Genomic DNA, 72,089 nt, shown 5'->3' on the forward strand with positions numbered 1-72,089 from the left:
AAAATCAGAAATGTAATATTAAAAACCTGAAATGCACACAGCGACTAGTTTGAGCTGCACCACTACTGATTACCGCCGCTACCAACTTGCCAATTGTAGGTACCGATTATACTAATTTAAAACGAAATTCTGAGTAAGTAATATATTCTGTAACCAAAAAATCCAAAAGTAAACATTAACACAGCTTTTTGTATAGTTATTTTAAGCTCAAATTTAGACAAATTACATATTAACACAAAGAATAACGGTTTTAGTCAATTTGTTTTGATTCGGTTCCAAAATAGCCCAATTTTACATAAGTATATTTCTAATACTTTTCCAGCATCGCAAATAACTTAAAAATATTATTATGAATAATATTAGTTAAACTTACCGGCTACCGTATTAATAATAAGTAAATACAATATAAAATATCCTAGACTGACATACCGTCTCCGCTCAGAATCGTTTTTCGTATACAATGATAATATATCATTGAATATTCAAATTTAATACCATCCATTACAGCGACCTTCTAGACGTACAATGTACAGCAGAGGAACATCCACTTACAACCTTTTTTTTTAGATGAAAACCAATTTTATGTACAGTAATTTTACATTTAAAATGACACTCTTTAAATGTTATACAAATCTAAGTATTTGAGAATATGGTAACCTTAAGTGTGCTTAAAAATTATAGAAATCTGAATTTGAATAACACCATTACATCATTTAAAAATGGAGTCGAGTATGATAGGAATCACTCTGTATATTATTAGAAATTCATCTCCTTCAATATTAGTTTAATGATATAATCTTAAATAATGCAAAAAATATTATAGTTTAATTGGCTAATAACCTCGTAGTTGAAGCCATAAATATTAAAAAAAATATATATATAAAATATAACCTTTACATTTTCTCTAAGGTCATTGGTAATAAATGTGTTTCTTAAAAAGTACATTTCACAAAACAAAACATTTCAACACATTAAGTTCAGGTAAAGTAAATGTATAGACGGTAGATACACTATAAGATACTTATTGAATACAATTTAGTAAAGAGATTGCTGCGATTTAGATATTTTCAGTAACGACCAAAAAAGTAACTTTAATTTACCTTTCAATTTATTTTAATATGTATTATAATTATATTATATAGTTCAATTTATTGTTTCGTTATTGACACAGTTGTTTAAGTGCTAATACGAAATAATTATTTTACATCAGTAAAAATTAGTTTGTGAAAGCAATACTGCAGCACACTAAAATTTTAACGTTTTAATTCTATACCAAACATTATAATGTTAGAATCAAGTTTAGATACTAGTGAAATCAGGCAAATAAAACAAACTTTCGAGTACCTATACTTATTATCAATACACTAATATCTTGTTATCTTTGAATTTAGAATTGACATACTATTGGATTCATTTGGGTCAAATAATAATAATGCAACATAGTGTATGCATATTATGTAGGTAATTCAAGGAGAAATATAGTTAATACATTGTTTGCTTTTAATTTATTTGATACCTTCCATGGTTTATTTGTCAACTTGTCGTTATAATTTCGTAGCTTAAAAGTGAAGTTGCCAATTTTAATTAATTATACAATATACTAGCCCGATAAAAGTTTCAACCCTACATGAGTCAAAATGTGTGTTCAATTTGTCATTTAATGCCCATATTAATCTCCATTAAAGACTTTTAACATAGTAAAACAGAGGTCTAAATTATAATAACTATTTGTTACCTTTGCATAGGTGAAATTATTTTTTAAATCCGTACCTAATAACCATTTCTGATAAGCTAATATTTCTTCTTCATAATATTATAATATAAATTAAAAAGTAAAAAAATGTATAACATAATAATCAATCGTAATACCTATTTTATTTTATCTTAAAAATATAATCAACCGTATAATAAATCAACGTTATTATATCTATTATTTGTCCATGTTCTATAAAAATTCTTAAATTTGCAATAAAAAAAAATTTAGGGGCACTTATCGAAATAAAATATAGCGTAAAGAACATAGATCCTTGAGATAGTGTAGCTTTATCCGATGATGAAAAATGTTTAAAATTGGTTAATTACCTAGTTCCAAAGCTTACCCCGAAAAACGAACAGACAATTTTTGTTCTTCATATATTATATACATTTTAAGTCTTATATGGTTAATAAGTAGACAATGATGAGTAGTATATTATGAATATTAAAAAGTGTTGCATTTCGATAAAAAACGGGTTTTATGATTTTTTTTTTTTGTCACTTAATAGATTTATGTTTTATTTTATAATTTTAATCAATAGTTATAGCGACAGCTGTCATAGCTCATGTATATTTAATAAAAATTGTAACATCAAATACCAATAATGATAAAATTATAATCATGTGACTTTATAGAAGCACGTTTAAATCATGTAATACGTAATGTTAATTAATAGTTGCATATAATTGTTAATAGGTAATATAATATTATGGTTATTGACTTTGGCATTTGACTTGTATTGACTTGGACAATTATTTATCATCTTGACACATTTTCATTGTGTATTTAATTGTATTGTATTTGTTATTTCAATGAAGTTCCCAGCATCTCAAAGTAATATATTAATTGTGTGATTGTAAAATACATTCTGCGGGAAGGTGTATATAGTCTGCTTAGATATAATGCTGCGTGTAATTTATGTCGAAATTGTTGTAACGTGAAAGCTTAACCCGTGTTTATTAATATACGAACGGCTTTTATCACTTACGTCATAATTCATAAGTTTTTTTTTATAAGATAGGTAGTAGATTTAATTTTTGTATTTTCAACTAATAATTTTTGACAGAAAGTACCATGTCGATCATTATATTTTGTTTTAACGTTATCTTATCTGCATTCGTACCTGTTAGCTATAATGGAAAAAACAAATAAGTTTTTTCTTTTTAAATTATTATACCATTATACCTACTTATTTTATATACAACTAATATATGACTAATTAGGTACTACAATATTTTTATTCTTAATAATTATAATGAATAACATATACAATAATTAAACTGACGCAAGTACATATCTAGATTAAATACAACTTTGTTCAATTTAAAATATTATAATGTGTTTATTGTATTTATTGTACAATTTAATTAAAGAATTGATTATAGCCTTAAAAATTGTTTTGAAATTAAAAGTTACCAACTGTAATTAATTAAACAAATATATTATATAATTAATAAATCGTTCATAGATATTGACTCATTATTCATTAACATACCTAAACAATCTATACATATACCATTTATGAACTGTATTTATTTAGAGCATACAATTAATTTTTAAATTCAATTGAAATCGTCAAAAAAATTACTTTACCTAAACGCACATAAATATTAAATATATTTTGTTGATTTACTAATACATAACTTTCCTTCCATTCACAAGTATTGTAATGTTGTTAATTGCTATACGATTTCAAAATATAAATTGAAGTACATTTATGTGATTTCTTAACTTTGATGATCATAATTTTATAAATATAGGTAGGTATAATAAGATGTAGGTAAATGGCACAAATGAGAACATTTTACAACGATTTCAGAAAATCACATATCTATCTACAGCCCAATGCACAGACACCATTTATTGATGTGCAACAACATTCAATTATTTCTTATTTTCATCTACAGTTTCCCAGCCCACATAAAATATCCACCCACTTTAATGGGCCCACCGTTTGATGTTCATAGTGGTATCTTTCCTCTTAGCCAAGGCGGCCATGTGGCCCACTCAACCCTCTCCACCTAATTCGTCCAAGTGATGTAAATTTACCAAGTTCCCTGATCTAACTAAAGATTTTCTAGTAGTTTCTGATCTCAAAACGGAAATAAATAAGAACCATCGGTTATTAGGAGACTGATCAGCTCATCAGTATTCGTTTACCACCTTACATGCTCGGACGCTCGGTCCATACATATATACTATGTCGCATTGGCATACATCCTGCACAAGATAACGGTATTACTATTTATCATAATCAAATTTTACTAAATTCAAGTTGTGCTGTAAATATATATATATATTAGATTCAACTAACAAGTTATGATTTTACCAATCGGTACATGACTAATTAACTAAGAAGAATAGCAATCTTGTAATATACTATTGTTCATAAAAAATTGTAATTATGAGCTATAACAGTTATACAGGCTGGAAAAAAGAATTGTATCGTACTCTTTTGAAGCCCTCGGTATAAATGTCGTGAAAAACGGTTCTGATTGTGTGTTTAATAATATAAACAGTAATATATTATATATTATTATTTTATTTTAGTATAATTGATACCGTAGATTGAATTAATTTTTGCAAAAACATCGCTATTATTAAATTATAATTATTATAATAGTATCTTCGATCTATCATCCATGTTATTTATTAACACTTTTGAGTCAATGCTGACTTACAGTAAAAAGGTGTGAATAAGACTGAATGGGTGGTCCGTTGTATACATAAGCAATAACTTAATATTAATCTAAATATATTGGAAATGTTTTTGTTTATAATAAAATAAAATATTAATATGTAACAGTTTCTAGTTAACATTTTTGAACGACCACAATATAACTAAAATCGTCATCCATAGTTTCTAAATATATAATTTCGTTAAATGTCTGTAAAAAAAATCTGTACTTACTTGATTTATTTTTAATATTAAGATTTCAGTGAAAACTGATTATCAGGAACCATGTATTTAATTGTCAAGCCTTAACTATAAAAATGCATTGCAGTAAAATAAATAATATCCATTACAGTGATCCACTCGACACCTACCGTACCTTACAGCAGAGTAACCCACTTTCCCAACTTACCTTAAGTACAGGGAGGTCCTTATTTTTGATACCAATACCGCCTCAAAAAAAAAGTAAATCCAATATTCCTCCAGCAACCACCTTCAAAGTTAAAAATTAAAGCATTTTGAGGTACCATTAAAAGCGGTGCCAATAAAAACAAACTCACCTTTGCAAAACCAACACCCACATGAAAAGAACTTTTAAAATTGTTTATTTCGTATTGTGCAGGTTTACACATTACTTGAGTATATTATTGCGCTTTGATTACTTTCTAGCTCGCCATTCGATCAGTTGTCTTAAACACAATTTTCTTTTGTTTTTAATGATTATATAGGTAGCCCATGGCCGTAGCAACATAATGCGCACATCGAAGACCGAACAAATCAGCAAAACTAATATATTATAGACAATATACTACGTTACCAATCTGATATGTGAGTAAGCCCTTCTACGTATTGTGTCCGACAATAAACCGTGTAGGCAAGTACGAAAACACAGTGAGGTAGGTAAACGTCCGAAACGATCGTGTGCCGAAATCGGAAATCCGTCACTCCGTACATTATATTATATTGTGTGTACCCACCTAAATCACGACAATCTGTCGGATAGAGTCGCAGTGACGGGTACATAATATAACATGGAGACACTGGGTGGTATATTAATTGCACTGTTATTGCGTGCGTCAGTGTTTCTGAGCGGAAATTGCCGAACATCGGCGGACACGGCGCTGACCTAACCGACGACGGTATACATTGAATGTATTGCTTTTATACAGCTTGTCTTCGGTTTTGCGGCGCGTGCATCGGGACGGCGCTCTGTTTCACCACACTTAAATGAGATTAAATCGACGTTACTGATCGATGTTTGCCTAGTCCGTGAACCGTAAAACAGCTACCATAATGAAACGACCAGCGCATATTGTAATGTCATTATTGTTTACCGGCCCCTGTTTCGGCGTGGTCGTTTAGAAGGCGAAAATTAAAATAATGACATGATCGACGTCGAGCTCGCAGCAATATAATATCATAGTAACTATTGGGTCAAACAAGTATATTTGCAGCCGATAAAAAAAAACCACTAATTCAATTTAAGCCGAAATAATACGAGAAGATAGTTGTCCACAGCAAGAAAATACATAATGTAATTTTTTCTACGTCAACTGGTGTTATGAGATCGCGTTTCGTGTAAACGTAACATATTACGTGTGATCGTGTGTCTTGTCTTAAAAAATGTATTTTCCAATTTTCTCTTGATCTAAATAAACGTTTAACAACAATTTTAAGCGAATATTATGCAAAAATAAGGCAAAAACGTAATTATTTTAAAAAGACAAATTTTCACATTCATTGAAAAAATCAAAATAAAGCTCGCTTCGTTGACATCTGAACGACGCATTCGTGGACAATACAGTTATTATATGGCTGCCGAGAGAGCGCATCAATTTGCTCCAAAATCGGAGGGCTATTAAAATATTATGCATTTATACTAATGCAATGTATACAATATCAACACGTCAACACACGATGAGGATAAGCTTGGGCGGTGACGTTTCCGCGTGTATACGACTGTAGCGACAATGTACCTAAGCATATTTAGTGTTATAATTATTATTAATATATTATTATTACACTGTGTCACTATTCCGTGAGCGTTTATGCAACACGCGAGGCATGTTACTGCCTATACAGGTTGCGACAAAATATAATATCATGTCGTAACAATATCATATTAATATAATATACACTGCAACAGCGTCTGCTGCAACTGTATTATAGTATAGTTGTCGCTTGTTGTCGTTATAAATATTATTGTAACATATTTAAATAAATTAATACAGAATATTATGCGTTTACCGCGGACACGACGATTTGCGAATGTGTGTGTGCGTGCATGTGCGTGTGTGCACGTTGTGATGTTGTTGAGCAATATTGTGAGTTTTAATTCATGCATATACCAGATACCAATATACCTAATATAGGAATAATAAGATACCTATAACTATATAACTAATATTCTACAGTCGTCGGCACAAAGTCGTCGTCGTCACGTTGGAGAACACAAAACGCGCGTCTGCGAGAGAGAAATGATAATGCGACATCATTACTGTTTCATAGCCATCGGTTTTTTACAATAATTTATAATATTTATTTGATATACTGCGTATACAACAACTACAAATGGGCATACTATTATGATTTACGCGATGACCGTAACGGCGAGGACGGCTGACTAGGCGATAATATGTATTATATACTTTATATTTTATTATATATATATATTATATATGGATGTACGATGTACTTAATCACACAATTATGTATATAATAACCGTGTGATGACTGTATATTATGGTTTAATTTATATAATTATATAATGTCATAATAATGGTAAGATTACGGTAGCGAGAGAACGTATAATGATAATAATTAGAACAAGAATACAAATATACTCAACGATCATTGTGATAATAAATGATATAATAATAATAAACAAATTTTTTTTAATTGACAGCTATACATATTTTATAATATTAGATATTATGATTATTCGTATAGAATATAATAATCATGAGTACCATACAAAATGTCTTTTATGATTTTCTGTTGTATATATTAAGCGTTCTTAAGAATCAACAGTGAAATAAATAATAAATTATAACGTGCGAATATCAAAAGTAGTAATATTTTGAATTTTAATAATAATGTATACTAATGTACTATATTAATTGTATGTTATATGATTACAAAATATTTAAATATGTTCTCGTGAACTTTCACGCGTTTGTTATATTAAACCCAACAACGTTAAAAAAAAATCTTAATATTAAAACTAATGTACTAACGATAAATGTAAATCATAATGAAATTGTCATGATTATAATAATTATTGTAATAAATAATATTATATATAGGGAAGCTTAAAAGCGAAAAACAACGTGGAAAAAAATGTTTGCGCTCGCATAGAACTACACACTAACTTATCAAGTAACAATAATTATAATATACTGGAATTATAATATATATATTATATCATACACATGGGTAGTTAATAAATAAAAATAAAAATTTTAAAAACAAAAGGCAATACGGCAATAATAAGATAATAATATACATGGGCGGCGGTGTCGATGTCATTACCAAAATATATAATCACATCGACAGACGACAGTTTAAAAAATATTATATCAAAAATGTAGGGAGGTCTATATAAGTATACATTGGGAGGGGGGGGGGAATGTTTTCGACGATGAATTAATGATTCGGACAAAAAGGCGCACAGGTGATTGAAAAATAAAAAAAAATAAAATAGGAGAGGTGCGTATCACAACAGTGATCAAAGTAAAGGTATAGGTAACCATTATAGCCATGCCGGGCGGGCGGGGGCGGGCGACGATGACGACAGCCTTTGGTGCAGTGGTTGGTGTATATTATAATATTATTATCTCATTGTATATCGTTTTGTTTTCCCGTCCTCCAATCTGTCCTCCGCTCTATTGCTGTCCCGCGTTGGCCGCTATCAGGAACGCCGATTCCGGTCCCGGGCCGATGGTGGTGGTGCCGGAAGCGACGGCGGTGCCGTTTCCGGTGGCCGCGTGATGGCCGCCCTCGCCGCCGGACCCGTAGAACGCCACGATGTCCACGAGCGACGCGTACGTGCCGGACACCAGCGCGATGAGCGCGATCAACACGATGGCCACGTCCTTGGCCACGGTCCAACGGCTCATGCCCTTACGGTGGCGTCGCGTCGACCGGCCACTGCTTCTCCTCCGCTGCGGCTGTCGCTGCACCGCCTCCAAGTCCGTGTCGTCGTCCACCGCGTAGTAGTCGCCGTCAAAGTCCAAGTCGTCCTCCGAGTCGGTCGCGTCGTCCGTGTCCTCGCCGTCCTCGTCGCCGTGGTTCCAGAACGCGGCCAGATGGATGACGGCCGGACACATCAGGCCCAGTATTGAGAAGAACACCGCGCCGATGAGCGAGATGAACGGCGCCAAGTCGGGCACCAGGGCGGCGATAAATACTGCGAACATAAAATTATATAATTGTAATATTAAAACGTTATTTAACGATTGTATTAATATAGTATTATTATGTGCTGGAAAAATGTATTTGTACCTAGCGAAATGCAAAATGTAAAACTGCAGTTGCAGTACACCGCTGCAGGTAGCACGCATAACTTCATTAGTTCGTAAGTGTTTAATAATTAATATTTGATCGAAATATTATGCAAGTATACCTACATATTATATTACGATCAGAAGAACAATTTTTCGGTAGGTAGGCACAAAATAAAAATGTTATTGAATAGTTTTTTTTTTTTTTTAATTTTTCGACTTATATCATTACTTTTTTTGTGGACCTAATCGTCCAGACATAACGACATCACGTCGGAAAATGCATTTAAATACCCACCTCCTACAGTCGCAATAATAATAAAATAACATCTTACCGGTTCCCAGGATCATGGAGGCTCTCATCACGTAGTAAGCTCCTTCCATGGGTTTGTCCTGCAGGTCCTCGAGTTCGAGCTGCTTTTTCTCGTTCACGGACTTGGCGCTGGTCGTGGTGACCGCTGTGGCCGTAGACATGGTGCTGCCGGCGATGGTGTTCACGGCCGCGCCGCAGGACGTCTTGCTGTCCGCGGAGTACTTGCCGTTTTGGCGACGCTTGCGCAGCCACGGCTCCAGGCGGGTCCACACTATCTCGCTGGGCACGCAGAACTGCAGACCGTACGAGAACAGTATGGACAGCGCCACCATGATTTTCACCGACTCTGCAAACCTGCAACATAATAATATATCTTGATACAAGATTTAAGAAAATGTAGATATTTTTAAGAACGAACTTTGCTCGATCGGAACCATACAACAAATTGATAAACTTCAGTATTAAATTTCAAATTAATCCTCAATAGAGTTTTACATCCCAATAGTTTCAAACAACATTTTTGAATTCAATATTATTCAATAAATAAATATGTGTCGTTATTGAGTGGAAAATTGAACGTTAAATTTGAGATAAGTCACTGTGCTACAGTACCTACTATATTGAATAATATTAAATATTATATGGATGTGTCTCTCCTAATTTCACTAAACACCAGTTTTTTGGCTATAACATAATATTATTTTAACGGTGAGAAAAACGATGATGATCCTCTGCCGCCCAGCAGCTTTTCTGGGCGATAAAGAAACTAATATTTCAGGAAAATGAAAAGAGTTGAGTTCATAATATCATCATACTACAGATTTATAATTTTTATAGGTGCAATTCACACCCATAATAGCTTAATATCAACAACTGCTATATAGGTACGCATTCATGGCTGAACGTCTAAAGTCAATATTACGTCACTTATTTTTGATCTTTTTAAACATTCAAAGCGATATCGTGTTAATAATTTTATGTTAGACAAATATTTATTAACATTATTTTAAGGCTTCTAGAAAATTTTGATATCAAACTTAAAACTGGGTTCCCCAAAAGTTAAATAAAGTTAAGTACCTAACTATAATACGCGTGTTATCAATAATTGCTGCCATCATCTTACCACAGATAACAGTACTTATTGTAAAGTATTGAGTAAATGTCTTTAATTACTTTTGTAGTATTTAAAATGCTTATTAAACACTTTTTAAATGAAGTGTTTGAAATGTATTTTTAATTCTATCTAGGATTTATTTGTATTTAAAAATCAAATAATTGTAAGCGAATACTTTTAAAAATTCAAGAGAATTATTTACAATATTTCAAACTGTTATTTGATAGTGATTATATTACTTTATTTAGTATGAAAATTAAATACATAAGATTAAAAAAAAAAAAATGCATGTCAATTATTTATATTGTTCTTAAATACAATGTTAAAAGTTTTTTTTGTAAGACTGGTAAATATAATAAAAAATCTGAGGCCTTCGGGGACTGCCACGGTAAAGCTATTGAATTCAAGTTATACTTTTTAAGCGCCGAACCGAATAGAAAAAAATAATAATAGCAATAAGATCGTATGACTTACGGTCACACTTTTTCGTTACGAAAAATATTTTTCAGTCACCGCGCAACGCCTACGATAAGAGCTATGCAATAGCTTAATATACATTTCATAATAAAGATACAGTAGTTTCAGTCATTCGATATATTTTATTATACGAGGGTAGTATGATATCAGTTTATCTGAATATTACTCTATTTCTCTATATTGTAGAAATTTGAAATGGCGTTAACGCATCCGACACCAGTTATTTAACATTTTCGGTTGACTTTATTTTAATTTTTTTTCGGCTTTTGAGTCGCATGTACTACTCGTGCCGAAACTATAATAATGGGAGCTACATTTTTGGACATATATATTATATTATTATTAACCTTTGTACAGGAATAATAGGGCTCTCATAATTCCAGCGAATTACTGAGACTTTATATAATGTATAATAATATACCTACGTCTAATGTATATATACATACTACGATATTATGTTTTTTGTCAAAGTGCCTGATCACTAGGTAAAGCAATATTTAACTAGTTAATTTTAGGAATAACATACTATTTGTACCAGTACAAGCTGAAAAACATAATTTTATTTGGCCTTTTTCTATAAAAGTTTTTGTACATCCTAGAATGTACAAATTGTCTTAGTAAAATCTGATTAATAACGGCAGAAAAATAATAATATAATTTTTGAAAAATGTTGAATTGTCATCCTAAGCCAAATTTACAAAAAAAAAACAATAACAATTTGCAATATTACATAATATATAAAATACCAATAATTAAAGTTATACCTATGTTTAAATTAACCATACCATGTTTGTTAAAATACATTTGTATAATTTCTGTTTTAGTTTTCTATCAGCTTTAACTAACACAATTTACCTAAACATCCAAGGTTAGCAAAATTATGATTTTCGACTTTTACTGAGAACGAGTAGTAAATCCTAACATTAACTATTAAAAGTAAAACCAATTTTTGCCTGATGATTGAGCGTTGATAGTAAGATAATATATATGTACAGTGAGAAATGTATTATACAGCTAGTAATGATGTATATTTCATACGACTATACGAGAATCTAACTCAAACTATATATTATTATATTAACTAAATGTAATAATAAAACGGACGTAAGACAAAAGTTTAAATAAATAAATCCTCTGGACGAGTTTTTAAAAGCATAAAAAAAACTTTATTGAGCTCTGAAAAAACTGTTTATTTTCAAGATAAATCAGTATCCAAGTGTTGATATGTAGATATTGAAATATATCTTAAAAAATATCAATTTTCTTTGGTTATACAATATAGACGAAAATCTATGACTTTTTACATTAAGTCGGCAAAAGCTTTACCCGCTGTGACGAGTGAATAGGTAAAAGTAAAAGTATAGGTAGGTATAGTATTAAAGTTAATTTTGCAGAATAAATAGTTCTTCAGAAACATCATTTTTTTTCTTCATAATATTCATATTTATTTACAGCTTTGATATAAGTTTACGCATACTGTTTATTACCTTTCAAGCCATTATGTATTTAATTAGTGTTGCATATAGGTAACTAGTACCTATAAAATATATATATATATAAACGCATATAGTGTATATATTTTTTTTCAACCAAGTGCCGCACATTTATAATTTATATTATGGTGTTTAAGCGCTGCAATCGCATTCATACTCACAGATCGTTGGGCAGATTGAGCGTAATCGATCCGTCAGTGGCGTCACCGAAACGCAAATATCCGAGGAATCCGGCGACCGAGTACAAACACACGACCAGAACCATGGCGGCGTTCAGAACTCCGCAAGGACGAGCCTTGAGGAACCTCTGAGGATGGCGCATCGAGTTTTCGATCGGGAGTACCTGTAAAAGTCGTGTTGCGTGTAGGCCATTTACAAAAATTGTATACGATTGTGGTTTTACGCGATGATAGAATGCATTTATTCACCGAACGATGAGTTTCTATTAATGTTTTGGTTGATAAAAATACAAACCATACAGTCGGTTTCGTATCGAAAGGTGAATTTGATTTCTCATCATTATGGCATATTATAAAGGTAACAGTGAAAGTATTTATATACGAACTCAGAATAAAAGGGTATTTCATTTTAATATTTTGATTAATAGTACATCACGAGTTCTACACGCTGTACTTAACTACGAAACGCATTCAAATTTTCCTCTATACATTGCACAAAGAGGATGCCGAATGTGAACTTTACATATAATATTTATTAATTATTATATTCGACTGTTTGTTATGAGTGGGTATAGTTTGATAGTCAATAATATCATAGCGGTATTAAACTGTATGCACTCGAACCCGGGTAGATGTACTCACGGTGCCGATGCCCTCCATGGCGAACAGGACGGTGGCGAAGAACAGGGGCATGTGGCCTACGGGAGCGATCCACGGGCGGGACCCGATGTCCGGCAGCGGTACGGCCGCCGTCAGGGCACTCTCGTCGGCGAACAGGCTGACGCCTGTCACCACCCACGACATGGTGCAACCCAAGCCGACCAAGATGAACGCTGTGGCTATGGCCGAGAACGGGACCAGCAGACGGAGCGAACGGACGATGCCTAGCGGCACCAGCGGAATGGCCAGGCCGAGGATCCAGGCGCGGACTGGCATGTGCCATTCCGGCGGTGTGTGCGTGTCGGCCACCTGTGGGAAGACGAAAAAACCACATTGTAATGAACATTAAATTTTTTCTTAGATGACATTGCGTTGCACGTGTGTACAGAGTGTATCGCGTAGAAACATTTATCGATAAACTCGTAAATATTATATGGCACGTGCCGTGTTTATGTACTGTGAGGCTGTATACATTATGGGCACGCATGTGTGCACAACAATAATACAGACGACTATGCAAAAAGGTGCAAAATTATTTTCAATTTAAAAAATATTCACAGTGAACCTATAGTATTGATTGAAAAAAATAATCCATTGACCAGAATATAAACAGATGATTTTTATAGCCTTTATAATAGGCATGTAAATGCGTTTCACTATGACATTCTCGGTAAATTGCACAACGAATAAAATATCTAATGAAAAAAATATTAATTAATTATGGTCTTGATATTAATATTATTATGAAGTGAACGTCAATATAATTTGATATTCCAGTAAAATAAATACCATAATAATATGTGTACTATGGATATCCCCATTTAACTTTTGCATCTTTCAGTAATAATATACGTTATGATTCGGGGAATTAAACACTCTCTTTAATAAATGTATTACAAACACCCTTAGGTCCTAGGGCCTATTTGTGGGTGTGTCTGTGTGTGTTATGCGTATTTGTCTCCCTATAATATTACCTGCTTGAAGGAAGCGGCGACGAGCACTACGTATACGGTGTTACCAAAATAATACGTGCAGAACAAGGCGGCGTTGACAAACTCTCTGCGTGTTCAGTTCAAATAAATAGTTTGCAATTTGTCATGTTGAACGGGGTGCGTCAAAATGTAAACAAAAAGGAAAAAATACATTAGAAAATCAGTTTTAATATTTGATGCCTGCGCCAATGTGCCATGTAATAATATTTTATTCAACAACCACAATATTAAAGAAAACCAGGATTTCTTCGGAGTATACTATATTGTGATATTAATTGTAATTGCATTTGTTGGCGTAAAAGCAAAAACACCTCTTAACAATTATTATTGAAAAATATTTTAAAAATTACCAACTATAGTATTATGCTCGAGAAAAACGTGTTAAGTAACATCTTAATATTATAGAACCTAACATTTAATTATCCGTGAATAGCTCTCTCTTTCTCTATCTACAAAATGAAGAGAATTGTGTTTTAATTATAAAATAAGTATACCTACATAAGTACATTGTACTCTTGAATATCTAAAAATGTTATAAAAATACTGCGTAATACTCTATATAGATAAAAGGTAGTACCTATATGATATATTATGCTCAGTAGGTATAGGTGAAAACGCTTTAATCATAGTTATTAGATCTATAGCATATTAATTCTGGAAGTTTGGACGAATATTGAAGTATACTAGGTTATATTACATAGTTAACGCATAATAATATTTACATTCTGCCACCATGTGTACATTTCGAGAGTGTGCAACATTAGTGTACCTATGATGTTTGTATAATATATGTTATAAGTATAACCCACAACATATACTTTACGAGAAAACCGTGTTTGGAATTTGCGAATAAATAATTTGCACTTCATGTAAAAATAATATGATAAAACTTTCAAAGCTACAGTGATTCTGATTGTTTGCATACATTTTTTTTCCGATCTTATACTATTTCAGTTAATGTTTAAGTTGCAATCGACTATTTATAAATTATCAACTCACGTTTACAGCAAGGAGGTATTATATTATTTATTTTATCATTTACTTATAGTTCGGCATTAATTGCATCTATACATATTATGGTGCAGACATTTCGTCAAACTCAACTTTCTTTTAATACCTATACTTATTCTTCTGTGGTTTATTATCAAGACGTACGCCTCTGCCAAGACCCGATTTCCTAATGACGACAGTATCATTGTATCCGGCAGGCGGAAATATATACTATAAACTATTGCTACCTATACCAATTATAGAATATACACAATCTATACGTAATATTTACACATTGACTATAACGTGACTGATACGGACATACCGTTGTACATGCTGCAAGGCAATTTTATATTTGATCGTTCGTAAAAGGTCATGCCTCATGATATTTTGGATATAGTATATCTTCATAAAAGGTTATGACATTTTGTTATTGACTGATATTGGTATAAAACAAAAATAAAAAATGTTTACAGATTAATAATATTAATCAGTAATCACCGAATAGTATGTGCAAACATAATGGGCAATCCATAATATGTCATTACATTATTACTGAATTATACACATAACATATTATTATTATGTTATCCTTACAGACACGTATTTTGAGAAGTTAATAAACTAACAGAACTGAACTAACTTATTGCAATAAGTATTGACTAAGGAATTAAAATACATTTAGAAATAATATTATGTTTAGCGTAATGAAAATCCATAGAAGGTATCGATGAACGTGCATATCGTGGTTTATATTTTATCACTATCTATACTGCAAATTCGTATATTATATTACCATTGATTATAAATACTAGTTTTTTTATGAGAGTTTTGGGTGTGAGGCAAGTGAGGTAGCGCCTCATCTAAAATTTTAAAGTAAATAGTAGGTACTCAAAAAATATTCTTCTTGGCTCCCTGATTGCACATATTCCGATAATAATTTTTAACGTTTTTATGATTTTATTTTAGAAAATATTCTTCTTTTGTAATGTTGAATGATATAAATTATGAATTAACATTTATTACATTGCACATCATTCCTTGTTTATTATCAAAAATAACTATAAACCAATAAGAAATTCACGAAATAATTATTACGTAAGTAAACGATGGTATTTCAAACGGTGACAATGTTCCGATGACATCAGTGTATGTATTTATTCAACTACAATTATTTTCATATTTTTAAATTCTATTTATTATGAAGACTAATTTTTGTTATGAAGAGAAGGGGGGGGGGGGTTGTGGTGATAGCAAGTCCCCTGGCCAAAAAAAATACTACCAAAATCTACCCTGTAGTTTTTATAATCAGTTTAATATTTTAATGTACGTCCGTCGTACATATATTATGTATTTTTTTTTCCAAATCATTAAATCAAATTAATTTTTTTAATAAATATTTGCAAAAATGGAATATTACTATTATTATATACATATACGTATATATTGTGAAAAACTCATGGTTCTTACATTTTTGAAATTCCTTAAATCATATACTTAGATACCTATCTAGATATGTCTGAGGTGATTTAATTGTAATTAGAATAACATATAATAATATTAATAACCTTGCTTATTATGTTAATTTCTCGACTAAAAGTTTATAGTTTTACTATCATATTTAATACTAAAATGGAAATGGAAAACTCGATAAAACAAATAATTATAGAAGAAAAACTTTATTAAATGTTTGTGTTAAGCTTGAAAATTGTTGAAATGTTTCATAATCTTAGTTCTATATTATTTTAATAATAAAATAGGTAGTATTTCATAAATGCATTCAACCACTAACATTATACATTTTTGAATTACGAGTACCTAGGGTATATATTTTACAGTTTTTTCACGGTTTTTAAGCAATGTTATTCAAAGTTATGAATAATCCAGATTTTAAAATGATCTCCAAACACTCAATTGTGTTCAATTTAAAATGTATTAACTAGATCTTCAAGAAAATGAGTTATTTGGAGATTTTACCAATTTGTGTACACACAATATAGGTCAGTTGTAACTAGAACTAAACTATAAGAAAAACAAATAATTTAAAACTTGTAACTTGTAAAGATCTCGAGCGAGACATTGAACAAATTCATGACATTGATTTAAAAAATAATTACCTAATTACCTATTTCATTGTCATAAATTAGAGCGATCATTTTTTTGATCAAATCTAATACTTATCAAATCCTATAAGGTCGTCAAAAACAATGCCAATGCGTATTAAATTTGGTGATAACTAGTATCAATAACGAAATTAAAATGTATTGAAATAAATTCAACCATGTCTGACAATATTTTAATAAAATAACTTAATGTGTATGAATTTCGCATATATTAACTAGGTATATGATATTTAATTATAGATTAAAATATAATAAACTTGTAATAAATTAATGTTTACTCTAAGATTAACTTGTAAATTTGAATTATAAACTTTGTAGGTTTTTACATAAGAATTAATGATGTATTCATCCATATGACACTGTTTGTGTAAGAGTTCGTATATTTATTTATTTAAGTAGGTTGTAGGTGTATCGTATGCATAAATATTTATTTATTATATGATTATAATTAAGTATGGAAACTTTTAGAATAATAGAATCACTAATATTATGTTGATAATATATTATAATTTTTTACCTACATATATTTTATACAATAATCAAATAATAGACAGTTATTAGAGAGTGATTGAATATATATCTTAATAATTAATTTAAATATAAAAAATACTTATACATTGCACATAAATAATTTATATAAAATATCTGAACTAGTTTACCTATATTGCGTTATAAAATTTAAAATTTAAAATTTATTTTTATTTTATACTTGTAATAAAGATATTTTAATCGTTTTTAGTGTGATTATTCGAATATAACCAAGCCCTTAGAGTAATACAACTAAAAAAATCCTGACTTAACGAAAATCAAAGTATTATAAATTTATTCTCATTGGTATTTTTTTAATTTGTACGATACAGATATAGTAATATATTTATATACAGCGATGTAAATGTTATATTTTTTAATGTATATTGGTAGAGTTGTAACATTTAATACAGATTTAGGTATTTATTAACAGAAGCTGCAGAATATCTTTTGTCTTTATATTCTGGATGTTTAATACTCTCGTGTTATATATTATTTAACTATATAATAAAACATTTAGTAAGGAATTTTAAAGTTCCACAAATTTAAAATTCGAATAATGTGCCTACTTTAAAAATAAATAGCCATACAATAATGTAATATCATTACATTCAACAAACAACTGAGAATGAAGATTTAAAATAGAAGTATGCAATTATATTTTACTGTTAAAATGAAAAAAAAATAATTATAAAAATGTGAACTTGAATATTATTTAAAACTCGTAAAAATAATAATCTTCGAAAAAAAACTATTAAGAATCTAGAGTAGAATAATTTGAAGCAACTAATTGTACAGCTTTTTAAGTACAAATGCAAAAATGTCTACCGACAACTTTTCTCAGTCTTCATCTTCATGTTCTCAAAAAATAATTGTTTAGAATGTAGGTATTATTTTATTATACTTAAAATTAAATTTGATATCTCTACATTTTAATAATTAGATACCTATATAACTGCCACTATAAATAAAATAATCGCTAATATTAGTAAAACCTTACATTACGTATTTAACATAATATATCAATTATTTATTTACATTGAATTATGACTTTTATTTTCATTATGTTCTTTTATCCTGAAATGTTGGCCGTCAATCACACGAAAATGAAAATAATTCGCTATGAAGACATCTTAACATAAAACATAAGTTTTATTATATATTGCCTCAAAACTTCTAAAACTTGACACCGGCAATAAATAAATGTAAATCAACGTTTAATTGGACATAATACTAATTACATCCACAATAATGTGAAAAAATGTTGATACACTTCCATAAACGTATCTAGCTCATCGTAATTGCTATTTTATTAAATAAAACATGTTTAGGTTAATTTAATTTTGTTCCTCTTCATTAATAAACAGATAAAAATGAATTGGACACATTTTTGTTTCGTAGTAAAATTAGTAGTCCCGACTCTTAGGCCTCGCAAACCCTAAAACAGTCCTATTGACAATATAATCTATTAGGATTTGTTTTTTGTATATTATTTCTAGAAATGTGTACATTTTTTAATATGAAATAATACCCATTACTTAAACATAATTTGGCATGTTCAAAAAGTTTGAGCCCATTTATTTATTCATGCATACAAGTACATGTATTTATCATTAGACGTTAGTAGGTAATCACTAATCATGATTCATTTCTCGCTTGGATAAGAGTATACGATGTACTCGTAATTACACATTTATACATAATAATATGTTTTTTTGCATTTTGTAAGCACTGAAGGACAGCGATGATTTCGATCAAATTTATATAATTTGCGTAATATCGTTAAAAACGCGTGTATGTGACAAGACTTACCAGAATTCATATTGTTAGTGTTAGTCTTCAGTAATTCGGGGTCGTTTAAATTAAATTACTACAATAAGTATATGTATTGCCATTGTGAGCAATTGTGAGTCTGATCGGATCATACAAACATGTTTACCCAAAATAACAATTATACACACGCTGTGAAGTATACAACGTTTTGAATTACCGAAATCTATGTTATTACATTTTTCTCTACTCAAATTATAACTGATGAAAGTACATTTAGCCTCTGTCAACCAAACCAAAAATAACCTTCACACTTCACACACGAAACATCCAGAATATGCCTAGAAAATAATCCGAAAACGTACTATAATCACACCACGACAACACGCTATGGGCCGGAAGTCGTTAGCGTATCTGTCACTATTGTTCATTTTGACTTTTTCTATTATATAGTTATGCTTACCCTTACATTTTTCACCCATATTATATGATGATAAGATTACTATTTATTGAACCTTAACGCGAAAAGCCTATATACAGTAAATGGTTTTTAAATTTAATTTAAGAGCCTAAACTGTAGCGAACCCTACGATTTGGATGTGCTCAAAAAGTAAACTTCTATGCCTCGATAAAAACAAATAAAATATTAATAGGATACCCATTGATTTTTTATTTGTATACCTATATATAATGTGTGAGACCAATATTTTCAATACCTTCTAATAAATGACAATATTATTTAAATTAATATAATATAGTTATAACTTATGAATAGGTATATAATAATAGAGTGACAGATCGCTGCAGTCTTAAATTTTTTCTCTTAAACGTTTTCAGAAAAATTATTAGTTAAATAATTTGCAGTAGTAAAAAATTGTTCTCATTTAAAAGAAAACGTTTGTCTCCACAGGTCAGTAAGTAATAAGAAAAATCTCAAGAATTTGGAAATAAGGTCTTTAAGTAGGTATATTTACAATATCGGAAAATTAGATTTTGAAAAATTGTTGAAAGAAAAGTGAGTGAGCATGCTTGGTAAATCATTCTGTAACCTACGTTTTAAAAATCAAGAAAAAAATTTGTACTAAATATTTTTATTTACATTTTCCAAAAAAAAAATACGACTGTTCCAATAAAAAAATTACCCTCGACATTAAAAAAAGGATAAAAAATATATTGCTACACATATGTAAGTTACTTATAAGTTAATAATCAACTATTGTAATTATAGGTACCTATTACAACATTACAAAACATCGTCGACTACTACAATGTACCTATTATAGCTGACATCGCGACTAGCCTGTATTAATTATTATAATATCGTTTCGGCCCGGAGACTGCAGCGATCGGTCTCTATACTATTATATACCAGCTTTACATAACCATACTAATGTTTTTCGCCCACCCGCCGACAAGAGCGTGTGGGGACGCTAATAAAATTAAATCACTGGTTTCCAACCACGCGACCGCAGCTGTAATGATATAGATCATTAAAATGTACAAATACACCATTATCTATGCTGCGTTTATCTATTACGAGCATAAATCCGAAATCGAGGGTCACACAAAAAAATAAAAATAAATAAAAACTGTAATAATAATTATAATAATAATAATAATAATAATAATAAAATAACTAAACCGGAAACCACTAAATTAAATAAACACAATAATATTATAGCTTACCTGGCGAACGGGGCCCAGGCACGGAACCGGCGCGGACCAGTGCTGAAAGCGGCTGCGGCGGTGTCGGCAAAGCCGAGGGCAGGGCGGCGAGTGCGGCGGGCTAGCGCTTGCGAACAGAGCACCTGAAACACAGTATAGGTGTGAAGTAGTCACTTTAGTTGGGCATGTGATTGCGAGATGTAAACGTAACAATCACAATATTACTAAACCGCAAAAGATCTATAATAATATGTATTGTATTTGGCTGGTATTATTTATTGGACATATAGGTATAAATTCATAAAATAATATTGTCGGATAAATGTAATTACAATACGCAGCGGGCGAAAATTACCAGATAGGTATATCATTATCATTAAAATATATTGGACGAACAGATCTCAAGGCTGTGATTTTTTTTTACAAAACTTTTTACAAAATATTTCCGGACTATTTTTTTTTATCTTCCTATCTCTATTTCCATTATTTGTATTCTAAATATTTTAACAGAACATTATTATATACTATACTCACACATATACGTTTATACGCATATATTCAACATATAATATTATTATATTGGATTTGCGTTCCGCATTCCCATAATTACTGTCAGTATATGTGGTTGCCTTATTTTTAGTAGAGAAAATTTACCTACTGTCAAACATAATATAAAGATGATAACATATTTTCCGTACAGTTAAGTCGTCGGTTTTTTGATAAATCTTAAGCGTCAAATACTATATTTTATCGTGTTTTTATGATTTTAAATTAAATTTAAATATGATTCTATGTAAATTTACTTGAATATCAAAAACAACAAAAATGCATTGTTGGCGGAACGTAACGAACGTGCGAGAAAACGAATGCAATCTCAATCTCCGCAGTGAAATATTTGAATCGTCATTTAATATCTCGCCTTAGCTATATTACATTTTGCACAAAGTTCATTTTTATTTCAATTAATTGATGTAACCTAACCGAACCTAAAATAATATAAGTATATCAATAATATTTTTTGAACAATTTATAGATAATTCAAACGTTCTACTATTTTTAGTTTCTTTTTCGGCTTTTATTATTAAAATATAACATTTTTATTTGTTAATCAAAAAGCTTAAAATTTTAATACAAATTTCTTACTAAGTTTTTCTTACAAAACTTAAGAAATATCAAAAATACATAGTCACGTTTTTTAAAAAGCTTTTAATTTAAAATGTGGACCAAAATTCGTCAAAATTACAAATATTATTTTGTTGATTATTGTTGTAATTCCAAAAAAATGTTACTGTAAAAAATTTAAACATTCTGCTATGACTTAAAAAATATTTTTCTATATGCAATAAGATGTTATTATGAACCTATTTCACTGTTGTTCGATAGAAAGGTTGGTATTGGTCGGTATAGGTTTTTAAGAATAATTTAAAATGTATGATATAATATTATAATAATAAAATAGGAATGCTATGGTTTTGGTAAAAATTGTTCAACACCTACATTAGGTAATAGGTACATTACAAACTTAAAAATACCGTTCTAATAACAATATAGGTACGTACTAATGTAAATAAATTCTAAAATATCATTAGAAATAGAGGCTGACGCATCGCCTTCGTTCAGAATTGTTTAACGTTTGCAATGGTTCAACGCTGGATTCAAATTTAACACATTCATTAAAATAATCAATTTACTGACCTTTTTTTTTCGTGTGGTATCGCAACTGAGGTGGGAACTTCCACCTCAGTTGCATCGTTTATTGAACAAATTAAATAGTGACCCACTCGACGATGAAGTACACTCGAAAGTCCAAACCTATCGTACGCTGTATTAGTGCGACTTCTCAGGTTTATTTTTTATACTCATTTAGGTGCATTAATTAATAATTTGGACGTTTTTTCTTTTAATTGCCATATTCCTAAATATCAATTTCGTATAATATTGTATAGCAAGGGAGAAAAATGCATTAAAAACAAGATTTTGAAGAAAGAATATCTTTTAATAACTCGATTAATTTATATTGATACTATTTGTTGTAACTTATAATGTTATAGCTATTCGGAAAAATGAAGACTCGGGTGACCTAAGTTGTGATTATACCCATAGGAGAAACTAGGCAATTTTATTAGGGCAGGTTAAATGATGAATATGAAAAAAATTCTAATTACAAAATACGTTTTTTTAAATTTAAACTTTAAATTTCATTAAGTCAGTGTGTTATTCAGTCAGTCAGTAGTAGGTCAGACCATGGTCCGACTGGTCTGACGAGTAGTTTCGCCTATTCTTATACCTATATTCCTATATACTGTGCAAGCGTTTACATAAAAATACAGTTTAACAGAAGTTGGGGAAACGTGATGACTTTGAAAAAATACGATTTAATAAAAATTAAACAATGTGATAATACGTGAAACAAATTCTTTTTGTCGTACGACTCACCAATAGGTATATGCAATGCGTGCAAAGCGCTCCGATGGCTGCAGTGCCGACAAGTCCGAAGATGAGCCCACCGTTTTTGAACGCGTTTGGCATGGCTAAGATGCCACTGCCGAGACTGCTCTTGATCAGATGCAATAAGGCACCGCTGTCACTATATATTATGTACATATAATGTCGTGTATTAAAACGAAAAAAAAACAAACAAAATATTAATTAATTTATTGATTACACAGGAAAATTGAAATGTAGTAAGCGAGGAGATATTATAATATTCAAAATTGTATAGGTACAACATAAACTGTACATGAATGTAACGACTAAGACGTGTGAAATTTCGAAAGGTCTGCGAGCCCTTTGCGGGCCGCCGCTGCAGCCGTTCGTGCTATATATTATGCCATACATACCTATTATATAATATATAATATACGTACAAGTCGTACAAAAGCACCAACTTACAAAAAGGCTTGTTATAAGCTCGCATTAGACTCTGCGCGAGAACCTTTCCTTTCGATCACGTCTTGCATATAAAAAATTAATTAATTACATTTTTCAAAAAAAAAATTGACTGACCAACCATAGGCCACTAAATCATGTCTAAGGAAACATTTTAGCTCGCTCTATTTATTCAATGAGTATTTAGTTAAAACCCGGTAATAGTTTCACCTAACATAAATTAGTCTAGGTACGGCAGCAATACCGTGGGCACCACAGTAGTCCAGGCACAATAATATTCGACGTGAATAATATTTTCTTATATTATTTATTATACGTACGTGGTCGCCTTAGACTTGTCTCGCATCTGGAACGGGTCGTAACGCGGCTGCTTCTTGCCTTTGCGGCGTCGTCCGCCGACCATTCCTTTGCCATCGGCCTTTTCGCCGTTGCTGCCGGATATGATGTACGATGTGGCCGTCGCGGTTCCATCGCCGACGCTCCCGCTGTTGCTGCTGTTGCTTCCGCTGCTCGAATACTCGGTCAGCTTCATACTGTTATTTTTGTCAACGGCAGTATAGTCGTTGTTGTTGTTGTTGTTGGTGATGTTGTTGTTGTTGTTGTTGTTTGCAGCGGTGACGGCGGTACAAAGCGACGATACGCATTGGCACACACGGAGACGGAACACGTCGTTTTTATTCGGTATGTGTAAGCACAATGAACGTCGGCGAAACAATGAATGACCGCACGCCGCACAAAGACGATGGTAGTTAGGACGATGTTGGCGTCGTACCGAGAGAGATGGATGTGGCCCCGGAGAACGTGAAAAAAACCCAATTCGATTACAATAATGTTATATTATTATTATTATTATTATTATTATTATTATTATTATTATTATTACTATTACTATTATTCTATTTCATCACGTACGCCCTCACGCGGCATGTGCATACATCACATCATCCGCAAATTCGTTGTCGTACATCTAGCTAGTCTTATACGCGCGCTAATAATATGTATTAACCAAATGTATATAATTGTATATATTAAAATGTATAATATAATGACAGGTACTGCACGTCGATGGTAATTATAACCGCAAGTACCTACGGGCTACGGGTATACCTAACCTCCCATCATGTGATAATAATATGTAGGTATATACCTACGTGTCATGTCGCATACGATTATCGGTGTTTACTATTAATGAAAAAAAATATCAGCAAACTTTTCCTGCAGTAGATATAGGTACCTACTTGAAGCGTCAGAAATATGTCTCGCCAGCACAATGTCGAGAAAATATCGCTGAAAAACATCGTGGTTTTCCGGAAATCGCTTGCCTACGTATAGGTAGTGTACGCGCCTTGAGCGCTGAAAATCGTCTGATGGGGACATGATCGACGCGATGAGCACGAATGTTGGTGAACCGTCGAGTCAAGACGACGGCGGCTGATGCAGAACGAACGAACCATAATAATATCGTATTATACCAAGTTATAAATTCTCGACAAGCACGGTAGTGCACAGCACACGCGTCAGAATACGAGCACGAGTAGGCACACGAATAGTTTTGTAACCATATACATAGTTACTGGGCGGTATTTTATATGCACTACGTGGGCAATGCATTATTAGTGCGAGTTGTGTGAAAAACGCGCATGGGAGCGAGAAAGAATGTCACATGTCTCCGCGAGAAACATAATACCCATGTCGCATTATGTTTCCGCTGTTCTCGTGCGGAACCTGAAACGGGTAATTACAATCGAAATCGCTATAACGTCGTGTACACTTGTCAAATGGTACCTATACCCATAAAACACACACGTAGCTGTGTGGTACCCGCAAATTGTGAGGTCCCAATAATGGTGTAAACTAATATTATTATTATTGTGAACAACATAACATATAATATACCATAATATTATACCTACATATTACTATAATAATTATGTGTTTACGAGATTATAACGCGCAGCTCACACACACTCCTCTCACACAGGTGCAAGTTACATAATAAATTAACACTGTCTAGTTCGTGTGTAAATATAGTATATACCATTATCAGCTGCAGCAGAGTAACGCGGACGGAGAGAGAGAATATACGATGATAGAGCTAGTGTATGTGCATAAAATACACTATTATAATTATGTACGTAGGTACCGCGAGAGGAGATAATAATAATTATAATAATATTATATTATATACCTATTAGAAAGTACGCGAGAGAATTCATTCGCGATTAATCTCGTCGTCGCATTGCCCGAGTGATTCGCGTGATGATTTCGCGGCCAGAAGAAATGTCGAGGATTATAATATACGACCGGTGTGCGCGTGTGCTATTATATTATTCTGTGCATTTTTCGAATAATTGGAATGCACTTGATACTTAAATGCAGCTCGGTGCATGCAGTCCGCCGCAGTGGCCGGTTGGTCGATTGACGCGAGCTCACATCTACGCAGCGGTCGGTTTTGATTTATGATAATATGCACTCTACTCGGACGTGTTCATCGCAGTTTTGGTCGATTTTATCGCCGGTCATTCTAACTAGGACACGATAACGTATTGGTACTACGACTTGTGAGGGACGAGTTTTTCGGTACCTAGTACTTGAAATCCGCGACTGATGTACAAAAGTACGAGTTACTTGCAACGCATGTATATGCAGTGAAAACTGTCTTAACGGAGACCTATCTTAGAAGACAAAATAATAAAGTACCGGCAAAAAAATAGGCATGACTCGAAACCTTTCTATAACGGACACTTTTAATGGTTCCGTGAGTGTCCCTTTGGACACGTTTAACTTTAATATTATTATATCATACCCTCTGTATTATCCTTTATTGGCATAATATTATACACGATGGGAAATTCGAGTTTGGTGCCAAAAAAGGGGGGGGGGGTGAAAAATATTGACAATATTGATCGCTTGGCTTGATATAACCTGCACAGTATGGACGGACCGCGGATTAGTTAGCGGAGGTGTAGTGGCGATTGCAGGTGGTTGTATCCCTCGCGCCAACCTAACCGGTCGCAACCCCGAAATCGTTTTCACCCTACAAATAACGGAATGGGGACGGAACTTGTATAGGTGACCGAATGTGGCCTTGGTGACGGCGCGCAATCAACAAAAAGTGTATACATATATCGGTACAATGCAATATCATATTAAACGCATGTAAAATACACGTTTTCGTGATGAAATAATATAATAATAATAAGATGGCTGTGACAAATGAAAAACGCAAGCCGCACGTCTAACGCATTGTAACATAGAATATTGTGAATACGTGACTATAGAGTTACTGTTGAACAAAATATTCGGACGATGATATCGATCATTTGAATATGTTAACGATAGCCCGCTAGAGTTTGAATCGCTAATTTTATTCACATCTATAATGCATTACTCTAGTTTTCTAAAAAATCCAGGAACAAAATTTATCTATGAGTAAATATAACGTATTTCACATATTTGGTTAATAATACACTTTATTTTATTCCTAAAAATTGTACCTCTTTACTGGTTTATTAAACAGTAGTTGCAGATGATATTGTGTAATCGTGTAAATATTGTTAAAAGTATACAATACATTTAAACACATTACATATATGTATTATTTATGTAATCATTAAGGCTCAGATTTTTATGTAAATTATACCTTTTTTCACAATGGTGTTATAAACTAAACTCTGCAAGAAGTGATAAATTCGTTTCACAAGATTTTCGATAAAATGAGCTATATTTGATTTTACATTTTTTTTACATTTTTTTACATATTTCACAATTATTTGATTTTTTTTCTCATGTTTACACAATTTTACTGTTTTTACGTGTTTTCTTCAGAGTTTTGAGTGATTGAAAGCTTATCATAAATAAACCAATACTTAATAAAGTACGACTTGTGTAGTATAAAATCGTCAGTTCGGTGGTGTCGACCGGGCGTATTTTTGACGTGCTATACGTACAAATACGGTATAAAGCAATTTTACTACAGAATCGGAGATCTTTGGAATTTAAAAATTTAAAGATGAATGTTGTTATAAATTGCAATCAAGATAATTATAAATGAATAATTTTTTTATCAAATTATTTACATTTCATTATATTATTAATCATTATTAATTTTTTTATTTGATAATGCATATTTTGAACTTTTTAGCACATATTTATGTACATACTTTGGTTATAAAAATACATATAAATCCGAGCCCTAGTAATCATATATAACGCACGTTTATTCCAAGTCAAATGCTTATCAATTATAAATTGTTATTATTTTATACAAAGTTCAAAACTTAGCTACAATCACGTATACCTACAACACATTATGATAATACTTTCAAATGTATATAAGTTATTTAAATGTAGCTATAATAATATTCTACACAATAAATGTGAAATAAATACTCACGTAGACGATGTAGTTGATCCTCCATTGGCAGCGGGATTGCCGTTCGTCACCATCAGTCCGAGGGTTGCTGGAATGTCTATTGAGTAGGTGGACGCATTGCGCTTGTAATGTTGCTGTGGGGATGGCTGTTGAAATTGTTGTTTCTGATGGGGTGTTGGTGATTGTGTTTGTGGTGAATTATTGGGGATATTGGTACTGTAGATGCCGTCGGAACCACCGCTTAACCGAACCTGTGTCTGGGGCTGATTACTGCCCGTCGATGGCGCCCTGGAACTCCAATCCTCCACGTCATCCGTCAACACTGCTGCCGGGTTATCCATTTTGATATTTCCGTGGCTGGATAATCCGTCGACGAACGTCTAGTAGTTGGTTTGGTTAGCTTCGGTGATTAGAGTCTGTTGATAGGTTATGGTAATTGGCTTAAAATGTATTAAGATTTGTTCAAGCTGATGCTCAATTGTTCACACTGTTGAGTCATTTGATTAAGTTTTGATTGGACGAAACTTCTATGATTGTTGAAGACCATACGAGTAATATTAAATGAAGTTTGCAGTTCATTCATAAGATCATCGACATTATTCTCTATATGAGCTTTACTTTTGGCGAGGGTGACAGCTTCTAGAGTATTCAAGCTTGACAAGCAGTCAGTATGCGATGAACAGAGATGGCTTTTATCCTCAGTCGTACAAGACGGATTTTGAATGCTTTTTTTATTATTAGAATTGTCGTTGGGGTTTTGGTGAATGTCTAAGTTACTTCTACTATGCGCATCAATTAGGGGCGATACTGATCTCTTGTCATTGAATATTCGCCTTTTTTTGTAAGGTTTAACTCGATGGACAGGAATCACCCTAATCCTTTTTCTGGATTGACGTTGGGAACTTTGGTTGCTGTTAGTGCTGTTTATGGTAGGCAACAACTGATTTGGTGAGTTCGGCGATGGTGGGTGTGACGACGATGGACTGCATTCACTGCGACTAGGGCTACTCAATAGTGTACTGCTGCTGCTGCCACTGTCGTTTGGTTTAACTCGTGTAAGCTGAAACAAAAATTGCCCAATTTATTAAAAACGGCCACTCTGTAATTACTTTCATCTGCTGGTAAATCAATTTAATTAGAAATATAGACTGGGACAAGAGGGAATCTACAACTTTTAAAATGGGATGCGAAATATTGTATTGTTTCCTAGTGTGTAAAATGAAAACAGTGTTTTTAAATATGATAGAGCAGGTGCTGAGAGTTATTTTGGGATATAAGATAGGTTTGTATGCGATTTTAGTAGTTCAACAGCCGATGATTTGAGACTGCACACGTACCGAAACAAGCGATGATGATGCCTTTCGAGACTTAATCAAATCCGAAGAACTTGAAGTTGTTGTGGATGTTATCAAAGAATTGCGTGGACTTGGCGTGCTTCGTAATATTTTCGAACATTGTGATGTCGATTTTGTCCGTGACATTTGTGTAACGGGCGTAGATAAACAGATGGATAATAGTTAGGTGATTTAGGTAGCAGTTGGTCCGTCGGTGACACGGGAGTCGAAAGTAACTATTATGCGCGGTGATAACAATCGGAACCACGTTAAAGATCAATTAATAGCACGTTAAAATCACGGAGACATAACTTGTCTTAATACAGCAAAAAAAGACGGGCAGACACTAATAATTTAAAAGTTGGAGTAAATAGTAAGAAAAAAGTATTTAAACGATTTCGGTTTTCTGGAAATTCCGTGAGAATCGACTGATCTGACTGATGAACACTCAAATACTGGCCGTGTGTGACATAATAATATAACGTAGGCCGGTCATACTACCCGAGTGTATGCAGTATAAGTATGACGGTGGCAGCCGACGGACAGCCGAAGTATGTATGTATGTATGTATGGATGTCGGTGGAGGGTGAGTGCGGGGACCCCTGCCATTCCACGATGGGGCGCGCGGGACATGGACCGCACCAAGAAATTCGGCGGTTGACGGTAATACACTGATACTCTGGTGGGGATAAGCGAGTAGTCCACGGGTGGGTGAGGCACGGGGATCGGACCGAAGACATTTATCGCTGGGTCTTATCGGCGTTTTACAGGTACAAGAGAGTGTGAACGTAGTACTGCGCAGTATTTTAACAAACAATAATACACGTGTGCTTGTAGTTTCGTGGGCATTTGTACACAATGTCTGTGCGCATTCGAGAGATTATTATAAAAAAAAATAATACCTATTATATTGTATACACCTTCTACTGTCGATTTGTAACTGTGAACCAGAGGGGGACAGATGCCAAATTCGACCCTTAATAACATATAGGTACTATACAACAAGATATATTGCCTGTCATTGGTTGTTAAAAACATTTATTAAAACACCAACTCAGAAGAGCGTAACACACACAATTAAATTTGAATAAAAACTCACCTTGTATATAATATTACTTATAAGCTGTTTTTAAAATGTGTCTCTGCCATATTTCTTGTTTAGATCCCAAAAAATATTTTACTTTTAACGTTGTTATACTTATACTAGCTGGCAGCTATATTATTTTATACATTATATTCAAATTTTAATTCTAAATCGACCTTATTAAATTCTACCGTTTTTGTAACTCAAATTTCTGACTATCCCGTGTACATACTCTACATTATGTTCAATACCCATAGTGAATTTTATTTAAAACCTAAGGTGCTTCGAAGGCCCAACTTAAGATGTCATAATATTGAATCTGTTAAGAAGTGAGTGGGGATGGCGGTGTCGAATAAACTCAAATTTTAAATAAATAACAAAGAGGGTTCGTCGATATAATAGGTATAGGTATTTATATGACGTATAGACTGCTGTTCTTTTAAATTTGAACATAGCATTCTCGTTCGGATGGAAAATAACTTCAGCCACCGAGACTCACAATAACTATTTACTTATATATTATTATGCTTTTTTATTTATTTATGCTGAACATTTTTTCATACATTTCAATCTAATGATTGATTGTTATTAGAAAATGTACCCATATCAATAAATATAAGATAAGACTTCATCAATATCACCATGCAAAGTATGATTTTAATTAGAAATAAAAACATATCAGCAGGTACCGGAAACATGAACTATAATGATTATAGTGGATCCTACTGAATAATATGATTTTCTCAGAAAACTACAATCATTAAAAAAAAAAACCATAAATTTTAATATTATTTCAAAACAAATATCATTTATAATAGTAATAGCTTTAAATAAAAACTGTTACATAAACCTAATTAAAAATAAAAAGTAGTTTAAAAATTAATATTGATCAAAATAAGTGATTGCAATACTTGAATATAGATTCGCGTGGAAATAAATACTGACATTTAATAACATGTTTTTAAATACATTTTTATTTTATTTATAATATGATAAATTCAACCTATTTGGATGTTAAAACTATATCTAACTTTAAAATATAGTTTGTCACAAACTCACAAGTAAGTTTCAAGCACAGAATCCCTGAAAAAATCATTGCAAAAACTTAGGGTATTAAATAGGGAATACTAGGGAATTATTCTACCGGACAAAAAAACACAAACACACACAGTATATTCAAAGACCAATACAATTAAAAAATTGCTGTTGTAACATATATTATGTTGTATTCATAACTAACTAGTAATGTACTAACACCCCCAAAAAAAGTACATACTATGTAACTTATGGTCTATAGAAAAAAAAATGTTTGGCCATAATAACTTGAGATTCTATCGATCCAGTTGCATACTGGTAAATCGAATAAGTGAAATGTACAAATTTACAATTACATGCGATTCATTTTAATATTGTCCAATACGTAATAATGTTTAATTATTGATGTTTATATACTAAATAGTATTGACTATATTATACAGAGAAACTTGTCTAAAATACTTGTTAAAAAGATCATTTTAAATCAATGTGTTTTTATACAATAACATTTATGTGGGCTTCCAAAAAACCTCTACCCCTTCCAAATAGATTTCAAATGAGATAAGAGTCATTGTATTGTCAACATCTAAAGATTGAGAATCATAAAATTATAATATTTGACTTTTTATTTTTAGTTTCCATCAAGATATCTATAGTAAATATTTTAATTGTATACGAAATACATTGAAATCTCCTTGTTAACAATGCGATACTTCCGTGAATGTACTTTAGCTAATTAATTCTTAATTCTTATACAGTGCATCATTCTTGTATAATATTAAAATGAACGGCATGAACTATTGTTCAAGAAACAAAACTACAGTTTTATAAAGGCTTTAAAATATTTTAGTTTCGGTTCAGCTTAAAATACGATTTAATCTCACACGGTTCATTGAATAGTTAGACGTTAGTACGTAGTTACGAGTTTTACAGTCCCATTCTATAGGTAAGTATAATAGTTTTTGAAAAATCATGTCTCTTTAATATAGAGGTACCTATTCTGAAGAAATTCAATGGGAATTGGGAAGGAAGTGCGACGTTGAAAATTCTATTCTGTTAAATTACAATATGGGTCTCACTTAATAATACAGAGGTTTTTTGACCCTCGACCACCCCTGTCCCACCCTTGGACCACCCAAAATTATTACTACGATGCCACTATAACCCTTGACCACGACTTGTATGTACGACAAGTATTGTGCACACAGCACGGCGTATACTATACCACACATTCAATTCCATTTTATTATGATGAAATATACACACTAGAAATGCATTGCTATTATAAACAACTACGTGTGGTTAGTAGGTATCCAACACACAGGCACTCAATACAATATAATCTCTAACCTCAGTTTATATCCGATTCGAATTTGTATAGATGGTATATTAATATATTATATAGATTACTACACTAGATAGCGCCCGGGGCTCATTAACGAAAATGTCATGGTTTACTACTTAGTATATTGGTATGATATATTTTATTATAACTACACGTCTACACTGGCAATAAAATGAAAAAGAATCATTAAAGTTTTAAACAAATCGTAAACATCATTCACATTCTACATTCATTTACCACTTTATTATACTATTTATAACTATTAAATCACATTTTATTCGTTATTATTTATTTACATAACTACCTATTATACATACTATACCTAACAATTACTATACATATATAAATATATTTTTAGATGTTTATGATATATCACTATATCAGTGGATTTTACTGCGGCTCATAAATAAATTAAAATATACCAAATAATAAAGAAAATGTCATTAATTTGTTACATACCTAGGTTAAAATTCATAAGCAGGCTCCAATTTTAAAACCAAAATGCAGTTTTTAATTTAAATATGAAATGTATTTTCAATACTTTAATTCACTTTACATTATCGAAGTTCAAATAATGATAGCTCATTGACTCAACATACTTATTCAAAAACAAGTACTAAATACATTAACTCTAATTTGTTACTAAAAATTACTTTGTACTTAAAAGAATAATAATTTTCGTTTATTATCGTTCTAAATGGAATAATATTAATAATGTTGAATTGCGATTACATTATCAATAATTCAACATAATATTATATCATTAAATACAGTTTATTAATTTCTTGAATGAACCATGACTAATACAAAATAGAGTTAAAAAAATTGTGTTGCTACAAGATGTGATAATTGTCTAGATATTATACCTAATATTTTACAGTCATAATTTAATATTGAGTTTAGAAATGTTCATGTTATGTAATGTAGCCCTAATTTATCAGTTGTTTACATCCTAAATGATTGTGATAATATTGAGAGTGAAATATTAAATTTTAAATATAGGTAATACTGATGTAAATATAATGTTCACCTAAATACTTATCAAATTTAATGAATATGAAAATAAATATAAAATATAGTTAATAGAAGATTGTTTAGTTAATACTTTGTTGTACTTAACAATTTCCGGTTTGTAATCATTATTAACTGTTATAATATTACGTCCTGCCAAAGATAAATCCTTTTTTTATATAATTTTAATCGTATCCTGATTATATTTGTAATAGTAGTTACGCCAACTACATAAAAACTTAAGTTTAAAAAAAATTGGACAGTTATTAGATAACTGATCTGATGTACTACATAGTACAGGAGTAACCTTATCATTAATTATGTCCCTATTATGGATTTATTAAATTTGAATTCAATGATTTACATATTTTGCCTATCATATATATACGAAAAAGGAATCTGAGTGAAGTAGTCTAACTATCAGGCACAACAATAAAAATAAATTTCGTCTGCAGGGTATCGGGACACAATAATATTTTTTGAAATGAAGTAGCAGATGAAATAGGTAGTTAAAAAGGCAACCAAGGAACCTGCTGAATTATGGAATATAAGTTAATTGCACTTTTATGACCACAGTAATCATATACTAGCAAAGTAGTAAATAATAGGTGTTTATTTTAAGTTTTTAAATTACTCACACTATTTAAAATTAATAAGAGTGGTGGAACGGTCACAATATATGCATAAATAATATAACGCTATTTAAATTGTCCGTGTATAATATAAATTATCAAGACCATGAAAAATACATTTTGGTTTAACCTAGAATTTTCAATGACTCGAAATAAAAAAATGTGCATACAAATCGGCTTCTCGGTTATAACATGTAAATTAATCATAATTATAATTCATCAAAAACTTAATAATAACAAGTCTCAGTTAAAAATGTATACAACATTTTTTCGAATAGCAATAAAAAAAGAAATAAAAACAATCAACGAACCTTCGACCACAATATATTGGTGTGGATTGAGGAAGTACCTATACCTATAGGCTATATAATTTCAAAGTCGGATGGATTGAATATACATAATACTTATAATGCTATGTAATATTTGCATATATTATCATAAAACGCGGTCTGCGGTCAGTTGCGGTAACTAAAATTTAACCACGAATTGCATACATTGGAGTATTATTATAAGTACCAACGTGTGATGACCGCTGCACAATATAGCACATGTAGACGTATACCTATATAAAAATACACGTAACGGAGGATAAACGATCCAACTTTAAATTGCTTATGTTCACGTCATCTCGTTAATACGAAAGTCATAATTTTTGACAAATTATATTACTGTCATAATCATATATGGGTAAGCGCAGGTGTACTTAATATTATATTGCAGGTGGATGGCTTTCGACTTTTTTTTTATATACAAGTTCCAAAATACTATCACTTTCTATGCGTTGTATAACCCCCCCCCCCCAAAAAAAAAAAAAAAAACTGATTTGTCCGAGACACAATTCAGACGTCTACTGGATGATATTACAACACTTTATTCGAGTAATATTGACTTCAGAAAAATGTTGATACCTCTCTTGTGAGGGACATAATCGTTAACCACGCCTTATGGCGTGTACAGATTACTGATTAAAGATTGCAGTAGGTGTACAGACCGCGGTCAGTCGGGAGAACGGGAGAGACATCAACTGCGATATAAGTACACGGGCCGATGTTTGTCGTGCAGATAATATGCAGCACACTATATAGGCGCAATCTGAATGTATAATTACTACAAAGTGTGTATTATATGTCAGTGATATTGAATTGTTCACCATATTTGTGACAGTGAGGGCGACCGGACTAGGTGTATATTATAGTGCTCGCTTGCTCCGCCTAAATATATTACATATAATATACGTACACCTATGTGTAATACGCGACAGTCTGTACAATATAATTGATATATATATATATATATATATGTGTGTGTGTGTGTGTGTGTGTGTGTGTGTGTGTAATAGGTACAATGCACATATACCAATAATAGTATTATAATAATAACCACCCTTCGACGCTGACGACTGGTCTGGTAGGCCCGTCGCCGTTCGTCCTCCCGCCCGCCCGTCAGCCCGCTCGTCGAGACGCCACGGCGTATCGGTTCGTAACGCACGCCCACGCGATCATTATATTATTATATACATTATATTATATTATTTATTTCGTATTGCACAACTCTCGCACAGCCGTCGACGTGTAAATGCGTTATGTGTCGGGTACCAAACTGTGAGTATAGCTGAGTACCTATTCATCGTCGTCGTCGTCGTCGTCGTCGTCGATATTATCATAATAATATTATTATTATTTATTAGTTATTAAAAACGTGCCATCGCGTCAGTATATTTACAATATGCACGCGCGATGATGATGATTATAATAAAATAATATGCATAACGATGGTGTATCACGTGATGCCCCCCCCTGCCCGACCGACGAGCGAAAAAACTTTTCAAAATACGCGTGGCCACTTATTATAGGTGCTACACCAAAGTATCGGTACATTATTAAACTAAAATAAATACTACTCTTCAAAAGGCGCGCATTTAGAACGATTTCTCAGATCTGACCGGGAGTAATTTCATATGGGAAATGCAATGAAATCGGAAATGCCCTCTCTGCATAAAAAAAATTAATTTTGATTCGCTTTCAATCTGTATATTATGTATGTCTATGGCTAGTGCCGGAGTGACCAGACACGTAGGATAAACAAGCTTTTGAGATATGATAATAATAACTTATTATCGTACGATTTCGCAGGATTTGGCCGAGAGTAGTTTCGCGGGAAAGTTCAATGAAATCGGAAATTCCCACTCTACAAAAAAAAAAAAAACCAGAGACTTAGTTTTGATTCACTTTCAACCTGTATAATAGGTAAGTGCACTTATGGCTAGTGCCGGAGTGATGGGACACGTCGTATACCAGCAATCTTAAATAATCAAGCTGTGATAACAATATTATTGTGTTATGCTGTGACGACCGCCGCCGCGTAGTAGGTATCATCTATATTGTATTTCGTATAGTTTAATGTAATATAATATAATATATTATTATTATTATTATTATTATCATTATCACTCATTACCTACAACAATATTGTAATAGTTTACCTGTATTATATTCCTACTCCGCATTATCGTACGCGTAAATATCATAACAATATATTTTGTATTATTATATACGTATCGTACCGGCGGCTTATTGAATTAACGGCGGCGGCGGAGCTTATTGAATATTAACGGCGGCATTGACGTGACCTTAACACACATACATACGATTTCGCGCCGGTTGTTCGACGACCGCACGACGACGGGCACAGTATAATAATATAGAGGTATTTATGAAGTTGTACGCTGCTTAACGACGCGTGCATTACACACACGTATTTAATATACACCTATTATATTATACCGCGGCTACTTAACTGCAGCGGCGTCTCGTTAATAATTAATAATAACCGATATACCCATACGGACTGCAACGTATCGTATACTCGCGATTATTATATTATTATACCTATATACATGATAATAGTGTGGTATAACTAGACCTGTACCGGAACTGCTTATACGTTTGGACTGCACGACGAATTATGCGAAGTACCGTCGTCGGTGCGATTGTACAACAATGATATTAAGACGTGTAAACGTGTACCTATGCAATATTTTAGTGCCCATGCCGTCGCGGTAATTTATTGTCCATGTTATTATAATATTATAATTTTATTATTACTATGCTCGCACATAATCTATGACCAGTATGAGCTGTATTCGGTTGGTCTATACCCGTACAGATGCGATATCTGCACCGTAAATTATGACATTAAAATAATATGTTAGGTATAGAAATATTGTTCAACTTTAATTTACCTAACAACTGTCGAGCAACAGGTTCAACTATGTGGTGTACATTTGAACATTGATATTCTAAACAGGTCACCGTTTAGCTACGTGTCTTAGTTAACTTGAAATGTGCCTACAATAATAATTGTACAATATACCTAGGTATTAGGTGTCTATTATATAATATTATGTAGGTAATAAGTAATAACTGGGGAAATAATAGCTGATATAACGACGACAACAGTGGTAATTGAAAAATTATATACTTGAGCTCGAAATGACACGGCTCTTACGATCATAATCGTCATTATTATGTTATTATAGTTATTACAACAATAATAATATTGTTCATAATAAATCGGCTTATTGTCCTCAAGTATTGTCTCCGTCGTGTAAAAACAATCAGCGACCACACCAACGACAACGTCGATTTATCTAGTCATAAATAAATTCTATTGGTTATTTGGCTATGATATAATATTTACAGCGAATAACAAATGCGTGGGGCTTGGATCCCCATTTGTCGGTTGCCCTTCATAACTACACAAACACATCTCATAACCCCACGAAAAATTTAAACACGGAAAATGAAATTATGAAACAAATTATTAACATTAATTTAATAATATAAACATATATTGTGGGTAGGTATGCTATAAATATATGTATTGTATATTATGTATTTGAAATAGGTTAAATACAGATTTGTACAAATTTAAGATCAATTAATTAATGCTACAAGACAACCATTTTTATTGTTCTCAATAATCCAAACATAAAAATAATAATAAAATTGGATGTGTGATTAATGACTGTGTACACAAGAATAAAAAAAAATAAAAAACAGGGAAGTCACTCTGCAGTATAATAGTAGGTTTCGAGTGTATACCTACCTACTTATCGACATTGATGAGTAGGTCATAGTAATGGATGTGTTGAATTTGAATTCAATGATAAATCATTGCATACGAAAATTGATTCTGAGAAAAGACAGTGTGTCAGACTCTATATCTGAGGATATTTTATAATTTTATAATTTATTAATATTATTATGGTAATTTATTTATCGATTAGTAATACGGCATGTTAAACTAATCATGGCAAAAATTATCCGACGTAATGTATAATAATTATTTTAATGTTATATCATATTATATTATTTTTATTAACTAATAAATCAATATCAGTATACCTTAGAACGGTGTGATTAGGTTCGTGGTGACGTGGTATAAAAGGTTTAAAATTTTTCTAAATATTTTCACAAAGTCTTTGTGTATACAAAATTATAATTTAAGTAGTAGGGGATTGTTAAATGTTCTATGTTTAATCATTTTTAAGTTACAAAAAAAAACCGATTTTGTCCAAAATATTTTTGATGCATAAATATTCCCATTTTTCTGTCATTTTTTTTTTAGTTTTAGCCTATTATTTTGAAAAATACGTACTGGGAATTTTTCAGTTTTGACCCCACTGAAACACCAACTTGATAGATCCAATTCGTTATACCAAAAATCACCCTCAAGAATGTTCAACTGTTGATCAAATCGTATAATTTTGTGTTAACTCTACTCGCAGGATTATATTTTATGTTTATTATCGTTTTCTAGACAGTAGATATTTAATTACTTTTTTTGATTCGATAGGAAGTACAGGGGCAGTATAGGCAGGAATTGCTGCACTAGAACATTTTTTTTGATGGATAATTAACCGTCGATTAACCCGATAGCGGAAAACTTTAAAGGACACTTCATTTATACAGCTATTGTTTTCACCCTGAGTACATTTTCGCAAACAATGGTCATTACTTATTGCGTGTGTTACTGAAATTATATTAATAGAAAAATTGGAATATATTATCAATTTATCCACAGGAAATAAAATATTATTTTATTGTAATTCATAATTAGTAATTGCCTATGACATATATTTACATTAGTTTTTATAAAAATGTTGTGTACTTTCATTTGATTATTATTTTTGATTGATAAAATGTTAAAATGCATATATTAGATCATTTTATAGTCGTTTGTTTTTAAAGAGATAATTATTTATATTGTGTAAGAATAAGATTTCATTGTGAAACCTGAAATAAAGTAAAAGAGTGGTTTTATTTAGACTGGCTTTTACAAAAAAAAAAACATATAAAATGAACCACATTACATCATGCTACACCTTGAACCTCTACAAACTGCGCACGCCCATGATTGCAGTTATAAATATTTAAAAATGTATTGCTCTATAGTATTCTCAATTTAAAATTCAGTAGGTATAGCTAGGTCATTACAAATTATAGAACTAATAGAAAAATCTATGAAATGATGACGGCTTTGTAATTCGTTTAATATTGTGCATAAGAATTAATAACTAAGTAATTATTTTAAGTATATAGGTACATAAAATTACTTTTACATAATATACCTATAATACATAATAGATATGTACAATAACAATACCTATATTTAAGATTTACCTCGTTACATTTAGCTATAAGTTTATATAACTTACAGAATATAAATGTAAATTGTATTTGGCTCTTTAAGGGTTGGTTTACTCTTAATATGTTTGTGAAAAAAATATTTTATTTTATTTTTTAATTTGTTTTTAGATTTTTTAGCGATTTTTCTTTTATTTAGTATTACATTCAACAGTTTTATCGGAAACGATTGTATCATATTTTTTCTACCATACAACATAATAATGGTGTAATGAAATCTATCACAATAGAAATTATTGAGAATGCATTCACATTTACTATGATTACCTATACAAAAAGAAATAATAATAATAATGTAGTAAATAAACAAAATATACAATAATGCTAAGGTATCATAAACAGGCGTAGTTGATGTTCAATAGCATTTTTTTTTTTTATTTCGCAATTGCATTTTTTTAAATTTAATATTAAACTGTATTTATCGAATTTGAAAATGTAATTTATAATTACATGACGTCGGAACGGTGTATTCATGGTCTTTGTAAGGTGTAATGAATGCGGATGCAGATGCTCTAGGTATATTATATTGACGGCTAAATAAAATCCGTGCAACTCGTATAATGTCGCATGATGGAATTTGCATATTGTTATACTCCACGGCCGTCAATAACAATTGCTTTTTATTCATTATACTATAATATTTTACAACACCAACTATGTGTAGGTATAGGGCTTGGACTTGAATGCAAATTGCATTTATTCTGAGAATATGCCTCAATATTGTTTAATGATATGAATGAATGCATTTTTTTAATATTTACTATTATTTTCAGCATTAAATAGCTTTTGTTACTTATTTACGATATAATGTTAATTGTTATATCAATATGAATAATTCTTGAAATTCTGGTACATATATGATATGTAGTATCAAAACTTGTTTTTAGAAAAATAAAAATGTAAAGATATGTTACCCTATTTAAAATTAATTTAAATAAAATTATAGAAAAACTAAGCTCAAATTATACTTTTGAATTTACTTCATGCTATAGTGATAATATTGAAGAATTTCGATTTGTTTACAATTATAATACTGTCCGTGTATTATTATACTTCAATAGTTTCAAATTTAATAACACAACTCAACTCTAACATAGGTATCCATCGTATTAATAATACAATTCTTCTGTGCCTAACCTAACCATTGCGTATTGGTTAGTATTTTTTATATAAAATAATACTTTACAGGCGAAATATAAATTATAATATATTTTACGCTCAAATAACACATTTTAAGAAAAACTGATTTTGAAAATATTAATTTCTCGAGTCACATTAATTGCCATTTCTTAAACTAATTATTTTGAAATAAAATCTGAATACTATAGATATATTTTTATTTACTTGATCCAATTAAAATAATTATTGCTAGTATTTCATTATGTACTTTATTTATATAAAGTTTATAGTTGTATTATGATCAGAATAGATAATCTATGTTAAATTGTATTATTAATGAATTATTTACATAATAATTACTATGAACAAAATTTTAATACCTCAAATTTACAAAAAAAAATTGTGAATGATTGTACCTATATATTATATTATATCATCATATCGCCTTAGCGGTGTCGCGTTATCGAATGTAACCCATTAATAAATATCAGTACCCTTGCACCTACGGCACGTATAGGCACGGAGAGGAAAAGCTTTACAACTTAGAAATTATAAAAACCATTTAAAAAAAACTGTATTATATGATGTAAAAAAAAAACAAAAAATTTGAATTCGTATTATGTAATTACTAATTAATAATTATAGGTCTAAAATTAAAAACTTGTGTTTGTATTTCTATATTTTATCGCATGCCTCACTGTGTGCACGCGCCAGTACTCATAGTACCATATACTTTTAGCCTATAGGTAGTTCATGTTGATTAAGTGAAAACGATACGAACAAATAGAAGAAGAGAAAACGAAACTGTCTGTGTGTCAGTAAGTACATTATTATACACATAACTATAATACGCCAGCGTTTCACCGAAACGATAATCACATATTATTATAAAACACACAAATACACAATGCTGCGGTGCCGATCGTCAAACTGCAATCGGATACACCAACAATTACAATAATTTTTACAATCAGGTATAATATCATATTATTCAAATTATTATTATTATTATACTGTTGTAATAATAATATTATTATTATTATTATTAATGTGTTTAAGCCGTGATAGGTGCAAGTTTGTGCGCGTTTCCCATGCTAGGAGAAATTTGTCAAATCGGCTTCCCGCAGACGTGCCGCCGCCGGTGCTTCCAAACTTCATTATTATTACCTGGCGACGACTTCAGAGATCCACGTCTACAGGGCGATCATAATAATGTATAGTTGAGAGACAAAGATATTTGATCATTATTGTGTTTCTGAACAACGGTTTTAGTAGGTATATTTACGACCCCGTGTGGCCGTGTAACCCAGTCAGGTCTGATACGCAGGTTTGGGTTAGGTAGGTGATGACTGTAAAACGTTTAGGCAGGGCTGGGCAAGTTACTCAAATTATTGTAACTAGATACAAGTTACAGTTATGTAACAAAGTTAGGTATACATTTAAAGTTAAAAGTTACATTGATAGATGTATAAAGAATTATTGACCAGTAACGGGCTAAGTAAGATATTGTTGTGGTCGTTATACTGGGAAAAAAAACGGACCAAGAATAATTTCCATAATCGTATAACCACTGAATATCCACTGCCAGATTAACTGCCCACGTTTTTTTTTTGCTTTTGAAGTTTCACTTATGAATTATCAAATCACAAAAAGCTCAATGTAATTTTTAATTGTAACTTGAAACTTTCATGTGAAGTTACAGGTCAATTTTCAACTTAAATTAAAAATGAGTAACTTGTTACAAGTTACAAACATAACCGAGTTACATGTAACTGGGATATGCCCAACTCTAGGTACATAGGTAAGTGGTTAATTATTATAATAACAATGTATATATGCGACATATTATAATAGGGATGGTTAAAAAATAATACTGAGACGATCATTAAGTGAATACCCCATAGAATTCGAAATTGAATGAAATTGATTTTCCTACGTCTTGTGAACAAAAACATCGCTGTCTGGATGGAAAACCATCATATATTTTGGACATCGTAACATTATGTATTTAAAAAACCCGATTTCATACTTTATACGAATACAATATCCTTCTCTCCTTCCGCCTAGCGTACACATTTCCTATTATTGTGTTAGCTGTTTATCAATATAATAATAATGCAAACGCGTCATAACAATATTTGAAAAAATAATAATGTTTTACATAATTCATTATTTTATTATGTAGGTATTACAAGAGACAAATTGATAAATAAACATGTGCCGCTTATATTATATATTGTTATATTTTCATGATAATAATAAACGTCCGAGCATTGTGTGCGATCATGGTTCGCCCTCGTTGTATTTATTTGTTGTTTATATTATTATTATTAGGTAGGTTATATTATTATGGTCGTGGTTTTTGTTTACACGCACAGAACCACTCAATGCACGATGACGTTTTTATTTTTTATTTATTTTTCATTATTTTATGCTTACCATTATCATGTGCGTTTTACTTTTAAAATTCGTTTTTTTTATGTTATTATAATATAATAAACGCAGCGGCGGCGGCAACAATCACTTGTTTGGGCTCGAGCGAGGGCACGAGCCCGCTCGCGATCGGTCGACCGCAGCGACGGGTCGTCGTTATATCAGCGCATGAACATGCGACCGCGACCACGTCTTGCCAACGCCGGCATAATATGTTACCTATATACTCGATTCGGTTTCACCTTGGCCCGTCGGCGAGGACACCGCAGCCGGTCCCCGCCGCCGCAGCAGCCACGGCCAAGAAGTCGTACGCCGGCGTATAATACAAATAATAGTAATAATAATAATAAAAATAATAAAAATAATAATAATATAATATATACATCATTATATTAATATTATTATTATTGAATATTACGAGCCGCGTTCGTGTGTGCAGGTATATTATATAGTTATTACTTTTATTATATTGTTACTATAGAGTTGTGCGTGTACCTACCTATTACGCGGCCATTATATTATTATATACTTGTTATTATTATTACGATTAAAACCATTACGGCGACGATTATTATTACTATTATTATTATATTCTCGTTATCGGCGGCGGCGGCGGCGGCGACGGCTACGACGACGACGACGACGATGGTCGCCCTTCGACCGCGGCTGATGAAAAACCGCGAAATCTCTGCAATCATTACTGCGATAGTCGTAATAATTCATAATAATGAGACTCGGTGGTGCGGATATAATAATAATGATATCATGTAACGATTGTAACGATTGTAACGTCGATTTTGGGCGCGCCAATATAAATATATATGCGTAGAGAATAGAGTCGAGTGAATAGTATTTTTCATACTTTCGCGCGTATACGTACGCTTATCGGCCGCGGTTTTCTTTCCATACCTTAAATATAATTATTATCATTATAGTATCTAAATTATACTCTCGCGTACATAGTATAAGGCGGAGTGTAGAACGAAGGTACACGAGTGTGTGTTTGCACGTGAGAGAGTAAAATCGCGGCCTATAGGGAAATATAATAATATTATCTTATGGGCCATAAGTTATATTACTATGATAATAATATAATATCTATGATATAGACATATACTATATAGTGTGCATAGTATACCTATAGTAATAATCTATCATAACTCAAACATAGACGTGTGTCGAAAATAATAATTGACGGTAAGAAACTGGTTCGCTCACGGTACCACTGTATACCTATGTATTTCACATATAGTAGCACGACTGACAACGAATTCGGTCGGCGGTCTATTTTTTCATTAATGATACGTGTAGGTATATATGCTATATACATCATATACACTAACACGCATATGCGCAATAATGATAATTAATAGGTATACTAGAGTATATTATGAAGTTGGACTAGTTGGAGTATATTATCATAGAGTAAGAATATATCAATCAGCCGAATAGCACATGGGTACGCGGGTGCGTTGGTGCGCAACAGGTATGCTGCAGCCTGCGTATAGTATAATATAATTAAGTACATATTATAATGAAATACGCGACTTTCGATGTTGTAAAGGCGCGTATTCGATGGATAGTGATCTCGTTACAGTCTTAATAGTATCACCGAGAATTATTTGATAATATATTATACTTGAATCTGAAAAAATTTATCCATATTCACTATACCTACAGTATTATTATTCGCTGCGTATCTTTCGTTATATTTTATTGTTATGCGCATATATTTTAAACTAAGATTATAATATATACCTATCCGGCTTTATACATAATATAAATATATTATGATTTTGTTTTCTCGGGATTAATAAAAAATTAAATTTCGAAAATATTGAAAATTTCGAAACTCGTAGCTGTCGAAGATACCTACTACATAAATATTATATATATTGCGTACATGGACGGGTCATCAAAATTCAGCGTATGCACATATGCATAAGAGACAATCACTACAGGCTCGACTTAATAGCAGTTTTCTCCACTCGTTATAATCCTATCTTTGTCGCCATCTCCATTACAATATATAGGCATTAAAACAGGCTATGATGATGGCGTCCAAGTGGCAGCAATAGTGTCGACTACGGAACGAGCAAAAACGCTGTAGTATGTATAGGCATATGTAGTTTATTGTCGAATTTGAATATTCAAATGCATATTTTATGATATTGCAGACGAAGCAACATAATGCATCAATCGGACACCCGTGTAATGGTATAACGATTCCGGATTTTGAATAGTGGTATTTCAGGATTTCGTAGCGGTAAAGCGATTATGAAATTCGAAAAAAATAATTTGAGAGCGTCACACCAACACGCGCCTACCCGTTACATGCAGCCGCGGTAGTAGGTACGAAACTACGAAATGTTTACAAAAGTTGCACAATGCACACGACTTTATATAGGCGTAGTGCGTACTATATTATAATATTTTAATAACGAGTGTGCGCGTATAATTTATTGTTGGTATAAAAAAATAACGATAGTAAAAAATTATCGAAAATAAAAAAATTAAAAAAAATACAGGTCGAAGAACGTCGAAAATGGCCTAGTATTTACTATTTACATCACACACGGCCGAGCGTGATTTATACACGACAAACACGTCTGAAACAACAACTTTGACGAAAACTGCCTATCGATTTACATCACACGCACATAATAATGATAATATACCGCGTACGATTATGGTGGTGACCGGACAACAACATACAATTTCCAACGAAAATAGACAATTGATTTACATCATACGCGTGCAAGTAAAGGCTATTCGATACGAAATCTATACGATTAATGAACAATACACGTCGAGAGTAAACATCACCATTAAATCATTACGATGATGATGATGATGATGATGACTACTGCCTGCGGGTGCTACTATGGTCCATGATATTGGGCTATAGCACACCATCATATGACTAACTTTCGTAATATTTTTTTTAGGTCTGCTCAGATCGTGTACACAATTGGTTAATTTATTCGTATTCTAAGTATGTATAATGTAGTATAAGGCATGTTTAATATAATATTATTATAGTATAGGTAGGTACCTATACCTATCTATGCAAATTATGTCGACAAAATATTATTTAAATGTGAAATGTCACGAATAATGTATATTATTACCGGCCCGCTTATATTGTGTTTCGGTCGCATTACGATATTCACTTTCATCTCATAGTGCCCACGTTATCTATAAAAGCGACACAATAATATGCTCGCGCGTGCTAATCGAAACATTTCACGTTTATATAAAAATGTTTAGTAAAATATAACAACACCATGGTTTTTCAAGCAAAACGTCTCTATAAATCGTTGGTTGATATTCAAAAATCAGAGTCTACAGCAGTAACCTGCAGGGCCGTCATTAAATTTAATATTGTTTATTTTGTGAGGGGAAGTGGGATTGTGGTTAGAGAAACCGATGACTTAAACTAATGAATGCAAACTGAAGAATATTGTTCTTACAATGTTCTAAGTATAATATATTGTAATTATTTTCACTATAGCTCCAAATAAGGAAGGTGACTACTATCTCAATTTTTGATTCTAAAGTGACTTAAAAATCAACATACACAAATATTATAATAGTGTTGCTAGATAAAATACAATATGTCTGCTTTGAATCATTTAATTCTTAAATAGATATTATTTTATCTAACCAAGCCTAACCTTAATTAATAATTTTACTATTTTTTTTAAGTGGTTTGATGATATTAAAATAATTATAAAAAAACAAATCAATTACTTTATTAATTTGAATAAATATCTACTGTACATTATAAATGTATTTTATATATTAAGAATTTAATTTTGATTAAAATTTATTTAGCTAAAGTCTTAAAATTTTTTTTGAATAAGTTATATCAGGGTGATAATGAAATTATAAACAGGGATTTTGATTATTAGAAAGTTCCTCATTTCATCTTGGTTCAAATATACAACTTAGAGAATTATACAAAATTATATGCACCATGATTCAACTACATAAGTATATTTGAATAAAATTTCATTTAATTTAAAATTTATTTTTTATTTATTTATGAAATGTATTACTATTTATTTAGGACAACAGTTTCACAGTCACGCGTATCATACGAGTATTTGTATACGCACGCAAAACATTGTTTAAGTTTATACGTGCCACTCCGACGTTGAAACGTATAAAATTGTTAAAATATGGTATTTTATGTTTGTGTTGTATTGTATAGTGTAAAAACATGTAGTATATCTACTATCTTAATTGAACACCGGTTATATAACTAATGACCTATTTCAAAGTGTCTGAATAATTTCGGAAAAAAAATGTAAAGACAAGTTACAACAATAATCCAACTTTAAAGTAATTTAATATTTAAAGTCATGGTACATCCTGATATACCTATAGTGACGAGCAATAATTTAAATTTAAATGAATATAGTTACAATTCCCAGTAAATTATATTCTTAATACCTATCAAATTAATTTTCTAATAATATTAACCAATAATTTTTTTTATTCCACCTGTTGAAAATAATTGTTATACAATGTATATAATCCTTCTCCTATAAAAAACAATATTTTATACAGATAAAAAAATAATTAATACCCACACACATCTCAAAAACACGAGCGGATTATAAGCGTGACTGTAAAACTAGCTTTAATACGTGAAAATGCTTTAATGTCCACTGAATAGTAATGAGTAATTAACAGTTATAAGAAAAACTTGATATTCTGTTTAAAATATAATAATATCCATATAGAGAGAAGAGATTTACTCAATATGAAAATGAAATATTAAATTATTTTAATTGTTTTAACAAAGCCACAAAGTCTTAGTACAATAATTAGAGACCTTGTTACAATAATTGTAAACAATTATAACAGTTATAAAGTCACAAAAATATCTATCATACTGGGAAGTGACCTCACCGTTTTATCCATAAAAAAAATGTCTAACCTAATAGTTAGGTACAGAATTATTATTAATTATGAACAACTTACAAGTATAGTTGTATAGATAAAACTGTAACTATTCACTTTCCAGTATGTTAGATATTTTTGAAACTTTTTATGACAGCATATTTGAATGCAGAACGTTATCCAATAGGTGTTTAGGTATCCCTTATTAAAAGGTCTATGTCATAGCCGTTAAAATACTACATTAGCTTAATATTAATATTTTTGTTATTAGTTGGCAATCGTTAGCTTATGTGAATGCAGCCGATTATAAGGAGTTTTCAGTGCATCCCCCAATATAACCAATCATAACTCAAAACGAATCGAAAGAATCGATTTTAGACCTAGACCCATAAGGATTTTTTTAGCAACCAAAATCGAAATCATAATTTTGGTGTACCTAAAGTTTTTTTCAATTCTTTAAATACGGTTCTTTTAGGTTCCAAAACTCAATAGATAATTATATTTAGACTGAATAACGGTTATATAACTAACACTAATAAAATAGTAGACGACCTGTAAAAGTTAATCAATAATATAAATATTATTATTGAATGTTAATATTATCGTATGATTATGTGTCCTCCATATTTGTCATGAAATACATTTAAATTCAATGTGGTCGATAATAAACCCAGTGTTATCGGGTCAAAATAAATGTAAATTGCAGATTCTATATCGGGTATGGAAATATTTATAATATATTATATTAATAATGTATTATTTTTAAAAGTAAAAACAATTCGTATGTTAATCGTTTCAGAGTTGTTATCGATTATCTAATATACCAGTGCTCAGTGGTAAATAATGACTAATTATTTACAGTATAATATATACCCTATAGTCCCATATAATATGTACCATTAACGTACCAAATCTAAATAGTATATAACATCAAACACGGATCATTCAAGTGTCTGAAATTTGTTTAGAATCGAATACTAAGTAGTACCAAAAGTAGCAAAATCTGTATGACAACTATTTTATTATTTAACATTTTAGAGATAATACGATGCCCATAACTGATCGTCTGAAATACGGTATAATACTACAAATAGCGGTCATTAATATTAAAGTTGGTTCATTGTCTATTGCAATGAGTTGATTTCATTTTACACGGTGCCCATCTATGTAATTACTAAATGAAAAAATGTCTAAAAAATAATAGAAAGGGTTGGACCTAATATTAACCGAAACCAAAGTTCCTTGTTTTGAGAACCTGCAGCAACAAAACCTAAGCCAACATTTTTTGTCAACCGATCCGTAACGAAAATCGTAAGTAACTTACACGCATTAGGTATGTTATATAATAATATGATAGTAATATAGTATATAGGCGCGATGACGGTTCGCTCAAAGTCTACAATATTACATTATTAGGATTAGGTAAAAAAAAAAATAATTAAAAGAAATGCGTAGATACCTTAAACCCTGGATGGTGCAGGTGAACTTGCGCCGGGTTTCGCGATTACTGGCCGCAATCGTCACCGCTGTCGGTAGTAGTGCTCTCTCGTCTCACGCACGTCCTGATGCTTTCGCCACGAGCACGCCGTACCGCTCGAATGGTATATATATATCTGTACAGCGGCTGCTGCTGCTGCTTCCGCAACTCGTGGACGCGCCGCCGTCGTCGCCTTCCGTTATGCTCGAACTAGTCGTGCGCAGCGCTATCGACCGTTCTTCGCGGGCAAAAGCTGTGCCGTGATGAAGCGGAGTGCGCCGGCTAAACTATTGTAATACTGTTATACCGTTGAATTGCAAACACTGGCACGGCGGCCCGGGGATATGTGCGTATTGTATGTGCGTGCACAACAGCGAGTGTCAACAATGTCGAAACGTGCAGCGCGATGCTGCTTGTGCGCCAGCGGCGTGATGCGGCAGCGGTTGAGTGTGTCGCGATGTAGTGCGAGCTGCATGTGGTGCTGGACGTTGGCGATGGTGTTGGCGCGATGACTGCTGCGAGTGCAATGCGGTTGCCACTATATAGTGCGTGCGCGGCCGGATGAATGAATGATCGACGAATACAGAATAATAATATATAGAGCTAGATAATAATATGATCTATACGGCGTGCGGCGGCGGCGGCGTATGTCGGCGGGTCGGAAGGACTTTCGTCAGCCCGCCATACGACTACTGTTATTACACGCGTTATTAGATGCGGTGGTGGTGGTGCAGGTGGCGGCGGTGGAGGTGGCGGTCGCCGATGACCGTGGTGGCGGCCGGTCACTATGTAATATGTATATAGTTTAATATCGCGTATATATAATAACACACATATATATTTAGTCACCACACACAGTATATAGGTAGGTAGGTAGTTATATATTACGTTATATATATTATATATATATATATTATATACTGCCCGCTGCAGAAATCGGTGTATTCAGTGGCGCCCAGACAGGTTAGCAAGGAGTGCAACTGCATGTGCTTTCGTGGGGGGTGGGTGGGTAGGTATAGTCTCTATGGTTATAGGTACCTAGATAAATTATAGGAGTAAACGAGTAAAGTATGACAATGCTATACGACAACTTATATGATGTTACAAGTTACTTATAATTACAACATATTAAATGATAAAGTATTAGAAACAGTAATAATTGTTATTTGTTATATCATCTGAATCAAGAATAATACAATATTCGAATATTAATGTTGTACACTGTTTAGCTGATACGCTCGTATATTTAATATTTAATATTATGAATTATTATATTTTTGTATACGTAATCAAAATGACAATACGGGTAATATGGTGATAAGATACCAATAACAGCGTATATAAGATATTTATTTTTTTTTAAATATTTAAAACCAGAAGTCATTTGTGATGAATATTTAAATTTCATACAATGTTTTGATGTTTTTCTTAAAACTGATGAGTTGCCAAAATATTTANAAATATTTAAAACCAGAAGTCATTTGTGATGAATATTTAAATTTCATACAATGTTTTGATGTTTTTCTTAAAACTGATGAGTTGCCAAAATATTTACATAGTGATAATGATATAGCTAAAGATTCAGATTCTGAATTAGAAACGGAAAATTATGATAACGATGTTGATGATGATAGTGATTCTTTAAAAAATGAAATTGAAAATCATGGAAGTTTGTTACCAGTATTCAGGTAAAAAATCTTGTATTGCTATTTTCTATGTTTTTTTTTAATGTTCTTGTATTCAATATGTTTACTGAATTGTATTAAATTACTTATTTATGTACAACTTTTTTTACAGGGTTTTTATGCGCAATGGTCTTCATACACTATTTCCAAATATTTATATTTTGTTGAAGCTGTCTTTGACCTTGCCAGCTGGAAGTGTATCAACTGAAAGAAGTTTTTCAAAGTTGAAACTCATTAAAACTAGACTACGATCTACAATGGGAAATGATCGATTAGAAGGACTAATGATTATGTCCTGTGAAAATGACATAAACATTAATTATGAAGAAGTTATTGAAAATTTTAGTAAAACTAGTCCATATTTATTTAAAGCTTTACATTAAAAATAAAAAGTGTTAACTGTATAATGTCATTACAAAATCTTATTATTTTTTTTTTTAATTAAAATTTTTGTATTTCATTGAGTATTAAATATGTTATATTTATAATGTATTGTAATGAAATGTAAAGGTAAGATCTAGCTGATCTAGGACGTCTCGGGTTTCTGGTGTGGACATCTTAATTATTATTTCTAGTTATTTTAAGTGAATTACACTTACAGATAACAGTTCAATAAAAAAACGTTTTGTTTTTAAATTTAAAAAAATGGGTGGGACGGGGTGGGTGGGTAACTTTAGATAGTTGCATGTGCTCTCAAAATACCTCTGTGCGCCACTGGGTGTATTATTATACCTACGCGATTACGAGAACGAAATATACAATATATGATATGTATAATACCTATATTATATATTATATATTATGTTGAGCGTAGAGTGGACGCCCGCGCAAATTATTATTATTATTTGAGATAGGTACCTACCAATATAGAAGTAGTAGTAGTTACTCGGAAACACTCGACCTATAACGCGCGTGATCTATAATACTATGTAGGTATGCTTCATAACGACTTTAACCGTATACATAGGTATACATATATACATTGCCCAATTATTAAAATACCATTTAGGCACGCGGTGCAGGCGACGGTCACACACATTATAGTGATATCGATCGATAATGTATTATAATTGATGGAGCGAGGGCCACCTGTATAGGTACGTTGCATACATACGTGAGTACTCGCATACTATCTTTACACACACACACGTGCACTTAGGCAATAATATATAATAATAATATATGTATAGTGTGTGAGTATACGTGTGAATTGTGCGTGTGCGCGTTTGGTACTAAACAGCATAATATAATAAATAATAATAATATTATTATTATTACTATATACCTACTATATATATACCATCGGCGGTACGATAAGAAAATGGCACATTAAATTTAAATAAATTAGCACGTGCGATAAACCTGTACATAGATGCAATAATTGACCCAGTGTTTTATTGTATATGCAATTATCGCACATTACCTATACCTACAGCGCAAATTACCACGTATAGGTACCAATATATTATTATACTGCAGAAAGTGATAACAGCGGCGCCGCTTTGATTTTTCGCACGAGTTGATATATATCTATATTGTTATAAATTTATAATATTTTAGCGCCGTGGCGTTCGAATCGTTCGGTGTATGTGTACTCGATGATGTTATATAACAAAAGTACTGAGCAAATCTCAGTAAGTAATGCGATGTGGGTACGACGAAATATCAACTTGATTACATGACAACTTCTAAAATATAATAAAACGATTGTTACATAATGATAATGTGGTTATTATCGCTACATTATCCGGTAATCTAAGTCTGGATGGTTTATAACGCTCCGTCTCTCTGCAGAAAATAACGGTGAAATGTATAGGTACCTATACAACGGTCGACTAACAATAATAATACAAATATGTTTACAAAGTAAATCATATTTATATATAGTACCTATAACTAGAATATAAGTCTCGTATCGAGTATACCGAGAAGAGGACGCATATTACCATGAAAAAGTGACAAAATATGAGAACGCACTTAAAAGACTTAAAATATATCCTGTATAAAATATATGCACTAAAATCTGTTTTAATGAATAATATGAATAAATAAATAAATTGCTTGTAAAATAAGAACGACTACGACGTGGTCACTACATTAAAAACAAGACACGGACAAAATACATTTGAGACGGTATCCGAGTGTTTACTCGAAATACTCAATCCATCATCATGCATCTTTGACAGTTCGTGAAGGTTTTCAAATACAATCTATGGGTATAGAAGAACGTCTGGTTGTCGTTAGGAGAAATTATGCAAAAATGACTCCAAAAAATGTAATATGCATCAAAAATAGAAGAAAAAAATTCCTAATTATGACATAAAAAGTCGACATATAAAATTGTTCACTAGTATAATATAATTTAAATTTGTCATAAAACGACACAAGTTTGTTTCAACAGTTGGCCTTTTTTGAAGTGACAACCTCTCTTGGAAGACTCTACTCTCCGCTTGATTCATGGGTGTAAAAGCGTGAAAATATCAGCGACACCGACAAACGCAACGCATAACGCTTTCAATTCAATAAATCTGTTACATACATTATATATGTATATGTGTTTGAGAGTGCTCGTCACCGGATAGTAGCTCTTATACCACTATTTTACATAATATGGTTGCCCATCGACAACGGTAAAATAGCTTATCCGACGGTCATCGATATGAATCTATATACTCATAAGTCATAAGAATGCCCAAATTCGAAGATGAATATTTATAATTGAGCCGATGGCAGTTATCTTATAGGTAATAGGTTAGTAAATACCATGATTTAATATAATATACTAGCTAGTATTTGTTACAAAAGAATTAATGATAACTGTCGGAGGCACAGTAATCAGTATTCATGCTCAAATTTGGGCATTCTTATTTTGAACGAAGTATAGGAGTATAGCAGCAGTCGCGTGAGTAACTTCACATGGAGCTTTGGTATCATAAAAAATACATATAAACCAATAATCAAAATGTTTTAGTAGAAGTTTTCACTTCTGAATACCGTCCCAAGACTATAATATTTAGTTATTTTTTTACGATTGCACAAGGCAAATATCAATAAGTAAAGAAATGCTATAGAAGGCATCTGCTTTATGCTTTCCAGGTACAAACTGATGGATTCGGGATAGCCACCGGTCGTGATGAAATGGTTCCGGGTATAAATGTGAAGGTATGTTTGATTATAGACTTAGAATACACGCCGCAGTTAAAAGTTTCCATATGCCGATATAATAATAGTAATATGAACATAGGTTCTTCAATGTGGTATTTAATTGGCTTAGAACGAGTAGGTATACCACAAGCCTGTTTCTAAAATTAGGCAAATGCTTAAATTTGTAATACCGTTTAAGGAGTGTCTAGTGGCGATAACTAAAATTTCTTGATATTGTGACGTATATAAATCTAAATCATTGAAAATAATATGATCTTTAAGTATATTTAAAAATTCTAATGATCAGAATTTGAATTATTTACTCATGTTTATGCTTGCAATGGTGAATGATACTGGATAAATATTATATAAAATATTTATTAATATTAATGTAAATTTATATTTACCTATTACAGTTTACAATAGTTATTAGAAAATAAACCAACTTGTTAGATGGGTCTTAGTTATGCCTATAAAGCAATAACTTAACCTATGATAAAATACATTTATTGGGGAAGTGATCGACTAAAAGAATAAATAAATTAGGCCTCCCTTCAAAGGCTATTTTTTTCATAAATTATGGTATACTATAATATAGTATAATATGCATATTGTGAACTTCCTGGGGGAAACACTTTATATAGCATTATAACGGAGAATGCTTAGCAATTTTACCGTCCTAAACCAAAAGACTATCCAACACAAACTACCAGCGATAACGAACATATTCACCACAGAAAATTACGTCATTCTCGAAGCAATTAAACTGACAATTCACTGCTGGCAACCAACATACTAACTATTAGCGATTCCCTTAACGTCCTAACAGCACTCAAAAACCGGTGGTCCAATTATGTAATCGCCCAAAACACTCAAGCTGAATTGATTGACACACATAAGAACATAGAATTCATGTGGATGTGTTCCCACATTATAATGAAAAGAAACGAGATAACCAACAAAACGGCTGATTTAGCAAATAAAGGTATAAGTACATAAAATAAATTATAACAATATGTTAAAATATGCCTATAATAGTTATACCATCCTCCAATAGTCCGATGACATATTTAGGCACATATTATAATCATAATAAAATGTTCTCGTTGTGGCAACACTATACTGGAGTTCAGTCCCTCACCAACTAACAAACATAAATCTATCAAAGGTTCAGTTAAACAATGGTATACACCTCCTGACCTCCGGAGTTCAGCCATCGTCAAGTCATCACCATTACCAAGAAAAGATTTGGACACACTTTCATTGCACATTTCTTTCTAATTAGCCAAGATCCTCCACCAATATCGTGCAATACGCGTCAAACACGCATCACAATTAAACATATCTTTGAGGAATGTCCAAGATGTACGAATCGACACGCACAATTATTAATCCCCAAAGCAATATAAAATAGTAGAAAATGGTAGAAGCCATCTACCTCGAAAATCATCGCGTTTATTACTAAATGTGATTTTCTAATTAAACTTTAATAACTGGTAAACAATAGCTAATCATACACCAAGTTATATTTATTACGGATTTGGCATGTTCAATATCTATAGTCTGTAGTATATAATACTGTCGGTTACTAGGTTATTAATGTAGGTATTAGCTGGTAATAACCTTAACTGTGTAAAAAAATTTTTACAGAATACTTATTTACAGCTAATGAACGACACGAGACATATACGGATAACCGCACATGCCTACGAGTCTGTGTAAAAAAACTTAAAGGTTTACCAGCGGCTATATACGATGACATAAAAAACACGTGTAACATTAATAAAATATTACATAGGTGACATTGTAATATATTATTTATGAGCGTCTATGAGGGTCTAAATGTGATTATTGCTAATAAAACTTCAATATTGTAAAGACAATGGCCAACCACACATATTGTAAATATCACTAATTTGTCATGTGAAATATCTGTAGTTATAATACCGTTGGCTAATTGGCCTTAACTGTTGCGAATAGTCTGTAGAAGTTCTTAAATAAAATAAAAATTAAATGTATAGGTACTGCAAGTAAGTATCTAATAAACGACACGAGATATACCCATAACCGCGTAGTCGGCTGGTTACCTCGCGGCTGAAATACGTCGATACCAAAAAAAAAAAAAAACGGGTAACATATATTTTAATAATAATACCCACGAATTATAACATAATATTATATATTTAGCACATTATAATATATTATTACATTACACTGTGAGTCACATACCTACTATATATGTGTCTTGCAACAAATCCGCATAGCTTTACGGTCACACAACACCCGCGGCGGCGCGTAAAATTCGCCAACGCTGCCGCCGCAACAGCAGCAGTTGTAGACGTCGCGGGTGTGGTGACCGCAGGCGGGCGGGCGGCCGAAAGTCTACCGGACATGACGGCGCGCCTGGCCATCGCGCGCGCGGTGTCCGCTCGCGATGGCCGTCAAACGGTGCAACGGTCGGGGGCACTTTCGCCACAGCCCGCCGCCGCCGCCGCCGGAGCGTCCCTGATCTACGCGCGGTCACTTCGCGGAGAGTAAATTATGAACGTATAAATAATATAATACCTAATAATAATTCAATATAATATATATATATAACGAGTACGTGCGATATCGTTAAAATCGCGGCGACCGCGTGTGGGTGCGGCGGCCCCGCGCGAGTAGTTTTTTGCACGTTGTCCGCGATCGCATTTCGGCCGGTCGGTTGGTTTTTTTTATCTCACCGTCATATAATATAATAATAATAATAATAATAATAATTCGTTATTTATTTCCGCCCGCCCGCCCGCCCGGCGCAAGTGTGTATAACGAGCTCCGGTGTGTAATAAAAAAAAAAAAATCGCGAGCGCAACATTCGCCAATTACCGGCGGGCGGGCGGCGGCGGCTATGTAATTACACACACACCGGTCGTTTTTTTTTCGCGGTAAACGACGCGGCGGCGGCGACGTTTAGCATTGACCCCGTCGCGCCGTGGTCGTCGTACCCTGTGCGCCGGAAACACGTCGACTTCACGGCCGCCACCGCGCGCCGCCGTCGTTATATTTTTGTAATTTTCGCGTTTGTCCAATAAACGTGATTAGATTATTATTATTATTATTACTATTATTATACTAATCGTACGCGAAGACGTGTGGTTCGATACAATCTAGAGAGGATTTAGGTATGTGTGTGTGTGTGTGTGTGTGTGATGGCCTTTAGACGGATCATACTTTGGGGGCTCCGGAATAAATGAACAGAACGAAAAAATCTCTCTTATCTAGATTCTAGAAATCGCATCATTTATTTGAACGGTATAAATTATTACAATAAACAATAAACTGTCCATCCTTTGCAGGTACATATTGCATAGTATAAATTACTTATAATATATAAACAGGCTATAGTCATTCCAAATTATGTTAAACTAAACATTTTGTAAAGTTTTGTGCAACTTCGACTAAATTGAAATCAAAACTCGTCAAAGATAATTTTGAGTTTTTGAATGTATCATTATTATATTATATTGACAATTACATTTTATAATTTCTTGTGTATGTCATGTACAATTTTAAAATAAAATTGTACTTATTATAACATTTTTTAAATATTGTTTGTCATGACTTATTTATATTACTTTATTGGTATACATATAAGTACTATGTTTGTCTGTATGCACATAATACATAATAGAAATGTTCAAGTTCTGAAATGTACTTTTTTACTCAACTAAACAAATTTTCTGCGTTTCGCATTTTTTGTTCCACTATATTTATAGTAACCTTTTTTTTCTTGTGATATTGCCGCATGGGAGAACCGTTTTCACAATACTTCCCCCTTGCAAAAGTAGTGAGTAACCTAGAACAATAATTAGAACTCGCATAGAACACACAACGTTAATGCAATAATTCGTAAAATACAAAAATACCTATACTATTTCTTTGATGAAACCATAGTTCAAGTTCCACAAATTATTATATTATGTAACACATTTTTTGAATATGACGCGTGCATTTAAACTAATTACATTTGTATGTATTTATCATTAAATAATCATACAAAACCGTGGGGCTCCTAGACTGCAGCCCGTTCAACCTTCCCTGAGTGCAGCCTGGATACAATTATTGGTCGTAACTGATACACGTCATTATTACATTATACAAATAACATGTTCACCACTTTGTCAGAAACAATGCACATAGGCTGCTGAATATAATATTATTATTTTATTAACCGGAGCGAGCGTTTTGTACAATTTATTATAATACAATATTCTAGTATATTCTATCGCGCGAGGGGTTTCGCGTTCGCCGCCGGCCGGCGATCACCTTGACAAGGACGCTGCTGATGCAGTCGTGCAGCACTCGCGGACATCGCGTGAATAATTTAATATAATATTATTATTATGATTTATTAAATTCCACGTTTTTCGTAGATAATATTATTATAGTGTTTAATCATCGTCTCGCGTAATCCGTACCGTTCATATCGTCGTCGTCTTCGTTTAATAACAATGTATTACACATATTATTATTATTGCAGCACTTTATACGAATTATTATTATAATATTGTTATTATTTGTTATATAATATGCATTAAAATTTATAATGCGCACTCAATTACAGTGCAACCGACGCAGAGTAAATAATATAGGCATACCTACATAATAATAATCGGCCGTCGCCGTTAATTATTATTTATTATATAACATAATATAATATAATATTATTATCATTATTATACCCGTATGATGAATGCTATAGCGTGGCGTATGGGCTACACTGTCATTGCCTCAACCACCCCCGCCCCCGCACTGCAGACACCACTGCGTAAACGTCGTAGGGAGATTCGAGGGGGTACTCAGCGGTTGCGTGACCTACATAAACTTTTAATGAGCGTACAAATCGACTAAGGCAATTAACGATAATTGCAATGTGATTATATAGAGACAGTTTTAAGGTATATGGATAATGGAAAAAAAAAGTAAATAATAATAATTATCTGTCTGTATAGTGTATAGTTATTAGTTATTAATTATTATGTCCAGTGCGGTTTCAGTGATACACTACGTCTGCAATTGTATACGGACATTTCAGTCCAGCACAAAACGTAAGAGACGACAACAATTTTATCCTGGATTTCATGATGTCGTGTGATTTTGTGATTTTTATAAACGATATAATTGTATGATGTTTTGAAATACTATACCTATGTTCAATATGTATGGAGGTATACCTACATAAAGTAGTCACTATGATTGTCACAAAAAATGCTGACGTATCATTGTACGAATTTATGATTTTATTATTGTTCATGATCATGAATAATTCAAGGAAGTTTTACTGGCGAGGAAAAATAGGTGTATTACATAAATACTAAACGAATGACATATTAATACATATTAATATACATAATAACATTTGAACATAAAATTGTATTATATCTTATAATTACCGGGAAATAGTGACAGGCATGAGTATTCTTTAGTTTTAATCGTATTTCAGTGCCTCAGTAAAGACATCTGACGTGTTTGTCTGCAGAATAATTATGCTCATGACCCAATATTACTAAGCCAACTGCATTAAAAGTTCTATGTCTAGTTGGAAGGTTTACAAAGACACAAAGTATTATGTTTTATGTGGAAATAAGGAGCACAGACATATTTAATGTATAATAGTACATATTATTATTAATTATTATTACCTATACATTATTATACTATACACCTATCTAACTAACGTCTAACTGAATATAATATTAAGCGTCGCACGTGTGTTAAATCAGTTTTGAGGACATCACAGTGTGAATTAAATTAAATCCAGGGAAGTGATTCTGCTATATAGTGTTGTAACTTGTGGCAAGTGTATGCTTATTCATTAAATACGTTACTGTAGTCAGTATTTGTTAAAATAATATATAAATCCAATAATACACCATTGCATACAAAAAGCGGTTCTGAGTGGAGATGGTGTATCAGGCTTTTTTTCTAAAGATATTTATAATGTACTCGTTATATGTTTGTCTATTGGTAGGCGAGTATCTTGAACTAAGTTTTGCCAAAAAATAGCACCTATTATAATATTATGTTACATTATCAAATATTATAATATTAGGCATAGGTTTATCATATATTATTGTTATTCAACTCGAAATTTACCATACAGCAGAGCGAGTTCCCCGGTATTTTGTCTTTTTTTGTTTATTTGAGTATCATTTATTTAAATATTATGTTATTCTATTGTTACTCAAAAATGTTATTAGTGGGGACTTGAAACTTTTAAGTAAATTGTTAAATTTTAAAAATATTTAAATTAATTGTATGTAGGTACAATTGTACAAAGATCATATAATTTATGTAAATTTAATTTTTTTTTTATGGTTTTATTAGTTATTATTAAGGCAATTTTTACAAATTATAAAAACAAATTATAATACCTATCTTTTTGTTATAATTTGTAATCATTTAAAAAACAAATTCTATCCTTGAATTTTTCTTTTTTTATCCAATCTCTTATCTAACTTTTTTTCGTAGGTATAAACAATGTAGGTATAAACCATAAAGTATCTATTATGCTTTCGATCTTTAAAAATACAATATGTACCTACTCTGCATTGACAAAACATCCCTAAGATTTCTCAAATGTGAATTTGATATTTAGCCAAATATAACCATCTCAATACTTCTGATATTATAAGAAGTCTTAAAAAATTGGGAAGAAATCGATTCCCGATTTCCATTTTTAATCCAATCATTGTAGTTATTTAGCGAATTCTGAGTAATAACTTTTTATTTAGAATTAGGTACCTAATAATATGTTTTAATAGTCTAATTAATAGAATCCGAATAATTACCTATACAAAGTGTGTTGCGTTTTACCTACTAGTCGTATGTTCTAAATCAAAGCACCTAGAGAAACAAGTCCTGAATTATGAGATATAGCCGACTAATTAGTATTTAATAGGTAATTACTAATTACTCAATTATTGAATTTTATCGATCAGAAAATGTCCATTGATTTAGTGTTGGTTGTATTCACTTCTAGGTTTATAAGCATTTTTCACTAATTGATTTTACATAATAACTAATATAGTAATATTATGTAAAATCATGAAACTCTTTTAATTTGTGTGTAAAATCGAGTGCCACACAGCTGTAGATTGTAGAATGCAATAGTGTTGTTTAAACTTTTTCGAGGTTATGGTCATATAAAATAAAGATTATGACAATCTCGTATTTAGATAAGTTTTTATTTTGTATTTACTATATGAATATTAAATCCTTTTACAATGATAATACGATTTTAAATTCTTAAACGAGTAATATTGAGTGTGAAGTTGAGTAAATAATAAAAATCTCAATTTTTTAGTCATGGAAGGCTTGTTTGAATGTTAAGTTCAATATTATTACATTAGCTAAATAATTGAGTTCATTATGACTTTATTATGTAGATGTAAGGTGTGTAACACAACTTTTATTCTGATTAGTAGATTATTCTGACTAATCTGGATTTATTTTTACTTTGACAAAATATAAATTGTTTATTGTATTTTTATATACCATGTGATCCGTGGTACGTATACCGTGTGTTCAAATAATGAATGACACACGTCTCTACTCAAATGAAGTCACCAATGGTTGCATTTGAACGACCCGTTAAATCGGAAACCGTTTTAATGGGTAAATCTTGTGACCAATAATAAATTAGTTCTAGTATTTAGCTCAAACTGAGATTAGAATTGCATCGTGCATTAAGATCAGTACATGTAAAAATCCATTTGTTGATCGTATTAATTTATGTCTGACATAATTGTGGGGTACATTGTATTGTAGTGCTGATCTCTCGAATTTCGCAAGTAGCTAACTTTTTTTTTTATTTACATCTTTGTTTCACAGTGACATTTGTGATATAAATTAGTTTCGTTATTTTGTGGTAATAGTTTCTTTTTTTAAGAATTCTAACACTGGTTTTTCAGAAGAAATAATCTCATACAATTCGACTGCTAACATTTAAAAGTTTTAAACACAAACGATTTAGGATTAACGGCAGAACACGTACTGACAGTATTGTTGATAATAAGCAGTGTATAATGTTAGAATGACAAAATATCTATTCGTAAAACCCAGGGAATATAATGTTAATACAATAAAATTATAAAGATAAGCAAGCATATAGGTTGTCTGTGCCTATAACATAGATAATCGTCTTGGTAGGTCACATACTTAACCCGGTAATACAGGTTGGTCACATATTAAACTCGATTTTCGATCGGTAGGTCACATACTAAACGAATACCGATTCACGTTGAAAATAAAACTATAAAAACTAAGAATTTTACTTTGTCTGGTCCAGAAGTAGAGTTAATATCTAAAATTAAAGTACTCAGGGGCATAGATTTAGAATAAGTTAAATTATTATTTCGTAAATGCCTATTATATATACTTCTTGAGAGTTACGGTTGTATATAATTTTAGTACAATATACTAATAGAGGATCATATAATTAAATCGATATATCTATATAAAAAAAGTTCAGAGACTGGCTACTTGTTGTTTGTTAATCTGAGACAGAATGTAATAAAATATGAAGTTTTATAAGTTATTAGCTATCAAAATGGAACTTACAACTACCTACCAATGTTAATTTGGTATAAACCTAATGGTTCTTAATAATTGTTTGTGGTGGGAATAATAATAAAATACTAGAGCCATAATGTGATTTAGAAGTTTGGATTGATTTATATTTTCTAAAATCCTGAAATAGATAATTAAAATAAGTTTTTATAAATAAATACTTATTATTTTGTATATTTTGTTTAATAAGTATTACCTTTTTCTTCAAAACCTAATTTAAAGCACATGAGGATATTTTACATTATTTTCTTTAGTTGGAGTAGCTAAGTCTGGTTTTCAGGATAACCTATTTTTTAAAGTTTTAAACACAAGACATTACAGTGAAAAAAAATGGAAAAAAATAGGTACCGATTAGATTCATTTTGCTCAAAACCCATACTCAATTTAAATGATTAACTATTAGTTATTACAGCTCAAAAACGTGTATACAGACAATGAAAAAAGTTAATTAAAAAAAAAAAAAAATTCATTTTAAAACATATCGTTCCTCTCAAAATCTAAAATAGGTTTTTAAAATAGGCAATTATTAATTTATACACGACAATGAAATAAAGTTTATTTTAATTAGTATAAAATTAACAAATCGTACTACCATTATAACCGGAATAAATTAAAAGCCTAATAAAAGTTCTATGAAGTTATTAATTTTTATTTTAGGTAATTTTGATGAGGGCCCTATCGGATCTAAGCTTTAAGCTTACATTTACAGATTTAAAAATTGAATACCATTAACCGATCTGATGTCAACTTGTTATTCCATGAGTCGATATAATTTTTTGTAAGCATAGGTATACACCAGCAAACGATACAGATACATTTTCTTATAATATATTAAATTATAGATAGTTTTTTTTTCATGTATAAAAAACTCGCTGATGTAAATAGTAATAAATTATTGTGTTTACGCATTTTACACGATTCAAAATCAAAACATTTTAATCGTATGCATTAAAACTTTATCATTCCAATTGCATAGCAATTAATAATTAACACCCTGTATAGTTGATGATTATGAATGTTACTGTTTTATTCGTAGGTATCTAAGTGCTAAGTCATAAGTCTGTAATTTAATTGGCTAATGTTATCTGTCCCTGTAAAGAATAAATATCAGACAAACATTTTAACTAAACATAATGAAAGCGAACATGTTTAAGGTAATTAAAAATTAATCATACAAAATTAATAGCTATTAATTAATTGGTTGGTACTTATAGAGATAAAAAAATAGGTTGTATTAATTAAATCTTTTCAAGGAACTTTGAATTTTATAATTTGCTAAATTTCTTTTGTATAGTAACTGCTATTATAAATGATAATGATGTTTAATAACATTAATGATTAAAGCTTGCATTAAATGTATTTAAATCAAGGTACTTAATTAAAACATAAAATTAAAATTTGAATACATTATATTATGTACAACTCTTATTAATATTTACCTAATAAATTATTACATTACAGTATAAATATTTCAATATTTTGTTTAAAAATATCAAAGCTTATACTATTATTTCTCCATAGATAATAAACATATTAATAGACTCTGGAGTTTTGGTTTTGGATTGAAAATCTAAACATATAAGCACCTATATCTGAAATATTGTACAGCCATGTCAGGTACTCAACAGCAGAACAAAAAACCCTACAATTTTCAGAACTGCAAATTTTGAGTTTTACAGGACACACATGTATTTAATACTATAACTATATATAACTGATAATATTATAATACCGATTTGAAATGTCCTTTCTGCGTTTTTCTTCATTTCAGTTTCTTCGTAAGTCGTAACTCCTAATATTTACTAAGTAATGACTAAAATCATATTCATATTATTTTATAGGTTCAGACGGTTCAGTGTACCTATCTGGCTAACTTATGTTGACTACCATACGATTTTCATGAGGATGAAGGTGGCTAATAAATGTATTCGTCGGCGTCCATATTACCTATAGTTTCCAGGAAAAGTCAAGCTGGGAAGACAAGTCTTTTCGTGGAAAACGTATTCTATAAATTACGATCAGTATTCCCGTTACGTCATCATTGTCGTCGTCGCCAGAAAATTTTGTTGTCCAGGGACAAAAATATGGTTATGATGTGACGCACTGACGTCATTGTCCTTGTAGGAGTATGCATGTAGGTACATTTCTTAAAAATTGAATTAAGTTGTGAAATATTTGTTATTGGCTGACAATCATATTGACGAGTGTACTTCTTTGTGTCGAATGTTACCTCCGACCTCCGTATAACCGTACCCTAAATGTGCATGTGTGTGTGTGTGTGTGTGTGTGTGTGTGTGTGGTGTGTGTGTGTGTGTGTGTGTGTGTGTGAAATTAATTATTTTCATGCGGTGGCAAGACATACTTACATATAGCAAAATAAATACTATAAATCTACCTGCATTTTTATTGTATATATTATTTCAAAATATTGAACATACTTTTTTATAATTAATTATTTTATAAAGACCAAAGTCCTGGAAGGATTATTTAAGATAGTAGATTTTGTGTTATTATAGGAACAACAAAAAAAAAAACTATTTACCTATTTTCTTAAAATTTTACTAGACGGAGGACGGATTTAAATTTAGCCTGGAGAACAGCGTTTGAACAGGTATGGTTCTTACCTCTTAATGGTTTATTTTCATTTTTCAGTTACAGTAATTTACTTACTTATACTTAATATTTTAATTCTAAAGTACCCCTATGAACGATCTATTCAGCTCTCCATCGTAATCGAAATGAAGTTCGTACGAGTAAATGGAACTGCAAAATGCGCATACCTACACGGCCAGTGTATTGTGCAAGCTTGTTTTGGTATTACGATTGACAGTTGTCGTAATAGTATAGTCATGTTGCATTTTTCAAGTCATCAACATGTCGATTATCAATAATCGATAACGCATAAATAAACAACTGACAAATAAAGACAGAATATTATATAAATGTATGAATAAATTATTACATAATTATTATATTATTATATTTTGTTATTTCGTATTCCATGGTTTTTTCTCAGATAGGTATCCTTCACCAAACAATGTATTCAAATGATTTTAGAAATGACTTCCGACGTTTTTCTGTATTTTTGTGCCAATATGATTCATTTTTTTGACGTACCTTCCTATTATATTTTTTCATTTCCAGTATGGCACTCACAGTTGAATCAATTACATTCGACGATGTATGGGCACAAAGATAAAAATGAGTAGGTACCTACACGTATGCTGTAATAATAATTATTTATTTGTTATTATGCATACCACATTATAATAAAATATCCATATTTCATAATATTATTCAAGAAATACATTTTTTAATTAATGTATAAAATGTCTTATGCATGAAAAAAAGTACCTACTTATTTATTTTATTATTGAAATAATATAATGACATAAATACTTTTTCATTTAAGGCTGAAAGTATGTAATATGTATTCAGTAGGTACTCTAGTGTTTCCTAAATTTTAAACTTCTAAATTATTAGACATAGCACTTTATATGTTGCTACTAAATATTTCTTAAATACCTGGTTATTTTATACATCAGGATGATGTATTGGCAATCAAATATTAGTTTGAATTAATGCATAACAGACTTGAACAGTTTGAATCCTATTTTTTGTTATTATTTATCCAGATAGATATATTAGATAACTATTTACTATGCTGTATGCTGGCTCCATAGTATAACGCTCTCGTTTAATAACTTTATAAGGTAATTTAATCAAAAGCACGGATCAAAATTAAATAGACACTACATTATATTAGATTTTGCTTATATTACCAAATAAATGAACACAAACGAAGACTTTGCAGAGTAGGTAATTTTTTTTAAAAGCAAGATTTTAAATTTAAAAAGGCTATACATAATGACACTAATGCAGTTTATGCAAACTATTTTAACTAATATTGATATCGTCAAATACAAGAAATTGGTTTTTCAAAGGAAGACTAATGATCTGAGTTTGGGAAATTATTACATAACATAATAATATATTTGACTTGTTATTTATAAATCCTGAAAACGCAAGTATCCGTTTGATGAAAGACTACACACATTTGACAATTATTACTTGGTAGAAAAATATATTATATATTTTAAAAAACTGTTTTCATTCACCAAAACCTTGAAAAGTTGATCTTCAGAACTTCCACGCGTTACAAAAACCTGCAGTGAGTCATTTCATGCATATTTAAAAAAAATTATTATCGACATTCGCTATCTATTTCATAGTGTTCCAATTGAAGAACAAAAGTTTATTGTAAATTATAGACCACTGGTAAGTCAAAGAGCCTCGAAACCAAATTTTGAATTGATAAGAAAAAAACGAATATTTAATTGATCGATTGTATAAAGGAGGAGACATACCTAATATACCGATATATGTTTATCAAATCTATTATACATGACTTATCACTATACAAAATATTATGATACCTAACCTACTATTTATAATGAAATACTGCAATTTTAAACTACATTTATATAACCTTGCTACTCTGTGATAAAACCTATCTAATAACAGGAATACAGGATAAAATACTCTACATATTATCCAATATAATACCAATATGATATATTTAATATGTTACTGTTATACTTGAATGTGTTGGATATACTCAATAAAAAAGGAAGAATATTTTATATGATACCCAAGGTTCCTAAATTTACATACACTATTTTAATGGAATTTAAAAGAAAAATTGAACTTAAATCCAATTAAATTGTTTATATGTGTACGAAGTTCAAATTAAACGAAATTCTTCACATATAAAGTGTCGATTTACTCAAATTATTTTTGTTATTTTATTGTGATTAAAAAAATATTAACTGTAAAAACTTGAAACTTTTCATCATTGTGTATGTGATTACTTACTATGCATAATGAAACATTAAAAATATTTTGATTAATATTAATAGCTAGGTATGTATATATAATATATACCACGAACTTCTTCACACCGTTCTAAGGTACGTATTGGTGTTGACTTATAAGTTACAAATTTACAATTGTCAAAATAAAAAAAAAACATTACTTTTAATATGAATACATATTTTTAATTTATATTAATATTAAAATAATTACTAATATTATAATAAGTACATTTAAAAAAATTAATTCTACCTAACGAATTACGAATTTAGTTCAATATAAATATATCATAAAATATCCTATTAGTAATACTGCAGTTTCACAGACCGTTCAGATCAGAATCATTGCGAATACAATTATTTATCATTTAATTCAAATTTAATATATCCATTATAGTCACGTACTCAGTGACGAGATATGAGTACACATGACCACTAAGCTTGTATACAGCAGACTTGCTTCCAACACTTTTTTTAAATTTCTTATTCACAAGGTAAAAAAATAAAATTAATTCCAATTTTATTCAACCGAATATTAGAACAAATTTCTCTATTTATAAAAAAAATAGTTAGATAAATAAATAGATAAATAGATAAATTACTATTTATTGTTGGCTAAATCTTTATTTAATATGTAAACATAATATTATATAGTGCGCATAGAAGTCCGAAATATTATGGGTATTAAGGCCTCGCCACCACGGCCTTAGAACTACCTTGACCGCCACCGATGTGAGAACTAGCATACTAAGCTTTATTTTTGCTAATAAGATTGGTGTATACAAGGTCCATGACGTGTCCAGGGGGGTTATACGAGACTGCGCAAATTCCGATGACTGATTAGTGATTACCTACACAATCATTGAGATCTTAATCACTAATATAACGTATATTATATACCCATTGTCATCTGTCACACTACCCAGCTCAATAGCTTATAAGCTAACATTATTTAAATATAAGAAACCAACAAAATTAATAACATAGAACATTATAATAATGTTACGTCATAATGTTCTGTGTTAATAACTCCTATCAAAAGGGAAAAATAAAATCAAAAATATCATAAATGTTAAACAATGAAATAACTTCACGGTTTGTTATTAAATTAAATTAAAGTTGTTAAATTAAAATGGTGAGTGGAAAAATATAGAAATATGAATTAAGTGGATTGTATATTGTGCCATTGAGCAAGGGGACCATAGAATGAATTTCAGGTTGTATTTAGCTAGCTACTTGTGCACTATGTGTTTCGAGTCTATAGCAAAAACTATTTTATAGATTAGGTTAGGTTAGGTAAGGTTTTTTACTGTGATTACCCATACATTCATTTATTTAAAAATTGTAAATACAACTAGTAATTACAAAATAAATACATTAAAAGTACACGTAATTAGACAATAAAATTAACAATGGTGATAGTTTTATACTTATATATTAAGTAATATTATATTAAATAAATTATTAAAATATATTCTACAGTTTTTGAAATTTTACAGAGTGGATATGTCTAACTATGAGTGACTATGGAAATGAATATTGAAGGAGAGATGAGAGGAAGACCGAAGAAAAGGTGATAAGCTATTATAGAAGCATAGAATTAAGAATGACATTAAAATATCTGGAGTAAATAAAGGAGAGTTGGGGGACAGAGCACTGTGGTGGTGGTGTAGGACAATGGTCGCTAACCCCATATGGCATATAGTTTAGAGAAAAGGCAAAGAAGAAGACAGAAAAGATAGTTTTTCCTATGGTACTCCTCCCCCTTCCCGATAAAAAGAGGGCCATGGTTATTAAAATTAAATGGTCTGAGAACATTTTGGCAACCACAATAAAAAAAACTTAAATGACGCCCATGGTTGATAGACACAACAAAAAAGTTAGTAAAAAAATAAATCATTGTACGATATCGTTCCAATGAAAATCTAAAATAGCTATAATTTATTTTCCCAGCAATTATTTGTTCATTCTTTATACAAGATAAAATAATTAAGTTAATTTTAATTAGTATAAAACTAACAAATCGTACTATACTATTATTACTAGAATAAATTAAAAGCCAAATAAATGTTGTATTAAGTTTTAAATTTGTGTGTATCACAATAAATAAAAAATAAAAATGATCAATTTTGTCATGATTACAAAAATGTACAATTATTTTTTAGTTAATAATAATTTATAGTGTTCAAAAATTTCAAATATCTAGGTATAAATGGCACGATAGACTTCAAGATATTATGAAAATCATACCCAGTCTGTTAAATAAATATGTATGATTTTCAATCACGTTCCTCGTTATAGCATAGAATGTACAAACGAACAAACGTATACAATTATATTTGAGTTAGAACTAAGATGTTTGTGCGTTTTCAAGGTATCGGTGAGAATTAATATTAACCGTCCATAATAAGAAGGCTCCTTTATAGACAGGTTGAAAATCAAAATACACTGGAATATCTGTCTTTTTGCCGGAACTATAACATAGCCTTAAATATTTAATCATATTATGCTAATTTATAATTGTTAGGAGGATTTGACATGTGTTGATCTGTCTTACAAGTGCTCAACGTAACAAATTGTACGCTATGCAGATCACGTTTAGCTCAGTTAATAATTATACTGTAATAGTGTAGTGCAACAATAAACTATCGATAAAATGCAATTCAAAAGACCACATATAAATATATAATCAAAAATTAGAATGTCTAAGCTATACCAATGGCACCTATATAAACTTACCTATCTCCCTATGTAAAAATATATTTATATTTTATTATTGCGTATGTTCCCTACTCTACCAACAATTAATAAATGTAAACATAGGTACACGATTATTAGTATAATAAATTATTAGTTGACACTTAGACATTACAATTGATTAATATAGTTAATATATACCAAGGTATCTAAATCTAATAGATAGGTAAGTAAATTTAAGTATTTAATTTTATTAATTATATTGTTTCTTGAAAAATAGTTATAAATTATAATATAGGTACTAGGTAGTAAATACACTTAACAAGCAACTGATTGATTCTATTGAAGATTACAATTAATAGGTAGTTATAATTTATATAAAGACAAGTTTAGCTAATATAACTTAATAGAATATACTAAATCGTACAATATCCTTCAATTTTTGAATAGTATACTAATGATATAATATTATCCCATCAAATTTTAAACTGTT

General features: G+C 31.2%; 2 protein-coding genes across 2 annotated transcripts; one reads left to right on the forward strand and one right to left on the reverse strand.

Moving 5' to 3' along the window:
* Positions 1 to 7,304: 7,304 nt before the first annotated feature.
* Positions 7,305 to 51,199, reverse strand: LOC111030234 (proton-coupled amino acid transporter-like protein pathetic). The gene is made up of 10 exons (XM_022309642.1): positions 50,572 to 51,199; positions 28,522 to 29,560; positions 24,446 to 24,658; positions 23,673 to 23,823; positions 21,258 to 21,379; positions 14,143 to 14,227; positions 13,151 to 13,477; positions 12,491 to 12,672; positions 9,268 to 9,599; positions 7,305 to 8,838 (listed from the first exon to the last, which is right to left on the reverse strand). The coding sequence occupies exons 2-10, from the start codon at positions 28,839 to 28,841 to the stop codon at positions 8,315 to 8,317; spliced, it is 2,256 nt and encodes a 751-aa protein (XP_022165334.1). The 5' UTR covers positions 28,842 to 29,560; positions 50,572 to 51,199; the 3' UTR covers positions 7,305 to 8,314.
* An 827-nt stretch (positions 51,200 to 52,026) lies between these two features.
* Positions 52,027 to 52,991, forward strand: LOC111030254. The gene is made up of 2 exons (XM_022309667.1): positions 52,027 to 52,277; positions 52,387 to 52,991. The coding sequence occupies exons 1-2, from the start codon at positions 52,027 to 52,029 to the stop codon at positions 52,655 to 52,657; spliced, it is 522 nt and encodes a 173-aa protein (XP_022165359.1). The 3' UTR covers positions 52,658 to 52,991.
* The last annotated feature ends 19,098 nt before the right edge of the window (positions 52,992 to 72,089 follow it).

Source organism: Myzus persicae, unplaced genomic scaffold (genome assembly GCF_001856785.1).
Source record: "Myzus persicae strain clone G006 unplaced genomic scaffold, MPER_G0061.0, whole genome shotgun sequence".
NCBI classification, from domain to species: domain Eukaryota; kingdom Metazoa; phylum Arthropoda; class Insecta; order Hemiptera; family Aphididae; genus Myzus; species Myzus persicae.

Excerpts from the sequence above, each read along its gene's own strand:
- LOC111030234 (XM_022309642.1), bottom strand. The coding sequence starts at position 28,841 with ATGGATAACCCGGCAGCAGTGTTGACGGATGACGTGGAGGATTGGAGT. Across the intron at positions 23,824-24,445 it reads GACAAGTCTAAGGCGACCAC|TGACAGCGGTGCCTTATTGC; the intron begins GTACGTATAATA and ends CATAATATATAG. Across the intron at positions 13,478-14,142 it reads TCGCCGCTTCCTTCAAGCAG|GTGGCCGACACGCACACACC; the intron begins GTAATATTATAG and ends GTCTTCCCACAG.